Source organism: Pinus tabuliformis, chromosome 4_1 (genome assembly GCF_031772625.1).
Source record: "Pinus tabuliformis cultivar Carrire ecotype Pingquan chromosome 4_1, CPIR1, whole genome shotgun sequence".
NCBI classification, from domain to species: domain Eukaryota; kingdom Viridiplantae; phylum Streptophyta; class Pinopsida; order Pinales; family Pinaceae; genus Pinus; species Pinus tabuliformis.
In genome coordinates, this window is record NC_142303.1 from 750,883,718 (window position 1) to 750,955,806 (window position 72,089).

General features: G+C 36.1%; 1 protein-coding gene and 1 pseudogene across 1 annotated transcript; both read left to right on the forward strand.

The window, feature by feature from the left end:
* Positions 1-28,719: 28,719 nt before the first annotated feature.
* LOC149178329 (uncharacterized) lies at positions 28,720-29,356 on the forward strand (annotated as a pseudogene).
* Positions 29,357-55,660: 26,304 nt separating this feature from the next.
* LOC149178330 (uncharacterized) lies at positions 55,661-56,594 on the forward strand. Its single transcript, XM_089423609.1, has 2 exons — positions 55,661-56,015; positions 56,122-56,594. The coding sequence occupies exons 1-2, from the start codon at positions 55,814-55,816 to the stop codon at positions 56,439-56,441; spliced, it is 522 nt and encodes a 173-aa protein (XP_089279735.1). The 5' UTR covers positions 55,661-55,813; the 3' UTR covers positions 56,442-56,594.
* Positions 56,595-72,089: the final 15,495 nt, after the last annotated feature.

A 72,089-nucleotide genomic window follows, 5' to 3' on the forward strand; every position in this document is an offset into this window, starting at 1 on the left:
ATACTCTTGTGTAACGATCTTGCAGTTAAAGGAACCCCCAAGTATTTCGAGGGGAGAGAGTCTCTTTGAAAGCCCAAAATTCTAGATATGTTCCTCTGAATAGCAATGTTAGTATTGAAGAAAAAAATCTTAGATTTGGAAAGATTAACTTCCATACTAGAGGCCATGGCAAAGTCACTGAGGATTTGTTTGTAAGTAAGAGCTTCTTTGACTATGGGTATTCCCTGCAACATGGTATCATCCACAAATTGTTGAGGAGTTAAGGCCTGTCCATTGTCGGAGAGTTGTATACCCCTGATGCTACCAACTAATTTTGCATGCTTGATAGCCTTGCCCAGTCCTTCCATCATGAGGATGAAGAGAAAGGGAGAGAGAGGGTCACCCTACCTAAGGCCTCTGGAAGGGGTAAAAGTCTCCAAAGGAGAGCCATTGACTAGAATTGAAAAACTAGAAGAAGTAATCAAAGCCAGGATCCATCTTACCCAATTGTGGTCAAACCCGAAAGTAATAAGAACTTTCCTAATATAGTCCCAATTCAGCTTATCATAAGCTTTGGCTATGTCCAGTTGCATGATCATTACAGTTTTTCTCTTACTAGTAAGAGAGTGCACCACTTCATGAGCTTGGATGATGTTATTAAGAATTTGCCTTCCTTCCACATATCCAGATTGTTCCTCCAAAACTAGTGAAGGCAAGAGGGGTTTGAGTCTGTTTGCAACCACCTTTGATATTATCTTGTAAACCACATTGCATAAAGCTATAGGTTTGAATCTATCAGGGGTTTGAGCCAGCTCTTGTTTAGGGATCAGGGCTATAAAAGAGGAATTCAGAGCTTTCAAAATGGTTCTGTGCCTCCTGGAATCTTCCACTACCTGTAGAATGTCTTGTTTGACAATATTCCAGCAAGCTTTGAAGAAGTCGACATTGAAACCATCCGGGCCTGGTGCCTTACCATTCTACATTTCTTTGAGAACCCCACTAACCTCCTCTTCGGTCACAGGCCTGTAAAGGTTAACATTATCCTCTCTAGAAACCATCCTAGGTATATGCTTAGTGAAGTCCCGGATGTAGTGATCTCTTTCATAACAGGTTTCCTGTGCTATGTTTCGAAAGTGTTGGACTAGAACTGCCTCTATTTCTTCATGAGATTTGAGAATATTTCCTCTTTTATCCTTAATCAAAGAAATTCTATTATGTGCTCTATTTTCCATGGTGGATTTGTGAAAAAATATGGTATTACGTGCACCTTCTTTTAGCCATTGGATTCTAGATTTTTCTCACCAAAATATTTCCTCTTGTTTGCATATATTCTCCCATTGTTGTTGATATTTGGTGGCTTGATCACTTCTGACTTTGTCATGGCACTCTTTGATAAGGGTTTGGTTAAGTTCCTGCATTTTGCCTTCAATAATTTTTTTCTCTTCAAAGATATTGACAAATTCATTCTTGTTCCAATCTATAAGCCAGAGCTTGATGTGTTTTAATCTTTTCTGTAGGAGGAACATTCTGGTTCCCTGAATGTTTAAATCTTCTGCCCACCACTTGGTTATGTTGCTGATGAAATCTGGGTGGGAAAGCCAGATATTCTCAAATCTAAAAGGTCTGTTCCTGGGGTTACCAATGCCCTGAACCTCCAGTTGTACCGACCAGTGATCTGAGCCGCCAAAGGGGAGCACTCTTGCTACCATTTCCTTGTCATTGAGCATAAGATCCTCTGAGATTATGAATCTATCTAATTTGGAAGCTACTTGAGACTCTCCTCCTCTTTTATTGTTCCAGGTGAAGATTCTGTTATTCATTTCAATATCCACCAGCTTCATCTTATCAATAAAGGTTTGAAAAGCCAAAGAGTCTTTGCCTAGAACTCTAGTTCCCCCTTTTTTTCCGTAAGTGATTTAATCATGTTGAAATCACCCCCTAAGATCCAGGGTATTCCTACATATCTATCTCTGAGAGTCTCCAGAGAGTTTAGAAGCCTGAGTTTGTCATCCATTCTTTGAGGGCCATAGACATTTGTTACCAAGTAGGTTTCCTTATCTCCTACTGGTTGAATTACTACAGATAAATAATCCCTAGATGCCTCTGCATCTATTAAGTCAATTTTTTGTGGATTCCAAAGAGTGAGAATACCTCCTGTTGTATTCTCTGCTTTGACTTCCAGAAACTCAAATCTATTGAGCCATTTACTATGGATATCTCTTATCTTCTAAATGGAACACTTAGTTTCCTTAATGAAAATCACATCCAAAGATGCTTGTTTCATTCTATTACTCAGTAACCTTTGTTTCCTTTTACTACCTAGACCCCTGATATTCCATTCATAATAAAGGTTAGTAAAGGAGTAACTGGATAGGTCTTTCATCTTACCTGAATCTATCATTAGCTTTCCGCATTCCATCAATAGCTCATTCTGCTTTTTTCTATGCCTCTTCTTTCCTGGGATTCTGGGTGCTAGTCCTGTTGTATTTTTCATAGTTTTCACTCCTTCGTTGCCTTGTTTATCCTTGTGTTTTAGTCTGTCCACCCCTTTAGTCTGGGTTTTCCATAAAAACAGCTATTGAACCCTATTGAACTCCTCTGTAGGTAACGAGTCTAACCCTTCTTTGGTTCCTTGATTCAAGAAACCTTCTAAATCTAGGTTCTCTTTCTCAAGAATTTCCTGGAGTTCATGGTCCTCCATTTCCATCTCACTTTGGGTCATTTCAAGATCCATCTCCTATTCTACATTACTTATCATAAATTCTTTTTGTTTGTTGTTTTCTTGTATTTGTTCACTGTCTTCTGCTTTCTCCTCCTCCACTAGGCTTCCTTCCTTTGCCTTATCTGTTTCTATTGGACCTTCGTCTGCTTCGAGGACTTGGAACATGTTCTGGTTAGCTTGCTGCCCTGCAACTTTGCGTGTTCTTAGTCCTCTTTTGCCTCCTTTTCCTTTGTGTTCCACCTTGAAGAAGCTTTCTGAATCCTTCATTGTATCAGCTTTGTTTTTGCTCTCTATCTTACTGAGAGGGCAGTCTCTGAACAGATGTCCATGCTCGTGACATTTGCGACATCTGAATGGAATATGTTCATAATCTACCGTTTGTATCCATTCTTCATCAAAAACTTCCAGAATAACCTCGTCCGGCAAAGCTCTAGAGAGATCCATCTCCACACATATTCTAGCGAAGGAAGTATACTTTCCCCTTCTAGTGGCCTCAAAAACTTTGACAAAACACCCTAACTTATTTCCTATGGTTGATAGAGATTCTGTTTGCCAGTAATTAAGAGGTACAGAATAGAGTCTTACCTAGACTGGGACTAAAGTAAAAGTTTCGCGTTCCGGAACAAAATTCATAATCCAAGGTCGCATATAGAGGCCTGCTGCAGCATAAAAGTATGGCCCTCCTTCAAACACTTTGTCCTTATCTTCAATATTTGCAAATACTACAGTGAAAAATCCCTTGGACCCAAGATGTAGGTCAATGCTGCCTTTTGGTTTCCAGTGGTATTTAATCCACGTTTGTAAGGCTTTTTCAGTGGGCCACAACCCCATGAATTTACAAATGATTGCATATGTTTGCATGTGATCCCCGTGCGCCTCCAGTGCTGGATCATTTAATATGACTCTCGGAGTTACCGCCGCCTTGGGTTTGCATGGTCCCATGTGTGATTTATCTTTAGTGCCTTGTTCCTTGATTTCTTCCTCATTTTCCATTGCATCATTGTGCTTCCTTGACTTAGTTCCCTCCTGCTCTTCTTCACTGCTGCTATCCCTTCCTTCTGAAGGCTCTCTGTCATTTTCCATTGGTTTTTTTCCCCTGCTAGCCACAGCCTGCTTGTAGGAGGGAGTGGAGCTCCCTTCTGCGCGTCCTTTCATGGAGGACTGCCTCTGTAACAGTTCAAAACCCTTCTTGCTTCGTTCTTCTTCAGAGAATCATCATTACTCTTATAGACAATCTCCAGTTTTATGAGTTATTCTATCTCAAAGTCTTTTATCTTTATAACAACATTGTGTTTCAATTTTTAAAAGCATAGAGTAATTTTAGATCTAAGAGTTTTGTGATCCATATTGTAGATGAATATCTTTCGGATTAATCACATTATTAGGATTTGGTTGACTTTTCAAACCAACTAATGTGGTTCATCCTCTATCAAGGTGAAAAAATCATACAATCTTCATGAATAAATAGCAGGGATGCATCATTGCCCTAGGGCATATACTGAAAACTAACCATTGAAAACTAGCTATTGGAAAATAATTAAACAAATAAATAAAATAATTATTATCATTTTAAATTTATTTTTAAATTATTAAAAAACAATACATTATTATAAATTTCAATAATTTTACAATTATTTAAAGGAAAAAATTATATTATATTGATAGACTTACCAGTTTCAACACGCGGAGGATGTAGGCTGGTAGATTTTGAATTTTTTTTTAATCAATGAGCACTCACGGTGGATCTAAGCTTGTAGATTTTGATTTTTTTTTTAACCAATGAGTTAGTTTATTCAATGTTACTCTTACTTTGATTAACACATCTAGGGTTGCCATTAAAAAAAAATGTTAAACCATGAAATTGGTTCAATAGGGTGTTGTGGTAAAGTTGGGGTTGAGGTAATGCAGCTTATAAAGATGAGTTGGACGTAGGTTTTTTAAAATTATTTGTTGTATTTTAAAATTATTTAATACAAATGGATGTAATTATAATTTAATTTCAAATTTCCTTATATTTATAATTTCACATCATAATTTTTTTTTACTGAATATTATGTAAATTTATAGTTATAATATTTATATTTTGTATTAGCAAATGATGGGATTAACCATTAGCAACAATGTAACATATTATTAAATCTATTATTGATATTTGAATTTCACGTACTTTCTTACTAATTTATTAATTAAATTAAATTTAAATAATATATTGCCTTATTCTTCTATAATATTATGAGAATATTTCTGATGTTGTGTGAATGGTTTGTGAAACACTGGTAACATTTTTTATTATTTTGGTTTTTATAACCAATTCAATAAGAGAGAAAAAAAATCTTAAAGTTTATAGTTCTTTTTATTCAAAAAAATATTTGAGATTTTAGATCAAATTAAAGTGATATTTATAAATTTATATTAACCATATTTATTAATATAATTGTGTTAATTATAATTATTAAAATAATACATAAAATTTATATTATACAATTACTATCTTAATACATTTGGAAGAGAAATATATAATTAATTTTGTTTTTCCATACTTATGAAGTGCGAAGATGAGTTCCCACCACATCACAGCTCAAAAAATCTTAATGGAAAGAAATTAAAAATGAAAGTTATATTGAAGAAAATTAAACTACCGTGAGAAGCAAGGAAACCAAATCTAAAATAGTTAGATCGACAAACATCTATTACAAGTAATTGCACTACTATGACAACTGACAAAATATTAGTAAAGCAATACCCAAACCGAAATGAACAAAAGTAACAGATCTCTATAAAGACTTTAAGTCCCATATCATACCATTGAATTCCAATATGCTTATAGCGAGCAATATACAAAACCAGGGTTACTGAGAAGATTATTGATCTGATCTAGAATTTTGATAATGGAATAGACTGGGATAATAGATTCATGTTGGTGTAGCGTCATGGCTCCTACGTCACAGAATACCAAGCTTGTGGTTAATTTCCCTCTCTGACACGCAGTTCTCGCTTAGCCACTTGGCATTCAGTGCCCTCTACCAGGATTGACCAGATTTACCTACACTTCACTAGTTTATCCACTAAACTGGTTCTCTATTTTGTCTCCTCGATAGATGGTGCATCCATGGTCGCTACATATGGTGTTATTTCACTGAATATACAGTATTAGTTTAAATTTGGTTTCTGGGTTTAAACCTTATCACGCATTTTTGAGTGGTCATATAACAACATCATCCTAAAAGGGGCATCCTAGCGTCTACGTGCTGCTCTCGACAAATGTTATCAGTATTTCACAGGTATGCCTCCATTATTCTTTATCGCACCATAAATTGATTATTCTGCTCGCAAAATATGATTTCTGGGTAAAAAATTCTTTGTTTTTTTCTAGGTAATTTCACATTGTGCTGGTTTAAGTATATATCCTTGTATTCATTATATTCTAGGTAATTACACATTCTGTTGGTTTAAGCAAATTTCCCTGTATTCATTACTTTCTAGGTAATTGCACATTATGCTGGTTTAAGTAAATGTCCCTGTATTCGTTACTTTCTAGTTAAATCCGTCATCTAACTATCCTCTCTTACCTCCATATGTCATGGGGGTTTCAAGCCATTAGGGACATATTATCAGTTTTCTCCACCTTCAGGCTAGCTTCAAACCAAATTAATATTCATATCTAGTTGTGGCTCAATATTTCAAATCACCTAATTATCTCCAGACCCTTCAAGCAGTGCGGTTTTCATTTATGCAATATGTGGTTTGTCTGTAGCTGGTGTTACTATTGCTGTTTGAATTTCGGGTTCTAATTCAGCTTTCATGCCACCATACACCATGTCTCTATGAAGTAGCGCTACATTTTTTGGTTGTATTTTCCATTTTGTCTGGATTGATTCTTCCCACATCATCTGGTTAGTTTCTGTCATAGCTCGCCACCTTCGACATCTCATTCCTTCTCTTGGATCTCTCATTCTGTCAGCTGATTTTTTTCCGAGTGGTTTTTACATTTTCCGACGGGTTTAGGGTGGTACTAGCTATAACTATCATCACATACCATTTAAACCAACGCATCAGGCGAACGAATTTCCATGTGTATACTTATTATTACATCAGTCCATATCTAGCGTATAATTCCTTATGTCAGTATTTTATTATTTACCCTTTTTGGACTGTTCACTTGACGGCGTTCGACCTGCCGACTCTAAATATTTTATGTACCTCACACGCTCTTGTATCACCTCTTTCTTCGAGAATTGGTGATCCCAAAGCTGGAGGTCCATTCATCGCGTCAGACATTCTTTTCTCCCTCTCGTCAGGCTGGCCTACCTTTATTAGTTTGTTAAGGGTCGTTGACTTATACTCCACTCTTTCCTTGATAACCAAGCCCATGGCAGATTATACCTCTGACGTATCTACCAGCTCGGCACTTATTCATGCCAACATGGAAGTTGAATCCCATCGTATTAGTTGTGTTGTCCACACCCACCAAAATAGTCCCTGATCACTTGATGCATGGCGTACTATCTTGGGTGACGGCAGTGTGCCAGATGTCACTCATGCGCCTCTTGATCAGCTGGGTCATGGGCATGCACTCCATCATCGTCGTTCAAAACACCACTCTATAAAAATTGCTCCACCACCTCCGGCTTTGGCTTTGGACAATGATACACTGGTGGACCGTATTAACAGTCTCCAAAAACGTGCTTTAGTAGGTAGATGGTATTTCTCGGAGATGGAGGACTCTGAGATGCGTAAATGGATTGACAAGAAGTGGAAGTCTATGCTAGGGTACTTGCCTATGGTTGTGAGGCTATTGAAGGGATGGTACAGTTTTCATTTTCTCAGTCAGGAGGACTTGGAGAAAATTAAAGCCATCCCATGGATACATGGGAAAAGCTTTCTTTCCCTTCATAAATGGTACATAGGGTACAATCCTCTTCGCAATACGCCTTCCAACAAACTGGTCTGGGTCAAATTACCAGGTCTTCCACTTGAATTATGGACCAAACAGGCACTCACTGATATTTGCAATGCCATCGTCAATTTATCTTTGTTGACCCACGCTGTTTGGGGGCACAGGACAAGAGGGTTGCTTGGATTCTCATTGAGAAGGATTATCGTGGTGGCTTTCTAGATCACACTGAACTTCATTGGGGCGACACCTTCCTCCAGCAAAGGCTGGACTATTGGCGGGTACCCTTTAGATGATCTTTCTATCACAGAACTAGTCATATGCGTGAACAATGCCCTTTTCGACTTGGTGGATGCTTTCATGGTAGAAGATGCTACAATGGTGTCACAGTGTCACACTCTGACTCGGGTCGACCGTGCCGCAATGGAAAACGGGCTATGCCACATAAACATCAATCACATCATCAAGGTATGCATTCGCACAAAAATTCCCAACATCCAAATGCTTTCGGTTCAATAGTTTCATCACCCATTACTATTCCATCATCCCCGAATGTATCTCCCAAATCGGACTCTCCTCTTTCTGGCAATCCACCAGCCTTCATATGTCATCCGCCACCTGAGCCTACAAATAGTCAGGACTTTCCAACTCCTTTTACAGCTCCGCATCCATATCCAGACATACCGTCCACCTCACATGTAGCATACATTGCCCCTCTGGCACCACCTTGCCGTCAGTCAAAGGATAAAGGTCCATGCCTCAGCATTACTCCCCCAAATTCACCAACAGCTTCGCCTACAAATTCTGTCGGGAGTGACCTAGACTTCCTCTTACAAAGGAAGACATTTGATCTTCGTACCCTCACTATCCACAAGCCTGGGGGTCAATCATCTCCCCACATCAGCCCTACCTCGGTGGGCAACATTACTATGCAAAGAAAACAAAACCGTGGTAGTCGTCATTTTCTGGGACGCCCCAATAAAAATCCATTTTCCTCCCCAATGGACCGATTTTTGGTTGAAATCCCCATTGCTGACATCTCCCCCTCACGGGCCCTTAGAGCACGGCATCTTGAGAAAGATCTCCCATGATGTGCATTATCTCCCTTAATATCTGGGGTCTGGGGACTGCCCCAAAATACTTAGCGCTCAAACATATTTTTTTGTCTTTACAACCCTTCATTATTCTTATTCAAGAAATTATCCATAATGTTCCCTGCATTGTCCAATACTTTCGGAAAATGTTTTTGAACTGGTATATATCTGCTACTGTTGTTGTGGCTCTCTCGGGTGGTCTGGTGGCCTTATGGGATCTCAGTTGGATCAATATAAAGGGCTATGAATGTTTCGTTGGTTTTCTACTAGAAGGCAGCATTTGTGGTCTACCTAGCCATGTTCACATTCTAAACATATACACCCCGTACAAAGACAGAGGGAATTTCTGGGACTGTTTCTTATCTTCTGGCTTGATGGACCTAGAGTCGCTCATCATAGCAGGGGATCTAAACTGCACTATCTATCTGGATGAAGTTTGGGGATGTTTCAAGAAAGTTGATCCTCTTGCTGGGAAAATAAAGGATGCCATTCTCATGCACAACTTTGTGGACATTTTCCCCACCAAAATTGGCCCTACTTGGGATAATGTGCGCATTGGCTCAGCATACGTCGCAGAGAGACTGGATCGATTTCTGATCCATGAACAATTGTTGTACCGCCTAGGGGATGTCTAGGTAAACATCATCAGTAACTTCATATCAGATCATAGACCCATCTCTCTTAAATGGAGGAAAATGGAACTACGCACGGGCATCCCCTTAAAATTCAATAGAACAGTTTTGGGGACCCTGATTTTAATAAATTGGTGCTGGAAACTTGGGACAAACTTTGCTCAGCTGGGACCTCTCCCATGGTCAACATTCTGGAGAAAATTGACTCCCTCCAGGGGACTGTCAAACACTGGCAGAAAAAGAAAACCAGGGACAATGGAAAGGACCTTGTTGATATCCAAAATAATATGGACTCTTTCCATTCCTCCATGTCTACTCATTATCTTCCTACTCACATCCGCTCCAATATTCAATCACTGGAACTCAGGAAGAAGCAGATCCTTAATATGGAAGAATCCACATGGCGATTAAAGAGCAGGGCGTTATGGTTGAAGGAAGGTGGCCATAATACAAAATTCTTTCACAAATATGCTAACCATCGTCGTAATATAGATACCATATGGTAGATTACGGACTCTGATGGACACATACACTAGACTCAAGAGGGGATCAATGATGCTACTGTACAATTTTTCCAAATGGCTTATGGCAACAATGAAAATATTTTTGCTGAAGACATGGTTTGGGGTACTGATCCATACCTAATCATGTAAGATTATGAGAAAAATGATGATTTTTTATGGAAGTCTATGAAGAAGAACTTTTGGGTGTTCTTAAGTCATTTAAGAGTGATAAAAGTCTTGGTCCTGATGGATGGACAATCGAACTTTTCACACACTTTTTTGAAACTCTCAAAGTTGACCTTCTGGGCATGATTGAGGAATCCAGGACCATGGGCTTCATCCATCATAAGATAACTTCCACATATATCGCCCTCATTCCTAAAAACAACTCTGCAAAGGGTTTCACTGACTTCAAGCCTATTTCTCTGTGCAACGTCATTTATAAAATCATATCAAAGACTATTGTTGGGCATATGCGCAGAACTCTCTCACGCTTCATCACCCCAGAACATCATGGATTTCTTCCAGACAGACTCATCCATGATGTTGTGGAAAATGCACAGGAAAGTATGCACTCGATTCACACCAAACATCTTGAAGCTGCTATACTACAGATTGATCTTCGAAAATCATATGACTACCTAGACTGGGGTTTTCTCTGACTCGTCCTTATCAAGATTGGTTTACAGCCCAGATGTGTTAACTGGATCATGGCATGTGTGGATAATGTAAACTATGTTGTCATTATCAATGGGTACCCTACAAGGTTCTTCAGGGTTGGCAGGGGTCTCTGACAGGGATGTTCACTATCCCCTCTATTATTCATTCTTGTCATGGATTGTCTGTGTTTTCATATTAAAAAAGCGAACCTGGAGGATCAATTTCAGCCACTGAAGTTGGGAAATAACGTCATCATTTCACATAATCTTTTTGTTGATGGCATCCTTATAATGGGTATGCTCTGTTGTTTTTCTTGGTTATATCTTTTTCACATTTTCAGTAGATTTGCAAATGCTTTTGGGTTGCACATTAATATTAATAAATATGTTCTATATCATGGACAATTTGACTTGGAGACTGTTGCATATATCAAAGATTTATTTGGTATTGAGGCAAGGCCTATACAAAATGGTTTGAAATATCTTGGTTATCGTCTCAAACCCACTTGCTATAGAACTGTTGATTGGAAATGGCTTGTTGATCAGTTCTACAAAAGGATCTCTAGGTGGGACTTTAGATGCATGTCTTTAGGGGGGTGGGTTATCCTCACACAAGTTGTTCTGTCACAATTGGGGGTCTATTGGGCTCATCTCTTTCATATCCCTGCCTCCATCATTAACAATCTAAACCGTCTCATGGAAAACTTCATCTTGGGGGGAATCCACAATGGGAAAAAATATCACTTGACCAAATTATCAAACATCACTCTCCCAAAGGGTATGGGTGGCTGGGGAATCATGGACCTTCATCATTTCGGTGGGGCATTGCTCATAAAATCTTTTTGGAGGGGTTTATTTGGAGCTGGCACATGGAGCAAGATCATCCAACGCAAGTATCTAAAGGATAAAGATTTCAACATTTGGTATAGAAATGGCACCATTGGTATCAAACAAGGATCGACCATCTCGCTAAGTTTCCTAAAAGTTGAAAAGTTTTTTATTCACCAAATCGCATGGAAATTTCAATCAAGCAATAGTATTCTTATTGGCTTAGACCCAATCTTGGGTGTTGGAATGGATTTCACCGTCTGTGAGAGTATTATCCATCACCTGAATGGGCGAGGCATTTTTTCCTGGGGCCAAGTTATAAATGGGTGGCATGGTTTGCTTCCTATATGGAAAAAAGCCCAGGATTTGGGGTTCACTAGCCAAAAGGAATGAGAATGGAATCACGCTATTTATATAATGAAGCATCTCAGCATTTGCCACATAGGAATGCAAGACATAATTGTATGGTCGGGTAGAAAAGCAACCGATAACATTATAGTTGTGGACACATATTACACTCTATCAAATATGGTCGCCAGACAGGGGGATCATCAAATTCTATACGCCTTCTGGAAAACTAAAGCTCCTATAAAATTTATACTTTTCACATGGCTTGTATATCATAACAAAAATCTTGTATGGGAGAATTTGTAGAAAAGAAATTGGCATGGCCCCAGAATATGCACCATATGCAAAAATGATACTGAAAATAATGATCACATCTTTCTGCACTGCCAATTTACTATTCAGGTATGGGAAAAAATTGCTTCGCTCTTTGGTTTCCCGTACATTCAGCATCCCTGCATTAGGGACTCATTGAAATGGTGGAGTACTCAAAAAGCTGCCTAGAGAGCCATTCCTCTTTTTCTGTTCTAGGCAATTTGGAATTAGGGGAACAAAAGTATATTCCAGAACTCTAGGGAAGATTTCTCTTTGGTCATTGAAAGAATCTCCACCAATCTTTCAATTTTTTCTGCACAGCCATCATGCACTAATATCAGTGCACAAATGCATAATAATGTACAATTCATATACCCTATGGGGTTTTTTGACGGGGCTACCCAATGGAACACCTGTGCATGTGGATTTTGGATTGCTATGACCGCTGATTTGTCATACAGGGTCTACTCGAATAGTGGTAGTGGTACCAATACCAAAGCTAAAGCATTAGCACTCTGGGGGCTCCTATGGTTCAACAGCTTCCTTGGGAACCCCATTTTGCACATATATGGAGACTCGAAGATTATCGTTGATCAAGTCATGGGGAGGGCATCCATCAACAACCCCATGCTTCAGGGATGGCTGGAAAGGATCGAATTTCTATGGCAATTACATGGCTGCTCCACAATCCAGCATATTGGAAGGAACCTGAACAAGGAAGTGGACAGATTATCAAAGAAAGGTTTACTAGGAACGATTGGCAAATAGTACATGGAGATCACTTAGGAGTAGAACATTTTTTATATGGGGGGACTTTCCATTTCCGAGTTAAAAGACTTTCTTTTTGTTCTCCCTCTTTTTTGTAATTTTGTTATATATGTCTATAATCTTTTTCCTGTTACATATTGAGAGAATGTGGCATATAGTCATGACTGTATATGTTTTGATGATACAGTTTCTTTAGAGATATAAGTTATGTTGAAAATATCTCTTAAACTGTATTGATCTCTTCTATCTTTGACTTCGGATGGTGATCAAAACACCATATCCTCTTTATCAAGTGATGTAGGAAAATCATTATCAATCTATAGATGATTGATTTCATGTACTGTCATATAATTTACTTATGATATATCATCATGCTTTTTTCTTACGGGAAAAAAAAGTATTTGCACTACTCTACACGAAAATGTCACGTGTCTGGTGATTATGATATTTTCCACTAACTTGCAGTTAATGCAAAATTATTGGACATTAACGCTTTTGTTAAATACACGGACTTGTGGGAACCTTCCGGGATTCGTCGGAGACGCTATCCACATGGCTGTAGCCTGTGACCCACTTTCCACTAATGGTCACAATGTCGTAACCAGATTGACAGCATTAACTGGTGGCGCTAATATCGTTGGAAATTCAAAAAAGTACCTGTCCCACTCAATAGTTAGAAAGATCGTTGAGGACTGACGAATAATATCATCGGGCAAATAAGAAAGTAGTTCAGAGATTTGAACGGACGATCAAGATGCGGATGATACCATCAATTAGATAATGTAATTCTGTGAATAAAGAAATATTATTTTTTTATTATATAAAACGGTCTCAGATAGGGTAATTGTTTGCAAAAAAAAATAATATTACTTTTTATATATATTTTATAAAAAATAAAAAATAAAAAATAGATTATTATTAATCGGATTTCACGAGGGGCTTCCAAGCAGATGCGCATTGTTCCGAATTCATAAGGATCTTCTAAACAGTGGTTTGCAATTAATAAGGCTATTCATCTTTTCTATCTTTAATAGATGATATTACTAATAACTTAGTAGGCTATTTATTTATTTGTTTGTTTTAGTTTTTAAATATATTTTCTTATAGATTATTTGATATTTATTAATTATATTTGAATGATAAATTAAATTAAAATTATTTGAGTGTAGATTTTCACAATAATTTATATTGTCTAAAATTTTTAGAGAAAATTGTGTAGATGTTTAGTTTTTCTTAAGTTTAGGTGGACATTTCACCCATCCGCTGACTGGGATTTGCAGGGACTCGGAAAGTGACTCGATCGCGTGACAAGGCAAGATGAAGGAAGACAACATTATGGTGGCGGATGCATATCAAAGAATTTGCTGCTTGGATGACAATCAACAAGTTAGCTAGTTTTCAAAACTCTGGAACTGCCACATTCGTACAAAAAACACTCCATTTCTCTGGTTAGTCTGGAGGAACAAAAATTTGACACGGGAAAACCTTCAAAAAAGAAACTTGTCCGAACCTGGGTATTGCGTTCTATGCAGGAATACGGAAGAGGATAATTGGCATATGTTTGATCAAGTGCCTTGAGGTTTCTATATTCTAGCAAAATCTGGACACCACATATGGAGTCCACCTCTCGCAGTTCACTTGCATAACTGACTGTCTTGAATGGTGGAGTAAACATCACAATTCATGGCGCTATATACCTCCTATTTTCTTTTGGGAGATCTGGAGATGGAGGAACAATATTATCTTCAACGACTATTGAGAAAACGGTGCTCTGGTGTTGGAAAGAATTAGAAGCAAAATCTCTGTTGAATTACAAGTTGGTATATTCACTAAAAAGCCCACTAAATCCAACACTGGCCCTGAGATTATTTACCCTGCAGCGTTCTTTGATGGTGCATCACAACGCAGCATATGTGGGTGCAGATTCATTCTCCACTTTTCACGAGAGATGACCTATCACGTTTACTGGGGGGCGGGTAGAGGCTCCAATACAAGGCTAAAGCTATGGCGTTATGGGGACTTCTCTAGTTTGTTCATTTTCTGGATATTCAATCTGTCCACATCTATGGTGACTCAAAGGTCATCATAGACTATGTTGGCAGCAAGGCTATCATCTGCAAATCCTCCATTCAACGCTAGTTACAACAGATCATGACACTCTAGAGTACACTTCAACACTCCACCACTCAACACATTAGCAGGGATTTCAACATTGAAGCGGACCGTCTCTCCAAAAAAGGCGTCATAAACAATTTGGATGGTCTTCACATAGAGATCAAGATGGGCGAGACTTGGTTCGAGGCCGGGGTTATGCCATTTCGAGGATAACTTACTAATCTTGATACTTCCTTTTTGATATCACATATATCCCTTTTGTTATTTCCTTTTCGATTTAATAGTTACAAAATTTCAGATATGCTATATTATTGCCTATTATCAGCTACACATGTTGTTACTAATTTTGAACTATCTGATATCCACAATTGTAAGATCAGTTTTTGCTACTCGGACTCGTTATTGGGATACAATTGTATGAATGCAAGATAGAAAAAAATGCATCGACATACTATCTCTAAAGTGTTGTTATTTGGGATACTTAGCTATGAAGAATATGTAATTACTATATATGAATGAATATATCGCTTTTTTCATCTGAACAAAAAAATAAATAAATAAAAAAGAAAAAGAAGAAAGAAAGAAAGAAAGAAAAAAAAGATGACCAAACAGATTAAACCTAACCAATTCTCTCTTTTGCTCACCCCTCCTTTTTCCTATATTTTGTTTCATCCTACTTTCTATCATAGCTTTCAAATTTTTTATATGAAAATAGGTTTTTGTATAAATCTTTCGAGATATATATATAATTTCATATTATAGTTAATATTTTATCCATTATATATTAAAATATCATAACATTAATCCTAAACATCTATGTTACTAACCACATCATATCCTTCTCCTAAATAAATAAATAATTAAATATAAAAAAAATATACCTTTTTATCTAAACCCCTTGTTGAGATTTTCTGTTTTGGAGCAAAATAGGAAAAAAATCTCAGCTAATGACAACAATAGAATTTCAATTCCTAGATTAGCTCCAGGTTGTTGGGAGGGAGTTAATGCCTCCTATATTTGATGTGAGTGAGTTAATGAGGCTGTTAGATTCTCTATGCTATATAACAGGCAACCATTCGGATGGTTTGCTAAGAGGGTGAGAGTTTTGTGAGGATTTCATGATGTAATCTCCTGTTTTGATTAATAAATTCCTGATGCCTATGTTTGGTGGACGTAGCCCAGATTGGTTGGGTGAACCATGTTAAAAGTTGTGTTTACTGTGCATGATTAATTCTGCTGTGTTATTTGTTGTTTAATTTAGCTGTGCATCACTCCAACAATTGGTATCAGAGCACGTTGGAGGAGCGGCACTGCTGGAGGTGGAGCGCGGAGTTGGTTTGGTTGCTGGTGAGCAGATCGATTGCTGCCTGGAGGTGCTGCGTGGCTCAGGCAGCGTATGTCTGCTGAACAAACCGTGCTGGAGCGCTGGCTACCTTAAAGCCATTCGGGTGCTGGTGCGTGGTGGAGGTAATCCGATCTGGTGCAGGTAACTTACGTTGTGAAATATATATATGTTAAAAACAGTGTGGATCTGTTATATATCAGCGTGGTTATGTTATATATCAGCGTGGATATATGATATATATATTTTAAACAAAACGTTGGAATATCTGACACCTGCGTGGAGAACTGCGCTGTTGAGTGCCCTGTAGCTGCTGCGTGGGGGGGTTTCAAACACAAGTGACAAAGTGTATTGATAACCAAGTGCTGCGTGGGCTGAAGGTGCGTTTGCTGTGCGGTGCGCCGAGAAGGTATGTCTCTCATACGTGGAGTGCTTCGCTGAATATGCTGCGTGTTAATGCTAAGTGGATGTTAAATGATGTGGATCATTGCTGCTTTGTAAAACGGTGTTTCAATGTTTGCATACGATGGTAATGGATGTTTTTTTTTAAAACACAGTGGATGTGTATTGAAACAAAAAGTGATATAAAACAGCGTGAATATATATTCAAACAGTGATATAAAACACGGTGATATAAACAGCGTGGATGTGTATTGAAACAACAGCGTGGAAATATATTTTTCAAACCGGCGTGGATCTATGACCAACAGCGTGGAGATATATATATATATTTTTAAAACTCACGGCGTAGTTATATGTTTTAAACACTGCGGATAGATGCGCTGTGTTTCGTATGTATATGGTGGGGATATACTGTTGAGGTTGTTTATCTGCCCTGAGGTATTATTTTATGCTGGCGCGGAGGTATTTTGAACTGTAATTCTGCACAGAAATAAGTCAGTTTTTTTTTTTTGTTTTGTTGTGTAAAAACAAAGGCATATGCAGTTTGTTTTAAATTGCTAGTATTTAAAGTATTGGTTTTGGAGATTATTGTGTTTTTTGATACAAATGGCGAAAACTCAAAGTGCCCGGTTTGAAATTGAGAAATTTAATGGCAAGAATAATTTTGAGATCTGGAAGGTGAAGATGCACGATCTTCTGGTTCAACAATGTGTGGCGAAAGCACTGTTGGGGAAAAACAAAAGACCTCCTTCCATGACGGAGGATGAATGGGATGAGATGGACGATAGAGCTCTGAGCGCAATTCGGTTATGTCTGGCGGACGATGTTTTGTTCAACATTGTGTCAGAGAAAACCGCCGCAGGCTTGTGGTCGAAGCTTGAGAAGCTCTATATGACGAAATCTTTGACAAATCAGATTCTCCTGAAACGGCAGCTTTACGGTTTGCGGATGAAAGAAGGTACCTCGATTGCTGATCACCTGAATGTTTTTTAATACCTTACTGGTGCAATTAGACAGTCTAGATGTGAAATTTGATTCAGAGGATAAGGCAATAACTCTATTATGTTCATTGCCTGAATCCTGGGATCACTTTGTTACTTCCATAAGCTTTAGTACATCAGACATCCTTGAGTTTGACGATGTTGTTGGAGCCTTGTTGGCTGAGGAGACGAGGAAGAGGTCGAATGCAGACACCTCTACATCAGAGGTAATGATGGCCAGAGGTCGCTCAAGAGAGAGACACTCCGGGGGAAAGCATAGCGACTCTCGTTCAAAGTCCAAAGGAAAGAAGACAAAGGTGAAGTGCTGGCATTGTGGCAAGGCTGGACATCTGAAAAAGGATTGCTGGAAGCGAAAGCAGGCTGCTAAAGAAGGCTCTTCGACAGAAAAGAAGGAAGCCAACACCACAGATACAGGTTCAGTATCTGGTTTAGGTATGAGTGATGAGGTATTGTCTGTTAATGTTTCAAAACATGATCAACATTGGTTGTTAGATTCCGGGGCATCTAACCATATGTGTATTCATAAAGATTGGTTTAAAACGTATAAATCAATTGATGATGGTGTTGTGTACATGGGTAATGACGTAACATGTAATATTATGGGAATTGGGAGCATACAACTGCAAATGTTTGATGGGACAACAAAAATATTAACTGATGTGAGGCATGTACCGGATTTAAGGAAAAATTTGATTTCATTAGGAGCACTTGATTCAAATGGATATAAAACTGTAATTCAAGGTGGAGTTATGAAAATCTATAAAGGTATCTTACTAGTGATGAAGGCTAAGAAGGTAGGAAATCTTTTTCAATTAGAAGGTAGAACTGGGTCAGATCATGTGTCGGTGTCTGAACAGGACAGTAGTTCCATTCGCCTATGGCATCAAAGGTTGGGCCATATGAGCGAACGAGGGTTGAAAATTTTGGCTGACCGCAAGTTACTTCCTAATCTAAGATCTGGAAAATTAGATTTCTGTAAACATTGCTTGTTTGGAAAACAAAGTAAACAAAAGTTTAAAACAGGCAAACATACTAGTAAAGGGATACTTGATTATATTCATTCAGATGTTTGGGGTCCAGCCCCTACAGCGTCGTATGGTGGCTCGTCGTATTTTGTGTCGTTTACTGATGACTTTTCTCGGAAAGTATGGGTCTACTTGTTGAAAAAGAAGTCTGATGTTTTTACAGTTTTTCAAGCAATTTAGAGCATTGGTAGAAAACAGCACTGGTAGAACTATAAAATGTTTAAGAACTGACAATGGTGGTGAGTTTTCCTCCAAGGAGTTTGACAGCTATTGCAAGGATGCAGGGATCGAGAGACATAAGACCACGGTTTATACTCCTCAGCAGAATGGAGTTGCTGAACGCATGAACAGGACTCTTCTAGAGAGAGCAAGGTGTATGTTGAGTAACGCCGGGTTGCAAAAGGAGTTGTGGACAGAAGCAGTGGAAACAACTTGTTATGTGATAAACCGATCTCCATCAACGGCGATAGGCTGCAAGATTCTGTAAGAGGTATGGAAAGGACACCCTTGTGACTATTCTAAACTCAGAGTGTTTGGTTGTGATGCATATGCTCTAGTGCCTAAACATCAGCGAACTAAGTTAGATCCGAAATCGAAAAGGTATGTCTTTGTTGGGTATGGTGATGGAACAAAGGGATTTAGATTGTGGGATCCTACTACCCGGAAAATCATCATCAACAGAGATGTAAAGTTTGATGAATCCTCTCTTGTACAATTAGATGTAAATAATAGATTGAAACAGGATGATGTATCTGATTTTCAGCATATTCAGTTTGACAACACTTCTTCTGATAGTCATGATGATCATAGTTCAGATTCTAGTCATGAACAGGTTTCAGAATCAGATTATGAACAGGGTTCAGATGGAGGTCATGAACAGGTCTCAGATGGCGATCATGAAGAAGTTCCTACAGATGATAGACAGCCAATTGTGGAAGCACCAGAAACATTCTTAAGGAGGTCTACAAGGATCAAACGCCCTCCGAGAAGGTATGATGATCATGTTACTTCAGTTGCTTTGATCACTAATGATGATGAACCTTTGTGTTATCAGGAAGCTGTAGAAGGTTCAAATAGTGACAAATGGAAAGCAGCCATGAAGGAAGAAATGATGGCCTTAGGTAAGAATGGCACGTGGGATCTGGTTGAACTTCCCAAAGGCAGGAAAACTGTGGGATGCAAGTGGGTGTTCAAGGTGAAACGGGGTGTGAATGATACGGAAGACAGGTACAAAGCGAGACTGGTTGCAAAAGGGTTTTCTCAGAAAGCTGGCATAGACTTTCATGAGATATTTTCACCAGTGGTTAAAATTGTTTCAATTAGAATTGTGTTAGCATTAGTGGCTTTGTTTGATTTAGAGTTGCAGCAATTAGATGTTAAGACTGCATTTCTACATGGAGACTTAGATGAGGAAATATATATGGAACAACCGGAAGGGTTTGTTCAGCATCGCAATAAGAAATTTGTCTGCAGGCTCAAGAAGTCATTATATGGCCTGAAGCAGTCGCCTCGGCAGTGGTATAAGAAGTTTGATTCTTTCATGTTGAGTCAGAAATATGTAAGAAGTGAATATGATCATTGTGTTTACTTTAAGCAGTTAAATAATGGCATGTTCATTATCTTAGTGTTGTATGTTGATGATATGCTTTTAGCAAGCAAAAGCATTAAAGAAATCAACAGGTTGAAGACTCAGATGGCAAGGACGTTTGATATGAAAGATCTAGGAGCGGCAACACAGATTTTGGGCATGGAGATTTTCAGAGACAGGAGTAATGGTACGCTGTGGCTATCACAACAGAAGTATGTTGAGAAAATACTTTTGAGGTTTGGTATGAATAATGTGAAGCCTGTGTCAGTCCCTTTAGCTTCCCATTTTAATCTTTCTTCGAGTTTATGTCCTAATACAGATGAAGAAAAGGATTATATGTCTCGAATTCCATATGCCAATGTAGTAGGATGTTTGATGTATGCGATGGTGTGTACGCGACCAGATATTTCACATGCAGTTGGGGTTGTCAGCAGGTACATGGCAAATCCTGGTAAAGAGCACTGGTCAGCAGTAAAATGGGTGCTTCGGTATATGAGAGGCACAAGTAGTTATTGTATTTCTTACAATAAGAGTAGTGAATTTGTTTGCGGATATGTTGATTCCGATTTTGCAGGTGATTTGGATAAAAGAAGGTCAACTTCAGGGTACGTCTTTACTCTTGCAGGTGGAGCTATAAGCTAGATGTCAAAGCTACAGAATATTGTTGCTTTATCCACTACTGAAGCAGAATACATTGCTGCTTCTCATGCTTGCAAAGAGGCAGTTTGGTTGAAAGGTTTGCTTGGTGAGTTTGGTAGGTTACAGGACAACATCAGGTTACTTTGTGATAGTCAAAGTGCAATACATTTGGCTAAGAATCCAGCCTATCATAGTAAATCAAAGCATATTCCAATTAAGTACCATTTTGTAAGACAGGTTATCACTGAAAGGGGAGTCTCTCTTGAAAAGGTGCATACAAAGGAGAACTGTGCAGACATGTTCACGAAACCAGTTTTGTTGGAGAAGCTACGCTGGTGTTTGGCTTCTCTTGGCTTGCAGAAAAGATAAAATAATAATAACAGGGCATCAGGCTAATTGTTGTCAAGGTGGAGATTGTTGAGATTTTCTGTTTTGGAGCAAAATAGGAAAAATCTCAGCTAATGACAACAATAGAAATTCAGTTCCTAGATTAGCTCCAGGTTGTTGGGAGGGAGTTAATGCCTCCTATATTTGATGTGAGTGAGTTAATGAGGCTGTTAGATTCTCTATGCTATATAACAGGCAACCATTCGGATGGTTTGCTAAGAGGCTGAGAGTTTTGTGAGGATTTCATGATGTAATCTCCTGTTTTAATTAATAAATTCCTGATGCCTATGTTTGGTGGACGTAGCCCAGATTGGTTGGGTGAACCACGTTAAAAGCTGTGTTTACTGTGCATGATTAATTTTGCTGTGTTATTTGTTGTTTAATTTAGTTGTGCATCACTCCAACACCCCCTCCCCCCTCCCCCTTTTGTTTGATTCCCTATATTTTGGTTTGTTAGTAATATTTTTTTAAAAGGAACAGGTATTGAGTGACATTAAAAATCATCTAATTTGAAGAGCAGAACCTTTTACATCAAGTGTCCTAGTATTTCCATCTGGTTCCCAAAATTTTCTCATCCTATTACATACCAAAATTTCTTCACAAGGCATATTGTTATACTAGGAAGGTTTTTCCCATATATTCTCCGAAAATCTCCATTAAGAACTACATGATGATATGTAGTTTTATAGGGGATCCTCTACTTGATGCATGTTGTCTTCTACAAAGTATTCAAAATTGGAGTTATGCTCCACATTGGCCATTATTGGATGGTCGTCCTTCACCAAACTCTTGAACTCCAAGATTTCCCACGTTGCGCGCCATCTCATTGCCCTCTAGTTGGTCGCAAAGATTCTCCACCCTAAACTACAGCATCTTCGTTTCCAACTGTAGACACTCAAACTTAAGCTTTAACAGACCTATCTGATGGTAGAATATTTCATTTATGGCTCTGGTCTCAGTCAGTTGCATATTTTCTTGGCGATATGTCAACATAATAAGAAACTCCACTGCCCCTATGATCTCAAATAGATGGGCGCCAATCTCGTCACCTTTCTCTCCATCATCATGCACCATTATCGCCTGTAAATGCATTAACCGTCCCAATGCCACGAGAAAATAAGAAAATTTTACTTCGGCCTCCTGAATACCCTCGTTCTCCATATATAACCGTGTAATTCCTATCCCGAACCTGCTTCCAAAACCCCTCGCATTGAAGGCTTCTGATCTCTGCATGTCCACTTGCATTGGATCCATTAATGGTTCAGTGTGATAACTATGAAATATTATCTTCGACCCTACACCAAATAGATATGTCTTCACCGGTATATGGATTTCACACATTTGTACCTTAATAAATGTCAAATCGTCATTGGGTTCATTGTCTAGTGTCATTTTCAGGCTTACGTAGCCACTCCAGGTGGCCATGAAAACAAAAATTCCCACAAAACTATGGCGCTTCATCTTTAATATAATTAAAATGTATTTAATTAACTTGACTTTACTAATTGTTCACTATTCCCGAGATTAATGCACCAATGGAGCTGCCTAATCTATGAGTTCTTTTCTATAATATAAGAATTCTCTTATTTTCAATTGTACATCTTGCTATAAAAATCTTGGCTTGGTTTTGACATGCATTTGAAGCATGCCTATCTCTATTTCAATTGTTAACATTTTACTCAATTTGAAGCTTAGTGGTAGCTTGAATGGAGAATTCGCTTAAAGTTGGAATGAAAGTAACCGAGTCGTTGTCATTAAGATAGAATCTTAGTTATTTAATCCATATCAAAATTAATATTGATTGTTTTGAAAAAATAAAGGGAAATGAATTATTGTAAATCAATAGAGTTGAGCATCATCTATTTATATAGGTAATGAAAACAATGGGCATGCCCTAAATTCTTCATTAATTGCTCATTAAAGTAGGAAAACATATCCAATTAACACAATAATTTTGGACGAAAAGAAAATAAGGGAGTGGGGTTTTAGAAAGAATAAGTAATTGATTTTGTTACATCATCATTCATTAGAAATGAAATGTCTTCATGGTTCATATTGATATGCTATCATTTCCTCTTAAAGAAAGTGGGGATCAATTTTGATCCCAATTGAAAATCTATGTTGGTTAAAATTTTAGAAAAAATTAAGAACTACATTAATGGAAGCATCATGGTAAGTCTCAATTCTAGTGTATAGGAAATTAGAGGAAGGAAAATTTAAAGAAGAAAAACATAGAGCTAGAGATCTTATAGAGTACTTGGAAAAATGTTACACATAAAACTATTGCAAAACAAAGTCTTGTGGAGTTCAAATTTCTATTTCCTCTTTCAATAAAATAATAACTTCATTCTTGTCAATCTCCATGGACAACAGATTTTGTGTGTCACTCATTGAAATCCACTTATGTAGCGCAAAATTATACAAAGGTTCTCATTCAAAGGCAAGTTTCAGGCCTAGCTTTGGACATGAACTATGATAGATCATATCCAACCCTCCTCTAACTTCATTTTTAATTATGTTAAAGAGTTTTTTCCAATGGTGGCAAAGAAGGAGTCTCTACTAGTGCTATAGATGAAACTAGAGCTAATAATAGTGGAGGCAAGTAGGGAGGTCCTATACCTATAGGTGGTACCCCTTTATTTATTGATTTTTTTCTCCCTCTCCTCCTTCTCTTAGCAATTCACATCCTAATGATGGGTTTTGTTCTCGACTTGAACCATTGATTGAAAATGTTCGTTGTGGATAAAACTCGAGAAGAAAATCCTTCAAGATTAATATAATACTACAAATGGAAAATTGTAGTTTCCCAAGCATTTCCATCCAATTAATTAACATAAAAAATACAGGCCATAAATATCATTCCAATTGGATAAACAATGGTTTAACTTTTGGGGTGTACAAGCTATTGAAAGCGCATAGATTGACTTTTAGCTAACAAGCATTATATGGAGGAATTTTAGATATCTTCTTAGAATGGAAGATTGAGGTAGAGGAATATCTTATTGATTTTTAAGAACTAATGTGGTTCCTCTCATCAATTACATCTTATACTCTAAGACCTTGTGATGAAAATTTATAAATGTTTATCACCTACTCCTATCTTGAAGGCATGGATAAGGAAATTAATCAAAACATGGGATTTTCCTAGGGAAAAAAGGGAACGTGAAAAAGGTCAAATTTTCTATTCTACTGCAATGAGACTATAATAAATATATATATACAGAACATACAAGAGAAAGAAAATCTCTGAAAATGTTGTAGATTCCAACTTTCTTTGATTTAGCATGGGTTAGAATGAAATTTGAATGCCCTACTTAAATTTATTAACAACAAAAGATAGTTCCTTCATTTTATGCTTGTTGGAAGACTTGATTGAAGGGTAAGAATTTTGCATGTCAGCAAATGTTGAAATATGTTAATAAGCTTCCCCATAGCTAACCACTTCAAATAATTATTTTCTAACTATATGATGTAACTACCCTACAAGTTATTTCTGTGAAACATCAAAAGACATCTCCAATCTCTATTGATGCTCTATTATATTGTTATCATACATAATTAAACCATAATAAATATCAAAACCATATCCACAAGTGCTTTCAACAATTTAAAGCAATGTCTTAGCATTAATTGGAATAGATACCATATTTAACTTCATTAAAATCATTTCCATAGTGTGGGTAACACATGAATTCCAATTCCATGGAGATCAAGTTCGACACATATTATAAAAGTTTTGAAAAATTGACTCATAAAACTTGTTAGTCCCTTCTTCGTCAGGAACTATAACATTCACTTTGCAATCAAAATACATTTACTTTTCATGTTTTTTATTTTATTTTTGCAATTTTAACCAAATTTTTAATAAAAGGTTGAAAATTTCTATTTTGTGTAAATTCAAATATAATTTCCTAATTTCTTGGAAATTTTATTTCTAATTTTCAATTGGATCAGCGGTCTTGATAATTCATTTAAAAAAAAAAAACTAATTTTGTGAGTGGTCATTCCATGGGTGAGTGCTAAAACACAAACGTTGTTATGCTACTCCAGAACTAACGGAGTTGCATGTTCTTTTAGTGGGGAGGGGGTAAAAAAATTTCTAGATGCTATGACACTGACAATATTATGCTATTGCTATTCCTAATGATGCTATAACTGATAAGGTTGCAGGTCCTTCACATATTAGGTGAGGAATTGAAGAAATATCTAGTTAATATTATTATTATGTTTCATTGTGCAAAGCTGCTGGAGAAAGCTTGCTTTGCATAGTAAAAGCTCCACGCATGTTGCCTATTAAATTTGCCACCCCATGTGATTTTATTTAATTTATAATAATATGGAGGCACTGGAACAAAGCTTTCGAGTCGACATTCAACGTTTTTTTTCCATGAGATTCTTGACAGATTCTTCATAGATACCATTATTACTTAAGCAACTCTCGGCTGTGTCACAACCTCTACTTTCTGCGGAGGGCTGGAACTAATTGTGCCACTATTTCTTCCACCTATAGTTGCATTTAACCTGTAGTAGCAAGTGTGTTTATTCATAATGTGCCTGAGGATTGTATTACTGAGTTAGTGTGTGTTATTTTTGTCATGCAACGTGTATTACTGAGTTATTTATTGAATTCAAAAAGCCACATATTAACAATGTGGCATTCCGAGGTCAATGGTGCGTTCAAGTTGTTGCAGTAAGCATTACCAAGATTTTTAGGTTGGGCTATTTTTTAGAGCAATAAATTTGAGTTTCGTTTAATGTTGAATGGTTATATGAACAGAGCATCAAATTGCTACTGTCACCACCATTTCTACCACCAAAATAATTGAGATTTTACGCACCAAATGAGCGATCCATTGGCAGTGTGAAGCTTCTCCAATAAAAGAAGGATCCGAAGCTTTATGCTTGAAGCTTGCGCCGAACCTAGAAATATTTGAAGCCTTATTCTTGAAGCTCATGGTACATCTAAAACTATTCAAAGCTCCCCGAGCCTCAAACTTCCCCTCATTACTCTTTCTATAGTAATCTGATTAAGGGGGTCGAAAACTTAGGATCAAGGGGTTTTGTAAAACTATTTGTGCTTTTTTTTCCTTTTTTTAATTATTTAACACAGATAGATGTAATTATAACTTAGTTTCAAATTTCCTTTATATTTAAAATTTCAAATCATCTGTTATATTTTTTTAAAATTTCAAATCATCTGTTATATTTTTTTTAATAATTTAGTAATAGAATTAAATTTAAATAATACATTGCCTCATTTTTCTATGATATTATGAGAATGGTTTGTGAAATAGCGGTAACATATTTGATTATTTTGATTGAGTTTACAACACTTTCAATTTAAAGAATATTTGAAATTTTGAATAAAGTTAAGGTGAGGCTTATAAGCTTATATTAATTACATTTGTATTAGTTATAATTATTAGATTAATATATAAAATTTATATTATATAATTATTATATTAATATATAAAAGAGAAATATATTACTGCTTTTATTTTTGAATGTAAATCAATTAGTTTATATGGAACTTTGTTCCGCCATCAAAGTTACATTAACGAAAGTTAAACTATCCTAAGAGGCCAGGAAACCAAATCTAAAATAGTTAGATCCACTGGCATCGATTACAAGTAATTGCACTACTCTACATGAAAATGTCACGTGTCTGGTGATTATGATATTTCCCCACTAACTTGAAGTTGACGAAAAACTATTGGACATTAATACTTTTGTTAAATAAACGGAATTGTGGGAGCCGCTGTGCACATGGCTGTGAGCCACTTTCCACAAATGGTCACAATGTCGTAACCAGGGATCAAAATTGAACACATCAGAGCCCTTCAAAGGGTCTCTGGCACGTCAGAGAAGTAGGGAGAAAATTTTACCAGTCACAAAAAATTTATAATTTGATTTTTGTCATTTAAACAAAAAATTGGAATAATATCTTAAAAATTTTTAAGAAGTGCTGTCAAATTGTCAACCTTTTTTTTAAATTTCATTTTTTCTGAAATTAGAATTTTAGGAATGTTGAATTTGTAAATTTATTTTCATGTTAAAACTTAAATCCCATTTCAGAAACTCCCATTTCAAAAACAACTGTTTTCTTTTGAGTTGTTTTTTCTAATTGTGCATATGATGCAAGTTCTTATTAATTATTATGTCACAATTACCTTTTGATACCATTACATTTGGCAGTTTCTGAGTTGCTCCCATTTCAAAAACAACAGTGTCTTTTTGAGTTGTTTTTTCTAATTGTGCATATGATGGAAGTTCTTATTAATTATTATGTCACAATTACCCTTTGATACCATTACATTTGGTAGTTTCAATTGAGAGCGACTAGATGTCAATATGGGCCATGTATTAGGTCTGTAATTTCATTGGGTTGTGGCTGAAGGCTGCCCAAAGCAAGGTTTGACAACGATTTAAGCTAGAGAGGAGCATAGATTCATCATTTAGCAAATGCCTGTCAAGCAAGGTTCAAGCACGATTTATGCTTGGAGAGGAGCGCATTCAACAGGGCTCCTAACATACTGGATTTGATTTTTTTGCGGATTCCCAATTCTTGGTATGTTTTCATATTAAAAAAGGAGATACCAAAAACATATACACCTTTGTACACTCTTTTGTTGAATCCTAAACCTGTTTAGAATTTACTGAATTTTTTCATTCATGCAATAAACTTAAATTTGATTGAGTTACTTGTATATTGGCTTGAACGTTCTCGTCACAAAAATTTCCTACAAAATTAATCCTTATCTGAACTGGAGCAGGAATATAGGTCTCCTATTTATCCATTAATGGTAAATGCATCTGATATATTAGTTGCGGCTCATATCAGACCTGCCTTATACACAATGTCCATGGGGTTATTGTTCCACCATTCTCCTGTGAAAAATAAAAACAAATTTGAAAATAATTTACTGTTGTCAATTGAATTGCTTTTTTTTTATGCATTTTATTATAGAAGTGCGACATGAATATGTGCCCTTCTAAATGAAATTAAGACCTGCCCTTCAAATTTGATCACTGGTCGTAACCAGATTTAAAGCATTGACAGGTGGCGCTAATCTCGCCACTTACCACAAATGGTCACAATGTCGTAACCAGATAGAAAGCATTAACAGGTGGCGCTAATCTCGTTGGAAATTCAAAAAAAGGTACCTGTCCCACTCAAAACCAGAAAGAGCGGAGTATGACGAGATGGCTAAACCGCGTAACCGGGCCGCGGGGACATAGATGATAAGGAAGCAGAAGATCGGCTACTTCGTTTTTGTTTTCAATGAATTAATGATTCCACTCAACTTGCCCTATAAATGAGAGATCTCCTAGCTGCACCGTTTTATCGAGACTATTTTTTTCTTGCAAGAGACTGCCAGCAGAAAAACATCATAAAACTGTACGCTTCTTTCTAGCTGTTGGTCATTAACGAAGAACTGCAATCTTAGAATACTATGAGACTAGAGATTTGTAGGTCAGTGATGGATCTCAAAGTACGAATAGCAATCCCCAAAGATTCTGCGGGGCACGTGTGCCATATCTCCCGAGCCTTCTCACCGCCAATGCCGTAGAAACAGAACGAGGGAGCTCCCACACTTTCTGCTCCAAGGAGGAAGAGAGGAGTTAACCAGAGGCAGCTCGTTATAAAAGCTGCAAGCTCTGGCAAATATCAATTTGGTTCGGGTACTACTTGTATTCTTTATCACTGGACTTATGGTTATATCTATGTAGTGGACTGCTGTGCCCATGAGTAGCCTTTCAAAAAGTTACATTAAGTGCCAAATTGTTTTGAATGCAGGTGGCTGGAACATAGTGGACGCCAATATGATACTTCTGAGAAAGCGAATGTTCGACCTCAAAATGCAGGAGACAAATTACAAGGCTCCAGAAGAGTACATGGAATGGGAGAAAGAATTATATCCCGCGTATCATGCGCAGGTATTCAGGGCAATTGCATGGTTGCAGTACACTTTGATCAACACTTGCCCTGTTGTTGCAATCACACTTTTGAGTTTGATATCTGCCAGCGTTCCCTTATCGATTATTATTGTATCAGCCAGTCCTGTAAGCCGCGTGGGTCAAATTACGATGGCGTTACTTAGCAGTTTGCACAGTTAATGATGTGCAAATGACGTAACTGGAAATTATAATCCATGAATGCAGAAAGAAAAATATGTCATCTTCAATTCACTCATCCATACTCAATAGTTAGGAAGATCTATTTTGATATATTGCAAAAGAACGTTGAGGACTGACGAATAATATCATCGGGCAAATAAGAAAGCAGTTCAGAGATTTGAACAGAGGATCAAGATGTGTTGGGGATTTTTCTGTCAAAATCCCAAAAACACAATATAAAATCACACAGAGACAATGTTCTGTTTTTCTTTTTCTCTCCAGGATCTTGGCACAGGGAAGCTTTTAACAAATTGCTGTGAACAGAGTATTAAACACACATCAAAAGGATTTATATTCATTTAAATAGAAACTGATACAAAATTCATCCTCTTCCACTCTGAGGGATTCACCAAAGAAAAACACAGTGCTACTCTATTCATTCAGTTCTGATTACATTCTACGCTACTGCGTATTGCTAACATTCATTCACTTGCGCTGCTGCGCTTCTACACACACTCTCACTCTCTACAGACTACAACACACCTACAATACTACATCTAAAATGATTTCATGAACAAAAATGGAGTCCCATACTGGGAACTGCACGAGGCTGTCCTTCTTGTCCTCGGCTGAGCTGAACTTTTACTGCGGTAGCTGAAAATTGAATGTCTTCCTTCTTGGCCATACTGTAATTTGAATGCAGTCACCTACTGCTGTACTATTCCATACTTGCTTCAACCGGCTTCGCGCCTTTGAACAATACCGCCCACATATATATCTTCTCTATCGCCACTTCCGGAGGTTCGCACACAACCCAGTCCATTGTCGATGGCCGATTTCCTTGCTGGACGCGATATTATATAAACTGCAGTTGATATTTGCTATCAGGTCCGGGATCCAACGCATAGCGCACAAAATATGAAAAGCCATGCACCATTGGTTTCCCCGATTGCGATATGCCGATCGCAATATCCGTCGATCTTTTACTTTTCTTCATATTTCGTTATATAACGAAAATACATAAAATACATTGAAAATGCTCTGAGCGCGGACTTGTAAGTTTATCAAAAACTATTTATAATGTTGTCGGGTCCGCTCCATCGCATCGCAACATTACTCATGTTAAAAAGCCCTGACCCTATGACATTGCCGATAGCGAAATCGGCGATCGCTCATCGCAAACACAAAAGCTCATTTATAAGTCCTCCACTGCGACTCCGCCGATGCGATATCGGCGATCACTCATCGGCGATATTTCATATCGCTGCCGCTGCCTGCCTCCGATGCTCCAACCCGCCGATATGCCGACTTGCCGATACGCCGATACGATCTAGACCGTTGATCGGTTAGATCTGACGGCTGAGGTTAAAGCGGATCTTTAAGCTTGCAAATTTATTTTTGAAGCGATTTTTTTTTTTGATCCTTGGTGAAACGCACGGTTTATTGTCCTCATGCTGCCGCATGGCTCAACTGTTGCACAGTTGAAATTATATTTTCAACACTCCCCTTTAATTTCAACTGTTGGGCATTCAATCATACCCAAACACTTCCTCAAAAATTCAAAGCTTTTCTGATCCAAAGGCTTTGTCAAAATATCTGCTACCTGTTCCTGAGTCCTGCAATGTTGCAAACTAATTTCTCCATTGCTTACCAATTCTCTGATATAATGAAACCGTCTATCAATGTGTTTCGTTCGTTTGTGAAACACATAATTCTTGGACAATGCAATAGCTGAGCTATTGTCACAAAAAATCACTATCGCTCTTGCCTACTCTTGGCCTAAGCTCCTCAACATTCTTCTCATCCAAACTGCTTGACATGCTGTTGCTGTAGCTGCCACATATTCAGCCTCTGCTGTAGACAATGCTACAATGGACTGTTTCTTGGAAGCCCATGAAATGGCTCCTGAACCCATATGAAAAACATAACCGGAAGTGCTTTTTCGATCATCCACACTTCCAGCCCAATCACTATCAGTATATCCAACTAAATCTGAGCTTTCTGAAAAAGTATATAAGATGCCAAATCTTTTTGTACCTTTGACATACCTCAGAATTCTCTTTGCTACCTGCCAATGTGCCTCTTTTGGTCTCTCCATGAATCTGGAAATTAAACTAACAGCAAACATTATGTCCGGCCTAGTTGCAGTTAAATACATAAGACTGCCAACTATGCTCTTATACAAGCTAGGATCAAAATCCTTGCTGCTGTCCTCTTTGCTGAGTTTTAATCCCATTACCGTGGGAGTGATTGCTGCTTTGCATTCTTGCATGTGGAATCTTTCCAATACTTCATTTACATATCTTGCTTGAGTGATAAAAATTCCTTTTTCATTTTGATCTACTTCTATTCCTAAGAAGTATCTCAACAAACCCATGTCAGTCATCTCAAATTCTTCTTTCATGACTGATTTAAAATTTTCAATGAGGTAGTCATCATTACCTGTAAAAATTACATCATCAACATACAAGACTACAATTAAAATTTTACCATCCTTTTCTTTGATGTAGACTGTGGGTTCTCCTTCACACTTGTCAAATTCATTTTCCAGTAGATAGGAATCTATTCTACTGTACCACGCTCTTGGCGCTTGCTTCAGCCCATAAAGTGCTTTCTTCAATCTGCAAACCTTGTGTTCTTGGCCTTTCTTCTCATACCCTAGAGGCTGCTCAATGTAGACATTTTCCTTTAACACTCCATTTAGGAATGCTGATTTCACGTCCATTTGGTAGACTTTCCATTTGTTTTGTGCTGCTATGGACAGCACTGCTCTCACGGTTTCCATTCTTGCAACCGGTGCGAAAGTCTCCTCATAATCTCTCCCATACTGCTGCTTGTATCCCTTGACAACAAGCCTTGCCTTGTGCCTTTCAATTTTGCCTTCAGCATTGCATTTGGTCTTATAGACCCATTTGACTCCAATAACTTCTTTACCTTTTGGTAGCTCAACCAAATCCCATGTCTTGTTTCTTTCTATGGCATTCATCTCCTCATCCATAGCTTCTATCCATTTCTTATCTTTTATAGCATCTTCGAAATGAATAGGATCATTCACATGACAATACAAGGCAAATAGGGAATTCATTCCTTCATTATAAATGTCACTTAAGTTTATGAACTTCTTACTTCTTTCACTTGGTGTGCAAGTGCTTGAAGATGCACTTGAATCTCCTCCTTGTGGCGTGCTTGGAGAAGCACTCTCATTTCTCCTTGAGGGTGTCACTTGCTGTTCTTGTGTTGGCGCCGCTGTTTGGGGATGCATTTCAGCCACCTCCTCATCATCTTCATCATGAGACAAACAGTTTTTAACATTCATTGTTTTCTCTATGCTTCCATCCCAAGATTCCTCTTCAATGAACTGAACATCTCTGCTGACAAAAAACTTCTTGGTGAATGGGATATACAGCCTGTAAGCTTTGGATTCCTCACTGTATCCAATGAAGATACATTTCTCCCCTTTGCTGTCCAACTTCCTCCTTAGCTGATCTGGAATGTGTGCATAAGCCACACATCCAAAAACTTTCATGTGGGTGACTCCTTGCTTTCTCCCACTCCATGCTTCTTCCGGCACTTTGTTCATCACAGCTTTTGTAGGACACCTGTTCAAAATATATACAGCACAATTTACAGCTTCAGCCCAATAATCATTTGGCAAATGCTTTGCCTTCAACATGCTCCTTGCCATATCCATAATGGTCCTGTTCTTCCTTTCAGCAACTCCATTTTGCTGTGGGGTGTACCTTGCTGTAAACTGCTTGTGAATTCCACTTTCTCTGCAAAACCGTAGGAATTCCTTGGAGATATACTCACCTCCTCTGTCTGTTCTCAAAACTTTAATGCGCAGCCCACTCTGGTTTTCCACAAGTGCCTTGAAATTTCGGAATTTTTCAAACACTTCCGATTTGTTCTTCAAGAAATAAACCCAAGTCTTTCTTGTAAAATCATCAATAAATGTTAGGAAATACTGGCTGCCTGCTAAAGATGAACTTTGCATCGGTCCACATAAATCTGAGTGGACAATTTCTAAGGGTGCTTTTGCCCTTATGCTTTTCCCGCTTGGAAAACTTTCTCTGTGTTGTTTTCCCAATATGCAACCTTCACAAAGGCTGTCCAGTTTCTCTATCAACGGTAATCCTCTTACCATTCCTTTTCTGCTCAACAAGTTAAGACCTCCAAAGTTGAGATGTCCAAATCTCAAATGCCACAACCAATTTTCATCCTTTGGCACGCTTTGGAAAGCCTCTTGGGTAACTGCTGCAATTTCTTCTTTATTTTTCAGATCTGCTCTTAGTCTAAGAGGGAACATCCTGTTCCTTGTCATCTTCACTTCAGCAATGCATCTTTTGCTGGGTGCTATATCCATGATGGTGCATACATCATTCTCAAAGAAAACATTGTACCCCTTATGGACAAGCTGTCCAATACTTAAGAGGTTACATCTCATTCCGGGGACATAGTAGACATCTGCTATGGTTTTCTTTTCACCTTGCTTTGTAAATATTTTAACTTCTCCTTTACCCATAACAGAAATTTTGCTATCAGTCCCAAGTGTGACTTGTGACTTCACACTTTGATCTAAAGCAGAAAACAGGGCTAAGTTCCCTGTCATATGGTTGCTACAACCGGAATCTAGAAACCATATATCTTCACTGTTTGTTTCAGCCATATTACAAGCTAACAGTACATTATCTTGGCTGACATTTTCTCTAGTAATATTTACATTAGATCTATTATTCACATCATGCTGCTTCTTCCTACATTCACTGGCATAATGCCCATACTTTTTACAATAATAACATTGGACATTGGATTTTTCATACCTTTGTCCTTGAGCATGATGTTGTCCTCCTTGTTGGCTGCTGCCTTGACCTTGGTTCTGATTTGGATTGCAGCCTCTTCCTTGAGCATTTGCTGGACTGTTCCTTCCACCTCTGTTTTGGCTTCTGCCTCTTCCTCTCTTATTTCCTTTGCCTTGACCTCTTCCTCTTCCAAAGGACATCTGGGTCTTGAAGGCTTGCTCTAGAGATGAGTTTTCATTTCTACTCAACCTCTGTTCATGTGTAATCAGTGATGCATGAAGCTCATCAACTGAAAAGTTTGAGAGATCCTTTGTCTCTTCTATGGTGGTGACAATCACATGGAACCTTGAGGGTAAACACCTCAATAGTTTCTCCACAATCCTCCTTTCTTCAAGTGTCTCTCCATGAGATCTTATTTGTGTGACCAGGCCAATTACTTGAGTGAAGAATGAGTCAATATTGTCTGACTCTTTCATGTTCAGATTCTCAAAATCTTTCCTCAGCAACTGTAGCTTTGCTGTCTTCACTTTCTCCATGCCTTGATAGGCCGTTTTAAGAGTTTGCCATGCTTCTTTGGATGTCTTAGCTGCTGCTAACCTTGGAAACACGCTTCCATGCACTGCCTGATACAAGAAGAAAAGGGCTTTTGAGTCCTTCTTCTTGTGGCTCTTTAACAAATCTTTCTCTCCCTGAGTTAAAGCATTGAACTCATTTTCATCTGCTGGTTGTTCAAAACCATCCTCAACTATTTCCCATAAGTCTTGGGAAGCAAACAATGCTTTCATTGTTATTGCCCAATAATCATAATTTTTGCCATCAAATAATGGGAGCTGCATACCCATACTATTGCTGGTGCTGGTGCCAGCCATTCTTACAATACTTGACTATGTATTAAAAATCATTGGAAAATACCTTGGATTCTTTTGCTTGAGAATTCGCTCTGCTGGAGAAGTTGCTGCAGTAAGAATCCTTCCTTCAGCTTCTTTGAACCCTTCAAAGAGCCTAAACCTCAGCTCTGATACCACTGTTGGGGATTTTTCTGTCAAAATCCCAAAAACACAATATAAAATCACACAGAGACAATGCTCTGTTTTTCTTTTTCTCTCCAGGATCTTGGCACAGGGAAGCTTTTAACAAATTACTGTGAACAGAGTATTAAACACACATAAAAAGGATTTATATTCATTTAAATAGAAACTGATACAAAATTCATCCTCTTCCACTCAGAGGGATTCACCAAAGAAAAAAACAGTGCTGCTCTATTCATTCAGTTCTGATTACATTCTATGCTGCTGCGTATTGCTAACATTCATTCACTTGCGCTGCTGCGCTTCTACACACACTCTCACTACTCTCTACAAACTACAACACACCTACAATACTACATCTAAAATGATTTCATGAACAAAAATGGAGTCCCATACTGGGAACTGCACGAGGCTGTCCTTCTTGTCCTCGACTGAGCTGAACTTTTACTGCGGTAGCTGAAAATTGAATGTCTTCCTTCTCGGCCATACTGTAATTTGAATGCAGTCACCTACTGCTGTACTATTCCATACTTGCTTCAACCGGCTTCGCGCCTTTGAACAATACCGCCCACATATATATCTTCTCTATCGCCACTTCCGGAGGTTCGCACACAACCCAGTCCATTGTCGATGGCCGATTTCCTTGCTGGACGCGATATTATATAAACTGCAGTTGATATTTGCTATCGGGTCCGGGATCCAACGCATAGCGCACAAAATATGAAAAGCCATGCACCATTGGTTTCCCCGATTGCGATATGCCGATCGCAATATCCGCCGATCTTTTACTTTTCTTCATATTTCGTTATATAACGAAAATACATAAAATACATTGAAAATGCTCTGAGCGCGGACTTGTAAGTTTATCAAAAACTATTTATAATGTTGTCGGGTCCGCTCCATCGCATCGCAACATTACTCATGTTAAAAAGCCCCGACCTTATGACATTGCCGATAGCGATGTGCCGATAGCGAAATCGGCGATCGCTCATCGCAAACACAAAAGCTCATTTATAAGTCCTCCACTGCGACTCCGCCGATGCGATATCGGCGATCGCTCATCGGCGATATTTCATATCGCTGCCGCTGCCTGCCTCCGATGCTCCAACCCGCCGATATGCCGACTTGCCGATACGCCGATACGATCTAGACCGTTGATCGGTTAGATCTGACGACTGAGGTTAAAGCGGATCTTTAAGCCTGCAAATTTATTTTTGAAGCGATTTTTTTTTTTATCCTTGGTGAAACGCACGGTTTATTGTCCTCACGCTGCCGCATGGCTCAACTGTTGCACAATTGAAATTATATTTTCAACAAGATGCAGATAATACCATCAATTTGATAAAGTAATTGTGTGATGCAGATAATACCATCAATTTGATAAAGTAATTGTGTGAATAAAGAAATATTGTTTTTTAATTATATAAAACGGTCTCAGATAGAGTAATTGTTTTGTTTGAAAAAAAAAAAAAAATTATTACTTATATATATATTTTATAGCAAAAAAAAGAAAATAGATTATTATTAATCGGATTTCACGAGGGGATTCCAAGCAGATGCGCATTGCTCCGAATTCATAAGGATCTTCTAAACAGTGGTTTGCAATTAATAAGGCTATTCATCTTTTCTGTCTTTAATAGATGACATTACTAATAACTTCGTAGGCTATTTATTTATTTGATTGTTTTAGTTTTTAAATAGAAAAGTTTATTTATTTGATTGTTTTAGTTTTTAAATATATTTTCTATTTGATATTTATTAATTATATTTGAATGATAAATTAAATTAAAATTATTTGAGAGTGCAGATTTTCACAGTAATTTATATTGTCTGAAAGTTTTAGAGAAAATTGTGTAATTTATATTGTCTGAAAGTTTTAGAGAAAATTGTGTAGATGTTTACCCTGTAGACACTTCATCTATCATAAGAGACCAAATAGATTAAACATCACCAATTTTCCCCTTAGCTCACCCATCATTTTTCCTATATTTTGTTTTATCTCTCCTTCTATGATAGATTTCAAATTTTATATATGAAAATTTGTTTTTATTTAAATCTTTATATTTATATATATATATATATATATATATAATTTCATATTCTCGTTAATATTTTATCCATTATATATTAAAATATCATAACATTAATCCCCAAATAACTTAGGCTATTAACCACGTCATATCCTTCTCCAAAATATATAAATAATTAAATATAAAAAGAATATACCTTTTTATCTAACCCCCTCCCCTTCTCTTTGATTCCCTATCTTTTAGTTTGTTAATAATATTTGAAAAAAAACAGGTATTGAGTGACATTAAAATTCATCTGATTTGTAGAGCATAACATTTTACATAAATGTCCTAGTATTTCCATCTGGTTTCCAAATATTTCTCATCCTATTACATACCAAAAATTCTTCATAACACATATGGTTATACTAAGAAGGTTTTTCCCATATATTCTCCAAAAATCTCCATTAAGAACTACATGATGATATGCATGTTGTCTTCTGCAAAGTATTCAGAACTGGAGTTATGCTCCACATTGGTCATTATTGGATGGCCGTCGTTCCCATTGTTGAACTCCAAGATTTTCCACGTTGTGCGCCATCTCATTGCCCTCCAGCCAGTCGCAGAGATTCTCCACCCTAAACTATATCATCTTCATTGCCAACTATAGACACTCACATTTAAGCTCTCGCAGACCTATCCGATGGGAGAATATTTCATTTATGGCTCTGGTCTTGATCAGTTGCATATTTTCTTGGCGATATGTCAACATAATAAGAAACTCCATTGCACCTACGATCTCAAATAGATGGGCGCCAATCTCGTCACCTTTCTCTCCACCAACATGCGCCATTATCGCCTGTTAATCTTGCATTAACCGTCTCAATGTTGTGAGAAAATAAGAAAATTTCACTTTGGCCTCCTGAATACCCTTGTTCTCCATATATAATTGTGCAATTCCTATCCCGAGCCTGCTCCCAAAACACGTCGCATTGAAGGCTTCTAATCTCTGCATGTCCACTTGCATAGGAACCATTAATGGTTCAACGTGATAACTATAAAATTTTATTTTCGACTCTCCACCAAATGGATATGTCTTCAGTATATGGATTTCACACATTTTCACCTTAATAAATTTCAAATCGTCGTTGGGTTCTCTATACGGTGTCATCTTCCGGCTTACGTAGCCGCTTCAGGTGGCCATGAAAACAAAAATTCACACAAAACTATGGCACTTCATCTTTAATATAATTAAAATGTATTTAATTAACTTGACTCCACTAATTGTTCACTATTCCCGAGATTAATGCACCAATGAAGCTGCCTGATCTATGAGTTCCTTTCTTGTCATTATGGTATAGGTTTGAATGATAGTCTTCCTCCATTTAATTTGAGATTTTATGGATTGTTTTTGTTTGTTTGTCAAGTTGTATGTGATTTTCCAGGCTTGATCTATGGCTTGAGGAGCGGCGACCCAGCGACATCTAATCCATCAAAATCATCCGGGGATTGCCCCTGACCTAGTCCAGACCAATGCTAAGCTAACTGGATTTTTTAGCATGTCTCTTCCCTTTAGTACAGGGCACAACCACCCCCTATGACCTTTGATCTTGGGTCGCCTTGCTAATGAGGGTACAACCACCCCCTATGACCTTTGATCTTGGGTCGCCTTGCTAATGAGGCCCATCCTCAACCGGTTGTACTAGTAAGACTTGACTCGATCTCCAAGATTTAATAAAACTCTCATGTTTTCCATTTGATTTGCTAACTCATTCAAATGTATTTTGATGTAGTAAAAATAAATATATTGAAATTGACCCCTTGATAATTTGATTCTATGCAAAAGCGTTGGAATCCGTAAGTCCTATGTTGTGCGAGTTGTGACACTTTAAATCTTGTTGTATGGAGATTTTAGAGTTGCCAAAGACTTTTAATTGTTGTATTCCATTTGCTATTGCTATTTCCTCCTCTTACCATAACGCCATATACTCTCCCTAATTGTTGGTCACTACCCCTACCCCAATGTACATTTGATATTTGATCTCCCTTTCTTCGTCGAGGTGAGAAAAAAACCCCTCCCAGTTGTTAGTAATATTATTAATATGGATATAATAGATAAATTTTATGTTCAAAAACTTAGAGTTATTAATCAATTAATAATAATAAATAATAATATTCGTATATTTATAATCTAGCAATGAAATTTAAATTAATATTTAAATATCTTATTTCTTCCTATTAACCCTATCATATTCTTCTAATCAATGAATCTATATATATCTTTATAAAATAAATATAAAAATAATATATTTTTTAAAATATAACCTCTTCCCTCTCTGTAAAATTTTTAATAAATATACTAATAACTAAATATTATTTATATATTCTAAGTTATTAACTAAATATTCACCATTATTTTATATTTATAAATTAATTAAATTAACAACTAAGTTAACAATTAAATATATACATATATATATTTTTAATCCATCAATAAATAAACAAATCACAATAATAATAATTCTAAACTATTAACCACCACTATTTACATTAAAAATTAAAAACTATTGACCTATTAACATAAAAGTTTAAATAAATAAATCTATTATTTATTTATTTTACTACATTTTCAATTATAATTTTACCTTATCAAATCATTTTATCAATTTTCTTTTATTATAAAAGTATTTTGTCATCTTTTGAGAGTTCATCCTCTTCCTTTAATATATATTTTTATACTTGTAACTATTATTTCACTTTCCATCTTTTGGTTATTACACAGTTTTTATTCAGAAGTTTCACGCAATAAATTAAAATTATTTATTTTATAGAGATAATAAAGTTGTAAAAAAATTATAATTAAAAAATTAAATAAGAAAAATAATAATAATAAAATTTGAATTTATCTTCAAAGTAATTATAATTTTTTGTTTTCTAATTAATTAATTAACTTTAAAATATTTATTTGAAAAAATGTGATATGAAGTAAATTATGGATTTTTGAACATAGACTATTAATAAATTTCTATTTATAAATTAGAAATATCTATATTAAAATGAAAGTATTTTGATAACTATTATTTTTGTCATCTTTTGAGAGTTCATCGTCTTCCTTTAATATATATTTTTATACTTGTAACTATTATTTCACTTTCCATCTTTTGGTTATTACACAGTTTTATTTAAAAGTTTCACGCAATAAATTAAAATTATTTATTTTATAGAGATAATAAAGTTGTAAAAAAATTATAATTAAAAAATTAAATAAGAAAAATAATAATAATAAAATTTGAATTTATCTTCAAAGTAGTTATAATTTTTTGTTTTCTAATTAATTAATGGATTTTTGAACCTAGACTATTAATAAATTTCTATTTATAAATTAGAAATATCTATATTAAAATGAAAGTATTTTTATAACTATTATAAATTAATCCCTGTTACCATCTATCTAATTTATATTACTATATTAATACTTAAAAAATAAAATAAAAAATTAACAAATAAAAATATTAATTTATTTTCTAAATTACTAAAAAAACTTATAAAATATATTAACCATTATTTAAACCATTTTAAATTATCAAATATATTTTCAATATATTAACGATCATTTTATCATTGTTTAGATAATTTCACATTATCAAATATAATTTCCATTCTTTTTACACTATTGAAGATCTTGTGATATGAATAACTAAAATACATTTTGAATATGGGAAATTTGATTCTTATGTTGATAATAAATTGAAACTATGATGAGTCCATTTATCAACGAAAGTTAATTTTCTCATGTGAATATATATTAGCATACTATTAAAGTGGAGAAAATAAGATTTTGCAGTGAATAGTGGTTATTTTGCTAGAAGATATGTTAATAGTTTTGGATTATTAGCATACTATTAAAGTGAAGAGAAAGAGATTTTGAAGTGAATCTAAATGGTTATATTGGTAGAAGATATGTTAATGGTTTTTGATGGTGTGCAAATAATGGATAGAGGATACATTGAATATGAGTTATGAAGAATTTATTAAAAAGAATGTTTATTTAATTAAGTGATAATGGATGTATGGTATGAAGATGTGGCGGAGGAGGTTGTGATATATGTGTTGGTAAAAATGTAAATGGTTTTACATTTCAAGCACAACAATTTCTATATATTTTAGTAAAGTTGTATAGGTATAGTTGTTTCATTAAGGTAGTATGTTTGCATGTTTCGAGATGTGTAAGCACTTGTAGATGTAAGACTCAATCATCTATGTTCATTCTAATACTTTAGCATGTTAATAGGGGTCATAATTTTCTTGAGCTATAAACATATCACTTGCATCATCTTCTTTCCTATCATCAAAAACATAAAAGTGACATTGGTGCCTCTTGGGATTGACATATTTAATTGTGTATGTATGAATTATGTTTGGTACAAGACAAAGATGTGAAATTAAAGGGTAGAGAATTTATTGTCACAATTGGATAAATCTAAAAGCTATGGATAAGAATTTTTAATGTCAACAAATGTTGAAATATATTAAGAAGCTTCCCCATAGCTAACCCCTTCAAATAATTATCTTCTAACTATATGATGCAACTACCCTATAAATTATTTCTAGGAAACATCAAAAGACAACTCCAATCTCTATTGATGCTCTATTATATTGTTATCATACATAATTAAACCATAATAAATATCAAAACCATATCACAGGTGATTTCAACAATTTAAAGCAATGCCTTAGTATTAATTGGAATAGATATCATGTTTAACTTCATTAAAATCGTTTCCATAGTGTGGGTAACAAATGAATTCCAATGCCATGGAGATCAAGTTCGACACATATGGTAAAAGTTTTGAAAAATTAACTCGTAAAACTTGTGAGTCCTTGCTTGGTTAGGGACTATAAAATTTACTTTGCAATCAAAATGCATTTACTTTTCATGTTTTTGATTTTATTTTTGAAATTTTAACCAAAATTTTAGGAAAATGTTGAAAATTTCTATTTGAGTAAATTCAAAAATAATTTACTAATTTCCTTGAAATCTTATTTCTAATTTTCAATTGGATCAACAAGGACATAATTCCCCTGGTGGAGGATGTTTTATTTTTTGTATTTGCCAGTCCTAATAATTCATTTAAAAAAAAAAAAAAACTAATTTTCTGAGTGGTCATTCCATGGGTGAGTGCTCTAACACTGACACTATTATGTTACTTCTTTGCCAGAACTAATGCGGTTTCATGTCCTTTTAGTGGGGGTTAAAAAAATTCCAAGTGCTATGACACTAACAATATTATGCTACTGCTATTCCTAATGATGCCATAACTGATGTCGTTGCACATCCTTTACATAGGTGAAAGGGTTGAACAAATCTTGAATTAATATTATTAGTATGTTTCATTATGCAAAGCTTCCTTATACATGGATTTCACTTTGTGTAGAAAGCTTCTAATGCAGGAGCATCCAATCAGGGAAGCGACAGCTGGACATGCCGTTTTAAGCATTTTTTTTTTTTAATTTACTTTTCAGTTTACTTTTATTGTTATTTCTTTTCAAGAAGGCTATCACAGCCAATGTCGCTAATTTTTATTTTTTGAAAGTAAATAGATTAGGGAATAGTCTTAAATAAATTAATACTTGAATAACATCGAAAGGGAATGTAACTTCAAATTGCAACTACAGGTAGTTCCTCAACTGAATGAGGCTACCAGCAACTTAAATACACAATCAAAAGATGAACAAAGGGTTGCTGCCAACAAAGGAGAATAGAAACCAGAGAATGTAAACTCTGACAAAATATTTTAAAACAGTAAAGAGAAGAATTTAAGGTATCAAATAGTTGTTATTATGAATGACTATAATCAATTACTATGCACAAAATTAACAATATTATTGGGGGACTGTTAACGAGACTGTGCATCACATCAAAGCAACTAAACACTGCAAGAGAATTCATTTAGCTACTTCACGAAAGCAAATCATTGAAATTCTTACAAGTAGAATATTTATCATTTCTATAAATATATATACATACATTGCATAAATATTTGTTATAGTTCAGAGACAGCATCCTGTAACCCAACACAGGTTCAGAGCATAAGGCATAGTGCTTCCCAAAAAAAATATACAATTGCCAAACAATCCTCAGATATTTTCATTACAGGCCAAGAAGGGTTCCTGTGACCCAGGACCAACTCAACAACCAGAGCCGAACTGTACAAAAATTGCGTTCAAATTCACAACCAAAATCTCAGCAGAGCCACGGTCACCAACGACCAACTAACGACCCAGAACTTTCGACGGACAGACAGAACTGAGGACCAACAAAAACGAGACTTTGTCTCTACAAAAACAACCTACAGGATTGTATAAGATAAATAGGAAGGATCCTACCTGGTTCAAGTGGAGACCGGAACAGAAGAACAAAGAAACAGTAACCATCAAGGACCAAACCCTTGCCACCACCACAGAGGAGCGAATTACCTGCACAGTCAAGATACAATGATTAGAGAGGCAACATAACCAATTATATGGAGAATAAATCGAGAGAAAGGTAAATATGAGTACCCTGAAGGTTACCTGAAGTGGAAAGCAGGTTCCATAGTCGAACCCAAGACCAACAGCACACCAAACAGTGATGACCCTTAAGGTGAGCTGAACCATCAGAAACTGTAACCCACGACTAGAGAACCAGCAGACAGTGAGAGGGAGAGAGACATTACCATCGGGCAGAAGGAACCAGGTAAGGGCACAGAGGAGTAGAGCGAAACCAGCAACAACAATAACCCAAGCTACAACCAAAACCCGCACCATAGAACCATAACACGGTGACCAAGACAACCTCGAAAAGGTGGCGGAGTTAATGCTCCATTAAAACCTCACCAAAAACCCCAATTGCATACGAACGCGAGAAGGGATCACATGGGCCAGTTGCCACGAAGGCACCCACCTCAGCTTTTGGGGTGAGTCATTAAATTTTGGTATCAGAGCAGTGCTTTCCTTAGGGAAGAAAAAAAAATTATGGAGGTAGGAAGAAGGGGTAGAGGTAGAGCTATTCGGAGGGTAGCTGACGAAGGACTGCGCGAGGAAATCAAGATCCTAAGTGCCAGATTAGCAGCAGTAGAAGCAGGGAGGCGCAGGGATCCAAAAGGTGGTGACGATAGTGAAGAAGAAGCTACAACTACGACAGAAAGATCCGATGAGGAAGGGCTAGAGATAAAATTGTTGAAATATGTTATGTTAACAAGCAACAAATCGAAGCCTAAACTGTCAAACTATGATGGCAGTTTATCCACTGAAGTATTATTGGACTGGATTAGCGAGTTGGATAAATACTTCAAATGTGAGGAAATCAGTGAGGATAGGAGGGTCAGATTTGCAGCTACAAAACTGAAGGGGCATGCAGCATTTTGGTGGGACAGTGTGCAAGCAGAGCGAAGGAGATCAAATAAGCCACCAATTAAAAAGTGGACCAGAATGATCGCCAAGATGAAAGGTAAGTTTTTACCTAAAGACTATCAGATTGCTCTATATAGACAGGTACAAAACCTGAAACAAAGAGCAATGACTATGAAAGAATATACAGAAGAATTTTATAGAGTGAATCTGCGAGCGGGTTATGTCGAAGATACCTTAGAAAAGACAGTAAGGTTCGTGAATGGATTATGGATGGAGATACTAGATGAGATCAGTATTCTCTCTCCCAAATATATAGAAGAAGCATATGAAAGTGCTTTAAAAGCAGAGGAGAAGATCACCAGGAAAAAAAATGCTAGGAGAGGACATGGATCCGGCCGAGGAAGGGGACAGTCCTTTGGCAGAGGTAGAACTACCAGTAGCAGTGTGGAAGGCAGCAGTTCAAAAACTACAAGGTCAACTTATAAAGAAGGTAACACTAGAGGGGGAAGGCCTTATCAATAAGGGAGAGGTAACAACAGAGGTAGAGGGAATGCCTATTAATGTTACAAGTGTCACAAATGGGGACACTGATCTTTTGAATGTCTTGAAAGTGATCAAGCAGGACAAAGAGGAGGATATGTTGCTCAACTAGAGGAAGCTGAGGCCCCACCTCAAGAAGTGGAGAACATGCCTAAAATAGGAGAGGCCTTGGTGTGGAACAAATTCTTGTTGAAGCCAGCTAAAGAGTTAGCTGATCAGACACAGCAGAAAGCCTTGTTCCAGATTGTGTGTAAGTCACATGGGAAGTGTTGTAAACTAATTATTGACAGTGGAATCACTGATAACCTGGTAGCCACAAAGATGGTAGAGAAACTAGGTTTAAAAAGACTGAAACACCCAACCCCATACTGGGTGTCTTAGTTACAAAAAGGGCATCAACTCCTTGTTGATGAGCAGTGTGAAGTGGAATTTCATATTGGCAGGTATAAGGATAAGGTGACATGTGACATTATGCCGATGGATGTGTGCCATATACTGCTAGGTAGACCATGGCAGTATGATAGGAAGGTAGTGCATGATGGGAAGACAAACTATTATAAGTTTGCGAAAGATGGGATCAAGCATACGTTGGTACCCATGAAGGAAGAGGACACAACAGAGAGAAGTGGGACAAAGGCATTATTATTAGGGGGGAAAGAGTTCCTATAATAGATTGGAGATGATGAAATAAAGTTTGCAATTGTGCAGAGGCCAAGGACAGTGTTAATTCATACTGAAATTAAGGATTTGCCGGAGGAAATTCAAGATATGTTACAGGAATTCAGCGATATAGTAGTAGATGATTTGCCAGATAAGTTACCCCCAAAACGGAGTATCAGCCACCATATTGATTTCATCCCAAGAGCCAGTTTATGCAACAAATCTGCTTACTCAATGAGTCCAAAGGACAATGAGAAGATTAGGAAACATGTATAGGAGTTGTTGGACAAAGGGTTGATTTGGGAAAGTTTAAGTCCGTGTGCAGTTCCAATAGTCTTAGCTCCCAAGAAAGGAGGAGAGTGGCGGATGTGTACCGACTCTCAAGAAATCAATAAGATTACCATTAGATACAGGTTCCCTTTACCACGAATGGATGATATGATGGACTTCTTGAGTGGAGCAACGTATTTTTCAAAGATTGATTTAAAAAACGGTTATCATCAGATACGGATTCGAGAAGGAGACGAGTGGAAGACTACTTTCAAAACCAATGAGGGCCTGTATGAATGGTTGGTCATGCCATTTGGATTGAGCAATGCAACCAGCACATTCATGCACTTAATGAACGAGATGCTGAAAGAATATATCGGGAAGTTCGTTATTGTGTATTTGGATGATATCCTTATTTTCAGTAAGACTAGGGAAGAACATTTCCGACACGTCAGGTGTGTCTTGGAAAAATTACAGCAGAATAAATTGTTGTTAAATTTGAAGAAATGTACGTTTTTTAAGAAGGAGTTGGTTTATTTGGGATTCGTGATTTCAGAGAATGAGTTAAAGATGGATCCAGAAAAGGTTGCAACCATAGTTAGCTGGTCGTCCCCAAAAAGTTTATTTGAAGTACGGAGTTTTCATGGGCTAGCAAGTTTTTACCGGAAGTTTATAAAAAAATTTAGTGGGATTTGTGCACCCATGGTGGACACCGTCAAAAAAGAAAATCAACCTTTTCATTGGACTGAGTCGGCTGAAAAGAGCTTTCAGCTGCTGAAAAAGAAGATCACCGAAAGACCCATTTTGAGGTTACCAGATTTCAACAAACTTTTTCAAGTTCGTTGCGATGCCAGTGGGATAGCCATTGGAGCGGTACTGAGTCAAGAGGATAAACCAGTGGCCTATTTTAGCGAGAAATTAAATGAGAGTAGACAAAAATATACATCCTATGACAAGGAATTTTATGCAGTGGTGCAAGCGCTTAATGTTAAACATTAGAGACACTACTTGCTAGGAAATGAATTTGTTCTATTTTCGGACAATTCTACTTTGCAATATGTCATGCAACAGCATAAAATGAATCATAAACATGCAAAGTGGGTGGAATATCTCTAGAGTTTCACGTTTGTGTTGAAACACATCGATGGACAAGCCAACAAAGTGGCAGATGTGTTAAGCAAAAGAAGTTTGATTTTACAGGAAAGCAGAGTGCAAGTGTTGGGCTTTGAACATCTCAAAGATATTTATGAGACAGATGCAGATTTTCGGGAAGCATATGAAGCTTGCCAGAATCCGCTGTTGAGAGACAACAGTTTGTGGTTAGATTATAACATACAAGAAGGATTTTTGTTCAAGGGAGGACAATTATGTATTCCAAAATGTTCAATGAGGGAGAACTTAATTCAGGAGAAACATAGTGGTGGTCTAGCTGGACATTTTGGCATAGACAAGACTTTGGACCAGGTAAGTCATTTCTATTATTGGCCAAAGATGCGGCGAGACGTACAACGGTATGTGGCTAGATGTAAGATGTGTTAGCTGGCAAAGGGACACAGTCAAAATACGGGACTATATATGCCCCTACCTATTCCGGACAGGCCATGGGACTCAGTCAGTTTAGACTTTGTCTTGGGTTTGCCGAGGACACAGAAAGGATACGATTCAATCATGGTAGTAGTGGATCACTTTACTAAGATGGCACATTTTATTCCTTGTAAAAAGACCAGCGATGCCACGCATGTAGCCCATTTATTCTTCACAGAAATTGTCAGACTGCATGGCTTACCAAAGTCTATTATTTCGGATAGGGATGTGAAGTTTATGGGCCATTTCTGGCGGACTTTGTGGAAGAAATTAGATACTAAATTGAACTTCAGCTCAGCTTATCATCCATAGACCGACGAGCAAACTGAGGTAGTAAACCGAAGTCTGGGAAATATGCTACGTAGTCTAGTTGGAGAGAATTCACGACAGTGGGATCGTGTACTCGCACAAGCAGAGTTCGCTTATAACGATTCACCCAACAGGAGTACAGGCAGAAGCCCTTTCCAGATCCTATATGGCATGCACCCCCATGGAGTGCACGAGTTACGAGATTTGGGTCAGTTGGAACGGAGGAGTGTTGATGGAGAAGATTTCGCCAAAATGATTAACGATCTTCACGAACAAGTGAAAGCTAAATTGCAGAACAACAACCAAAGATATAAGCAGAAGGCAGATTTAAAACGACGGGAAGTGCAATTTAATGTAGGAGACCTCGTATTGGCACACCTACGAAAGGAGAGGTTTCCTAGAGGAGAATATAACAAGCTCAAATTGAAAAAGATAGGGCCTTGTTGGATACTGCGAAAATTATCTGCCAACGCATATGAACTACAATTACCCCCAAGTACTGGGATCTCGCCCATTTTCAATGTAGCAGACCTATACCCTTATATTTCTGCTAATACGGAGGACAGTTCAACAAGAAACACACGAGACACCCAGGGAGACGAAGAGACAGGGACATGGATAAGATAGATGCCCCCAGCCAAGCCTTTGGAGATTGACCAAATACTGGATACTCAGGTAGCTAGGCGAACACGCCGAAAGGAGTACTTGGTTAAGTGGAAGGACCGTCCAATTAAGGACAGTTCCTGGTTGGATGCTGGACAGATTCAACACGTCGGGTATTCGATTGAAGAGCTCATGGACAGGAGCCATGAGTTTCATTCACCCTGGGAGCCTGATGCAGGAGCATCCAATTAGGGAGGCGACAGCTAAACATGTCGTTTTAAGATTTTTTTTTTTTTTTAATTTACTTTTCAGTTTACTTTTATTGTTATTTATTTTCAAGAAGGTTGTCACAGCCAATGTCATTACTTTTTATTTTTTGAAAGTAAATAGATTAGGGAATAGTCTTAAATAAATTAATACTTGAATAACAGCAAGAGGGAATGTAACTGCAATTTACAACTACAGGTAGTTCCTCAACTGAATGAGGCTGCCAGTAGCTTAAATACACAATCAAAATATGAACAAAGGGTTGCTGCCAACAAAGGAGAATAGAAACCAGAGAATGTAAACTCTGACAGAATATTTTAAAACAGTAAAGAGAAGCATTTCAGGTATCAAACAGTTGTTATTATGAATGACTATAATCTGGTACTGTGCACACAATTAACTACATGATTGAGGGACAGTTAATGAGACTGTGCATCACATCGAAGCAACTAAACACTGCAAGAGAATTCATTCAGCTACATCACGAAAGCAAATCATTGAAATTCTTACAAGTAGAAGATTTATAATTTCTAAAAATTTATATACATACATTGCATAAATATTTGTTATAGTTTAGAGACAGCATCCTGTAACCCAACACAGGTTCAGAGCATAAGGCATAGTGCTTTCCAAAAAAAATATACAATTGCCAAACAGTCCTCAGATATTTTCATTACAGACCAAGAAGGGTTCCTGTGACCCAGGACCAACTAAACAAACAGAGACGGGACCATGCTCAACAACCAGAGTCGAACTGTACAAAAATTGCATTCAAATTTACAACCAAAATCTCAGCAGAGCCACAGTCACCAACGACCAACTAATGACCCAAAACTTTCGACGGACAGACATAACTGAGGACCAACAAAAACGAGACTTCGTCCCTACAAAAACAACCTACATGACTGTATAAGATAAATAGGAAGGATCCTACCCGGTTCAAGTGGAGACCGGAATGGAAGAGCAAAGAAATAGTAACCATCAAGGACCAAACCCTTGCCACCACCACAGAGGAGTGAATTACCTGCACAGTCAAGATACAACGATTAGAGAGGCAACATAACCAGTTATATGGAGAATAAACCGAGAGAAGGGTAAAGATGAGTACCCTGAAGGTTACCTGAAGTGGAAAGCAGGTTCCATAGTCAAACCCAAGACCAACAGCACACCAAACAGCAACAACCCTTAAGGTGAGATGAACCACCAGAAACTGCAACCCATGACCAAAGAACCAGCAGATAGTGGGAGGCAGAGAGCCATTACCATCGAGCGGAAGGAACCAGGTAAGGTCACAGAGGAGCAGAGCGAAACCAGCAGCAACAATAACCCAAGCTACGACCAAAACTCGCGCCATAGAACCATAACATGGTGACCAAGATAACCTCGAAAGGGTGGCGGAGTTAATGCTCCATTAAAACCTCACCAAAAACCCCAGTTGCATATGAGCGTGGGAAGGGATCACGTGGGCCAGTTTCCACAAAGGCACCCACCTCAGCTTTTGGGGTGAGTCATCAGCTTCCTTTCCATAGTAAAAACTCCGCACGAGAACTCATAGAGTCTATGTCTGTTGCCTATTAAATTTTCCACCACAGGTCATTTAATTTAATTTATAATAATATGCAGGCACTGCACCAAGGCTTTTGAGTCGACATTCAATGTTTTTTTCCATGGTAGAGATTCTTGAAATATTCTTCATAGATACCATTATTACTTAATCAACTATCGACTTTGTGTCACAACCTCTACTTCTTTCTGCGGAGGGCTGCAACTCATTGTGCCACTATTTCTTCCACCTATAGTCGCATTTAAATCGTAGTAGCAAGTATGTTTATTCTTAATGCGTTTGAGGATTGTATTACTGAGTTATTACTGAGTTAGTATGTGTTATTTTTGTAGTCCTGCAACATGTAATACTGAGTTATTTATTGAATTCAAAAATCCACATATTAACAATGTGTCATTCCGAGGTCAATGGTGCGTTCAATTTGTTTCAGTAATCATTACTAAGATTTTTAGGTTGGGCTATTTTTTGGAGCAATAAATTTTTGTTTCGTTTAATGTTGATTGGTTATATGACGATAACAGAAAATTGCTACTGCCACCACCATTACTACCACCAAAATAATTGAAATTTTAGGCACCAAATGAGTGATCCAGTGGTAGTGTGAAGCTTCTCCAACGAAAGAAGGATCTGAAGATTTATTCTTGAAGCTTGTACTGAACCTAGAAATATTCGAAGCCTTATTCTTGAAGCTCATGGTAAATCTAAAACTATTCAAATCTCCCCCGTGAGCCTCAAACTTCCCCTCATTACTCTTTCTATAGTAATGTGATTAAGGGGTTGAAAACTTAGGATCAAGGGGTTTAGTATACAAATTGTGAACGGTTTCTTGTCACATTAAAATAGAAGAACATATATATATATATATATATATATATATATATATACACACACACACACTTTGCATTTCTTAAGATATATAACAATTGCAAACACAAAAATCCCCCCTACCCACAAACTTCCCTGCGATCAATATCATGCCATCATTAAGTGGTATTCTGCTTCCTTTCCCATGTCTACTCTTGCAGTGTCTTTCTTTTTCTTAATGTCTTCCTTTTCCCTTTTTTGTACCTAGGATTATTACAAACAAAAAAACATCTTTTTTCTCTAGTTTTGCATTTCTCTCCAACTATGTTAGATATCTTTCTTTCCACTCAACATGACACTTATCTTTACTTGCACTATCTCTTGATGGTGATTACTCCTCCTACAAGGTAGGGTGGAATTTTGACAACTAACACTTCTTACTTTCCATTACTTACGTCTCAACCACTTTAATAAATTTTTTTTTACAATAGAGCAACCTCACTACTCACATAATAATTCCCATAATATTTCCAAAAATAATATTTTATTAATTATTACATATAAACATTTACATTTGTCATTCAAGATATTTAAATTTAGTCTTGGCACCGTAGTCGGGGTCTCTAACCTAAATATTTAAAAGTAAACATAAAACCATAAAGTCTTACCAAAGTAATTGCCATAGGGTTTTTTAGAAATAACATGTGACATATTGCACAAAAAAAATCATTATGGGTTGAATAAAAAAAATGTTAAAGCATTTCACATACAAAAGAAGCTTAGGTGCAATAGATATGATATTTTTTTAAGCCTATTACATAGAAACGAAGTGTAGGTGTGATACATATAAGGTAAAAGCTTTTAAAGGTTTATATGAGACACAAATGACAAACTACTTTAAGTGTGACATTCTTATCACATGAAATAAAACCTCTGGTGTTACACAAAATGACATGAATTAAATAATTGGTGCGATACAAAAACTCCCAAAATTTATGAACCTGTGACATATCACATAAAAAAACATTTTTCTTGTGATACATAAAATTGTTTAAGACGCATCAAATATGTTAAGTAAACCATAAGTAATTATATTCCCTTGTATATTAGCTTCAAGGGAGTTATCACCAACAAAATTATCTTAGGTTTCTCATTGATACTAGTTTTATTGGATTGTAAACCAAACCAAGAGATTTGAGTTTTAGGGAATTATTAATTTGTTTATGCACTTATTTGAAACACATGGTATCTCTATACTATTCCATCACTTGTCATATTATTTAAGAAAAAGCAATAGGAAAAATAATGCAACTCTTTACTATGTAGTTTTAGAAAAGATAAGAGCCTTGGCCTTGTTAGATTTGATTTATTGCACAGATTACTTCAATTGAAATTCAACCTTGGGAAGTTTCACTACATGTTTTCTTCCTCCATTATTGTCTATGTCAAAAAGAATTTGTTGCTTCATCCTTGTCATGGCATTTTTTGAATATTTTGTTCCTTGTCAGTATCTCATGAGAGAAAATAATCCACTTATGCAACACATTGTATGGATCAAAAGTTTCTACTTGCATGGCATATTGCTGAAAATACCACTTTAAATGCAACATATCCTTAACATATATCGCACAAATTTCTCCAATTTCCACATATTGTATCTCTTTAACCTTTCTATCTTGGCAACAACCCTTTCTATATCACACCCTGGCAAGCGATATTTTTATGTGATATGTTGCACTTCCCTAAATTTGATATCTTTAGAACAATTTTTTTATAGTATTAAACCAATGTTTATTGAGGTGTAATACACTATAAAGAATGTTGCACTAAACTAAAGTCGTTTACATGGATTCAATACAAATGGTTTATAAAACATGTTACAATCAAATTAATTTTGGCAAGACACGCAAAATTTCCAAATATGTTATACCAAATGTCTTTTTCAATGTGATGAAAAAACTTTAAAAAATACATTACACAATTTTTTTTAGAGTGAGACACAAAAAATACAGTGTTTTTCTATGAAGTTTGGTGAAACATATATATGAAATAAGAATTTCACTACACATTGCATCTTCTCAAAAATATTTATCCCTATAATATTGTATTTCAATTTTTTGTAAAATTAAGTAATTATTATCATTATCATTTTATTTTTAAATTATATAAAAATAATACATTATTATAAATTTTATTAATTTTATATTTATTTTTATTTTTAATTTTTATTGTATAATTACGTCAATCAATGTACCTATTTCAACTCACAATGAATGTAAGCTTGTAAAATTTGATTTTTTTTTTTAAATTAATGAACGGACGTAATCAATGTTACTTTGATTAACCCATATAGGGTTGTGATTTTTGGGAGCCCTCTCCTCTTGAGAGTTACAACTTGAAAATAAAATAAAAAGGAGCTAAACCATGAAATTGGTTCAATCGGGGTGTGGTGGCAAAAGTGGTGGTTGAGTTATTGCAGCTTATAAAGAAGAAGTTGGACTTAGATTTTGTAAAATTGTTTGTTTTGTTTTTTAATTATTTAATACCATTATAATTTAAAATAAAATAAAAAGAAGTTAAACCATGAAATTGGTTAATTTGGGTGTTGTGGCCAAAGTGGTGGTTGAGGTAATGCAGCGTATAAAGAGGAAGTTGGATTTAGTTTTTTATAATTTCTTAATACAAATGGATGTAATTATAACTTAATTCAAAAAAAATATATTTAAAATTTCAAATCATATATTTTTTAATAATTTATTAATAAAATTAAATTTAAATAATACATTGTGTCATTTTTCTTTGATATTATGAGAATGGTTTATGATATTGTGATAGAATGGTTTGTGAAATAGTGGTAATATATTTGAATATTTTGGCATGTATGATTGGCTTTCAATCCTAGAGACAGTTTTTAAAGTTTATAGTTGAGTTTACAATACTTTCAATTCAAAAAATATTTTAAATTTGGAAATGCAATTGGGAAATTTTACTGCAGGTGCCCAGAAACAAAGGAATATGCCAAAACTACCTATGCACGCATCTGTGTGGAAATGGACTTCAACGTCGGATTCCCAGCTGAAATAAACCTAACAAGTAAAGACTATGTGTGGAACCAGAAACTCAATTATGAAAGTGTCCTCTTCAGATGTCGATCCTGCTTTGAGACAGGCCATCTAGCCAAAAATTGCCCAAAAGCCTCCCAGAAAAATTTTGCTAGAAAAAATCACCACAGATCTACATGGTGGGAAGGAGCACAAAAAGAACACTACATTGTCATCAAAGAAGAATACTCTCGAGAAAACTCTCAATCACAAGAAATCAGGCACGAAAGAAACAACTCTCAAGACAATCAGGGGAAAAGCCCTGCCCAACAACAAAAAATTGAACTCGACAACCCCTCAAGCATCAACAATTATGAGGATTTGAATACCGCACAAAATAAATCTTCATTTACTAGCAAAGCAAATCTCTTAGACCAAACTTCTTCTACGACTATCTTCAAAAGGACGAACACAATAAATCGCGAAGCTAAGACACCAATGTCCCAAGAACCAGAAGAGATGAAGGAGATGCAAGATAAAGGAAGTTGGAAGACCGTAGAGGAAAAAAAGAAAGCTACAACACCAATCTCGCCAAGAAAGACGAGGAGCCAGACAATTAAAAACTAAGAAAATTATAGGTCCAATAGACCAATTTGGTCTCAGTGGACGTTAACCACCATCATCATCATCATAACACTTTCAATTCAAAAAATATTTTAAATTTTAAGTAAAGTTAAAGTGATGCTTATAAGTTTATATTAATTATATTTATTAATATGGTTGTATTAGTTATAATTATTAGATTAATATATAAAATTTATATTATATAATTATTATATTAATATATTTAGAGGAAAAATATGTTACTGACTTTATTTTTATTTTTCCATGTAAATCAATTAATTTATATGGAATTTTGTTTCGCCCAAAAAAACCTCTTATAAAAAAAAAAAAAAAAAAAAAAGTTACATTAACGAAAGTTAAACTATCCTAAGAAGACAGGAAACCAAATCTAAAATAGTTAGATCTACCGGCATCGATTACAAGTGATTGCACTACTCTACATGAAAATGTCACGTGTCTGGTGATTATGATATTCTCCACTAACTTGCAATTGGCGCAAAATTATTGGACGTTAATGCTTTTGTTAAATACACGGAATTGTGGGAGCCGCTGTGCACATGGCTGTGAGCCACTTTCCACAAATGGTCACCATGTCCTAACCAGATAGAAAGCATTAACAGGTGGCGCTAATCTCGTTGGAAATTCAAAAAAAGGTACCTGTCAAAAGCAGAAAGAGCGGAGTAAGACGAGATGGCTAAACCGCGTAGCCGGGCCGCGGGGACATAGATGATAAGGAAGCAGAAGATCGGCTGCTTCGTTTTTGTTTCCAATGAATTAATGATTCCACTCAACTTGCCCTATAAATGAGAGATCTCTTAGCTGCACCGATTTATCCAGAGTGTTGTTTTAGAGATTGCCAGCGGAAAATCATCTTAAAACTGTACGCTCCTTTCTTTCTGTTGGTCGTTAACGAAGAGCTGCAATCTTAGAATACTCTGAAGACTAGAGATTTGTAGATCAGTGATGGATCTCAAAGTTGCGATAGCAATCCCCAAAGATTCTGCGGGGCACGTGTGCCGTATCTCCCGAGCCTTCTCACCGCCAATGCCGCAGAAACAGAACGGGGGAACTCCCACTCTTTCTGCTCCAAGGAGGAAGCGAGGAGTTAACCAGAGGCAGCTCGTTATAAAAGCTGCAAGCTCTGGCGAATACCAATTTGGTTCAGGTAGGTCGTTTTGTTCATGACTGCAGAAATTATGGATATTTATCTGTAGTGGACTGCACCGATCCTTCAAACAGTTACATTAAGTGCCGAATTGTTTTGAATGCAGGTGGCCGGAACATAGTGGACGCCAATATGATACTTCTGAGAAAGCGAATGTTCGACCTCAAAATGCAGGAGACAAATTACAAGACTCCGGAAGAGTACATGGAATGGGAGAAAGAATTATATCCCGCGTATCATGCGCAGGTATTCAGGGCAATTGCATGGTTGCAGTACACTTTGATCAACACTCGCCCTGTTGTTGCAATCACACTTTTGAGTTTGATATCTGTCAGCGTTCCCTTATCGATTATTATTGTATCAGCGAATCCTGTAAGCCGCGTGGGTCAAATTACGATGGCGTTACTTAGCAGCTTGCACAGTTAATGATGTGCAAATGACGTAACTGGAAATTATAATGCATGAATGTAGAAAGAAAAACAGTTAAATATGTCATTTTTGCGTTCACTTTCCCATATTTTAGAGATCTAGTTTTCGCTGATAGGCGTCTTATATTGCTATCGGCTTTGCATAATTTTATTTTTTACCAAGGAATTTTTTAGTCATCGTACCATATGATTGAGATTTATCTCTCCAGCCTTAACCTTGTAAGTTTATTTCAAGCTATAATATAAAAAATAAATAAATAAATGGCCGTACGCGTTTCTATATGGGCCCCGTGGATGGGAACTCCGTTGCTTTTTTTTTTGAACGGCTGGGATTTAATGTAGGTGAATATCTCTACAATATGCTTTGAGATCGGCCGCTATGGGGCGAGAGGGAGTGAATCGATGAATTTATTTTTTTGTGTTTTGTGGCGGCGATTTATTTGAAACGTGGCCCTGTCCCTTCGTTTCCATCTCTGCGTTTGCCCCATTCGGTGAAATTTGAAACGTCCGACCCCGCTCTGCCATAAAAATGGATCGACGTCTTCTGGACGATTTCGCTGCCTGTGGAGCCAACATACACCAGCCTGCATGTAACCTTGTTAATTCCTACTGCGACTGACTGCGGTGTAACCCATGTAACCATCCTGAAACGGCTCATTCTCTTCGTTCTGTTCCCATCATACGGGTGCCCTTTATTAAATGCTAATTGCACCTCGTGTTGGCTCTCCTGTTATGTATTTCGTTCGATTACGATTGGTACAGTTTCTGGACCATCGTCATGTGACACTCTTCGACTTTTTTTGGTTACTGCGATCGTTTTGAGTTTGAATAATGGTCAGCTGTATTGTGATCGTTTTCAGTTTGAATAATGGTGAGCTGTGTATGCTGCAAATTATATTAAGGTTATCAATGTGAGCACAACACATTTCTGACAATAAAGACGATTTACCTCAGATATTTTTCTTGTATTCTTTCTATCGGATTTTGAATTCTTTTAAACAATCATCAATTTTATTTGTTTAAAGCATACACAAATATAAATTACATGGTGAATGGCTGTGTCGACAAAGGCATATGTCACGCCATTGTCAATGGTTTTGATATTTCAGCTCATTTCAAAGTTGTACGAACGAAGATCTTTGTTCGTTCTATCTGTGTTTATTACTTTATGTACCTCCGCGTTCGAAAGACCCTGCTAAATGATTTCTTAATCGTTCTCCAACCACGCCAAACCTTTCTTATAATAGGTGGGCGATCGGAGGCAACCACCGTCCGTACAATACGGACCAATTTTTCTTTTTTAAGGCATCCACATCGCAATTTCAATGTATTCAGGGGAGAATTCTAAGAGAACGCCTTTAAGATCCAAATCTACAGTGGGTGGGAATACAAATATAAGTTAAAATTACAGAAAAAATATGCTTTAAAACCATCGAAAATAGAGACGCTTTTAATCAGTCGAAGATGTTGCATTGCCGCATCTCTAAGCGCAACATGATGCTGAGCGGAATCATGGTTGCATTTTGAAAAATATGAAAATTAATCATGGTCAATAAATATAGTCATATTGGGTCAAGGATTGTTTCATGGTCTAACTTCACATTGTGACAAACATGGTCAATCTTGGTCCAACTTCACATTTTGACAAAGATTGTCTCAATATGAAAATCAAGCATGGTCAACTATCGGAGGGTCCAATGTTGCATTCTGAAAAATATTCTCTAACCATGGTCAACCATGGTCCATCAACGCATTGTGACAAAGATTTTCTTAAAACAACTATGGTCGACCATGTTTGTTTTAGGGTTTATAATATTTATCTTACAGTTTATATAGATTGGGTTTACAATATTAATCGCTTGGCTTTATTAGTGCATTGGGTTTATATTATCAATCCCTTGGGTTTATTAATCCAAGGGTTCATATTCCTATGGTATAATATTTTTCATAGGGTTTATAATATTATTCCTAGATTTGAATATAAATCGTTTGGGTTTGTAATATAAACTCATTGGGTTTATTAGTCTCTTAGGTTTATAATAATGCCAATATGGGTTTGTGACAAATATTTTCTCAATATAGAAAGCAATCATGTTGAACTATGGCCAACCAAGGTCAATCATGGTCAACAATTGTCAATCATGGTCCACATTGCTCAAACATGGTCAATTATGGTCTACCATGGTCCTATGCCACATAGTGAGAAAGGTTGTCTCAATATGAATATCAACCATGGTCAAACATGGTCACCCAAAGTCCAACATCGTATTGTAAGAGAGATTTTCTCAATATGGAAATCAATCATGGTCAACCATGGTTAATAAGCATGGTCACATTGTGACAAGGATTGTCTCATAGTTCGAAATCACATTTTGAAAACCATGGTCAACTATGGTCAACCATGGTCCAACGTTGCATTGTGACAAAAATTGTCTCAATATGAAAATCAACCATGGCCAACCATTGTCCAACATTGCATGTTCCAAAATTTGTCTCAATATAAAAATAAATCATGGGAAACCATCGTCCAACATCGCATTATGACAAAGATTGTGTCAATATGAAAATCAACCATGGTCAACCATGCTTATTTTAGGGTTTATAATATTTATCTTAGGCTTTATATACATTGTGTTTATAGTATTTATCCTTTAATATTATTCCCTTTGGTTTATAATCTCTTGGGTTTTTAGTATTAATCCGTTGGGTTTATTATTTTCCTGGGTTTATAATATTTATCTTAGGGTTTATAAACCTTGGGTTTTCAATATTAACCCCTTGGGTTTAATATTATTCCCTTGGGTTTATAATATCAATCCCTTGGGTTTATGAATCATGGTCAACCATGGTCCAATGTCACATTGTGACAAATATTTTTCGATATGAAAAGCAACCAATTTCACATTATGACAAGGATTGTCTCAATATGAAAATCAACCATGGTCAACCATGTTCCAACACCGCATTGTGTCAAAGATTGTCTCAATATGAAAATCAATCATGGTTAACCATGGTCAATCATGGTCAACCATGGTCAATCATGGTCAACCATGGTTATTGACACTGTGACAAAGATTGTCTCTTGGTCCAACATCACATTGTGACAACCATGGTCATCCATGGTCAACCATGGTCCAATGTCACATTATGACAAACATTGTCTTAGTATGAAAATCAACCATGGCCAACCATTGTTCAATGTCACATTGTGCCAAAGGTTGTCTCTATGAAAATCAAGCATGGTCAACCATAGTCCTACATCACATTGTGACAAATATTGTGTCAATATGAAAATCAAACGTAGTCAACCATGGTCAACCATGTTTATTTTAGGGTTTATAATACTTATCTTGGGGTTTGGGTTTAATATTATTCCCTTAGGTTTATAATCCCTTGGGTTTATATTATTTATCTTAGGGTTTATATACCTTAGGTTTATAATATTAATCCCTTGGTTTTAATATTATTCCCTTCGGTTTATAATACCTTGGGGTTTTAGAATTTATCCCTTGGGTTTATCAATATAAGGGTTGATCTTTGTTCGGTTTATCAATCCCTTGTTCAAATGTCACATTCTAACAACTGTGGTCAGTCATGGTCAACAATGGTCCAAATTCGCATTATGACAAAGATTGTATCAATATGAAAATCAACCATGGCCAACCATTGTCCAACGTCACATTGTACCAAAGGTTGTCTCAATATGAAAATCAATTATGGTCAACCATTGTCCAACGTTGCATTGTGAAAAATATTGTGTCAATATGAAAATAAATCGTGGCCAACCATGACCAACCATGTTTATTTTAGAGTTTATAATATTTGTTTTTGGGTTTATATACGTTGGGTTTATAATATTTATCCCTTGGGTTTATAATCCTTTGGGCTTTTAGTATTAATCGGTTGGGCTTATTGTTCCTTTGGGTTTATAATATTTATCTTAGAATTCATATACCTTGTGTTTATGATATTAATCTCTTAGATTTATGTATAATTCTAAAGATTCATATTCTTAGGGTATAATATTATCCGTAAGGTTTATAATATTAATCATAGGGTTTAATATAAACCCCTTGGGTTTATAATCATGGTCAACCATGCACAACCATGGTGCAATATCACATTGTGACAAAGATTGTCTTGATAAGAAAATCAACCATGGTCAACCATGGTCAAATGTCGCATTGTGATAAAGATCATCTCTATATGAAAATCAACCATGGTAAAACATGATCAACCATCTTTATTTTAGGGTTTATAATATTTATTTTAGGGTTTGTATATCTTGGGTTTATAATATTTATTCATTGGCTTTAATATTATTCCCTTGGGATTTTAATATTAATCCTTTGGGTTTATAATATCAATCCTTTTAGTTTATTAATCTAAGGGTTCATATTCCTAAGTATAATATTACTCAAAGGGTTTATAATATTAATATTTGAGTTTAATATTAATCTTTGGGTTTATAATCATGGTCAACCATGGTCTAATGTCACATTGCTACAAAGATTTTCTCAATATGAAAAGCAACCATGGTCCAACATTGTATTGCTACAAAGATTGTCTCCTTATGAAAATCAATCATGGTCAACCATAGTCCTGCGTCACATTATGACAAATATTGTTTCAATATGAAAATAAACTATGGTCAACCATGATCGTTTTAGGATTTATAATATTTATCTTAGGGTTTATATACCTTGAGTTTATAATATTGATCCCTTGAGTTGAATATTATTTCTGTGGGTTTGTAATGTTTTGGGTGTGTAGTCTAAATCCCTTGGGTTTATTATTTCCCTAGGTTTATAATATCAATCCCTTGGATTTTTTAATCTAAAAGTTGATATTCATAACATATAATGTTATTCATAAGTTTTTAATATTACTACTTAATAATAAATAATATAAATTATAAAAAAACAATATTTATATTAATAAATAAATAAAAACAATAAATATATTAATAAAATAATATTCAATATTGTTTTATTATTTTATTATAATAATATTAATTATTTTATTATTAATTATTAATAAATAATAAAATAATAGTTAATAAATAATTATTAATAAATTATTTTATTATTAATTATTATTTTTGTAGTAATATTATTAATTATTTTATTATGATTTTATTATTAATTATTAATTAATTATTTAATGATTTAATTAATAAGTAAATGAATTATTTAAACAATTAATAATATTTATAATTAACAATATTAATAACAATATTTAATGTATTAATTTAGCATATTAGATTTATAAATTGATGTTTATGGCGTATATCAACCACATTTATTAATGTGGTTATGCTAATTTCTAAAATGTCTTTTAGTCATCCTACCATATGATTGAGATTTATCTCTCCATCCTTACAGGTTTATTTCAAGCAATAATATAAAAAAACATAAAATAGATATCCTTTCCTTTCCTTCGTCTTATTCATCCTTCGTCCTTTTCTCCTCGTTTTTCCGTCCCTTCATTTCCTTTCTCTAAGATGTATGGGTTTTGACGGAACATTAGGTATACGATTGAAATTGTTTCATCATTTGATGGATCCCATATGATCAAATGATGAATGTTCACTATTACATCAAGAATTTATTCAGGTCGTATTAATTAAATATGAGACAACCTCGAGATAAGCTCGGCGTACTAAAGCGTTGTGGTGCTTTTGTGCTTCTCGTTCGTTGAGAAGAGTTTTTTAGATTTCAACAGAGCCAACTGCCTCAATTTCCAATCAGCTAGGAAGGGTAATACAAAATTATCATTCTCAACTATATATGTAACCAACGCAATGTCCCATCATCCCAACAATGCAAGATCATGGAGATGTAGCGCTTTTAAAACGTTGAGCTTTGTTTGATATATATAAGAGAATAATGACACATGTTATTATTCCAACTATTAAAAGTAAATATTGTAACCTCTTTTAAAGTGAAAACTTGTAAGACCGTTTAATTTCTACAATTTGTATGTATATAAATATCTGTTGAATGATATTATAAATTTAGAGATAATATTTGTTTGCTAAAATTATAAACCCCGAAAGGAGGTGTTCAGATAGTTTACTGTATTAACAAGCATTTTCCTTCTTATATTCCTTAGTTATAAATAAATGGTATTCATGGATTTAACAAGATCAATGGAATAAACTAGGTTGGGAGATGTTACATAAATATTAGACAAGTACTTTGAAAAGGTACAGTATGTATATATGTATGCAGAACAATAGGTTTTAATCTTATATAGAAATATTTGCAAACTAATTTTTAAAACAGAAAAATATACAATGGTCAGAATATAAAACAAATATACACATTTTTCCTTGTATCCTAAAGTTGAGCATTCCTTTTAATGTTACAATACATATATATACCTTTTGAAACATTCATAAACCCCAATCCACTAACTCTGGATTAGAATATAATCATACTTCTCTTGAACGGATCTACAAATACCATGGGAAAAAACCATTGTGCCCAAAAAGCGTGCATGAAAACCATGTGAAAAACCATGAGTAGTTTCGCCCACCATCTTGGGGTCCGCCCCCCAACCTTGGGTCCACATAAACTAAAAAGAAATTGATGTGTGGAAAGAATATAACACACACCCAACATTCTCCCACTTGTTCGTCTCTTTCCACACTGGGGTCACAGGAGAGCTTAGTCATTAGTCCAGGGCTATAATGCTCATTGTTTCTCTACACCAAGGAAACTTCTTAGTGCTCATAGACTTTGTCAATGCCTTTGCAACATTATTTAGAGGATCCGCCCTTACCAACAACACATTTTGATCTTCAACCATATCCCTCACAAAGTTATATTGAACATCAATGTGCTTTGTCTTTGAATGATAAGCATGGTTCTTTGCGAATAAAATTGCATGTTGGTTGTCACAATCTATCCTTATAGCACGTTGTATTTATTAATCATTATCCAATGACGCCTATTTAAGACTTCTTATGTTAACCCTAGCCTTTATATTGACACGTAGTTCCTTTGACCCTGAGTCTTGATGTTACTTCTTGTAAGATCATTAGGAGGATCTTTCTTTAAAATCCTTACATTGCAGAATCCCTAAGTCCTACCATCGAAGCCTCCATTGCATTGATTTGTGTGCTTCACTAAAGAGATAAGAGTGGTTTCTAAGGTGATCGCTGTGACACTCCCACATGCCATAACTTTTATAGGTGACCTAGTGAGGCTTTTCACAAAGTGATAGAATTTTTCGTAGAAAGAAATATGGGGTGGATGTGGGTTAGTTTTGGACTTAGATAAGTATTTTTCTCCATGTTTATGAAATTAATATTTCATTTAAACAATAAAATTAGAATTAAACGAAAATAGATATATGTAATTTAACAAATTTAAAAATGAGGTTTGAAAAATAAATTGCTTGGAAATGAGAGCTCCTCTTGTATCAAAAATCATGGGTTCCAATGATTCAAACCTCCATCCTATATGTTATTTCCATTTCTAAGTCCAAATAAAAAATAAAACACTAAAAATTCATAGCTCAAGAAAATAAAAATTACCTTGTGTTCAAGATAATAACAGAGATAGAGATTGTGATTTTGTTTTAATTATATAGAGAGGGAAACACATGCATTATTTTTCTCCGTAAACATGGTATTTCCACATATGTTCAATATCTTCACGAAACATCTCACATAAATGTATGGATGAATATCACATCATTGTATTGCATGGTTAAAACCCTTGGAAAATTCACTTGAGAAAATATATTAATACAAAAGAAAAATAATTTACTTATAAATTCTTACAATCAATAATTAGATATGGCCCTTTGTGCTCTTAAAATAGAGAGTATGGGCCAATTAAGTGTCAGTACACAATAGCCATTAGTATTGTGGAGAACATGAATTGCTAGACTCTTTATGTCATGAATATTGTAACCTTCAAATTATGTACAATGTATATTAAAGAAACATGCTAAATAAACACATTTTACCTAAAGACACATTAGACCAAGTTGAGCTTAACAAACTCCTAATTATCTAAATATCATAACATCTCCAATTAAGAATAGCTTGGCATACAATTGAAGGATTTACACATGTGATATTATAAGGAAATAAAGGAATTATATATTATCCCTCGTTACTCATAACTTCCTCAACTCCTAACATAATTTTTGGATAACTTCACTAAGGTGTTTTAAGAAAATTCCTTCAAATTCATTATATGTAGGATTATAAAATGCTTCAAGAGCACAACCTTGAAGAAGATTTTTGATGAATTTCATATGTATTAAAATTTGTTTTGTATGCTAATGTGAATTATATCTTTGGAAATATGAATAGAACTCTAATTATTACCCCAAAGTTGGGTTGTATGCTACTAGTAGAATCCAAACTTTGAAAGGCTCTTATGAGTCCATAATTCTTCTTGATATGTATCAACCATTTCTCAATACTTTACCCTTAATAAGGAAGAACAAGGTCATGTTACTTCTTACAATTCCAACAGTTCGGTTTGGTACCAATACTAAAAACATAACATATAATAGACTTTGAATCATTAGGGTCTCTACCCCAATTACAATGATCGAACCCAACCAACAAGGAAGTTCCCATTGAATTAATGTATTTAAAACTAAACAATACCATAGATATATGAAAGTAAAATTTTTATTGCTTTTCAAATTATATCATGGGTGTTTGCATAAACCAAGAAAGAAGACCATTATCAAAATAAATATTAGGACAAGTATGATTCAAATGCAAAAAAATATTAGCTAACTAATGGTTCAAAGTGGCATCTACTTTATGTTTAGCATGATTGATAGCAAGTTTGACAAAAAACAGAAGGGACATGGATCGAATTTACAATCTTCCATGTGAAAGTGGTGATGAAGGTCACATGCATACCTAAACTATGAAAGGGGACCTCCTTCCTTGAATCACAAGACATGTAGGACATAATAATAATACAAATGCCTTATGTTTATGATTTTAAATGTCTTCTTAAAGATATATTTTACATGGTTTAAAATTTAAGGGTAAATATTATTCAATTTAAAGTCATCAAGAAAGAGAAAAATTATAATGAGATAATCGCCTACATCCTTTGTATAGAATTTTGGATTAGAATGACATTTAGAAAATGCAATGTCAAGAGAATGATTAATGTAAATTTCTTCTTGCAATTCCTCATTCAAGAAGATATATTTAACACACATCTAATAGACCTGCCATTCATATGAATCAACAAGTGGTAGAACAACATAGATAGAGTTTATTTTTGACATTGAGGAAATAGTTTCATTCTAGTCAATTTTGATGAGTTGAGAAAAACCTTTAACAACCTAGGCCTTATTTCTTTTAAAATTTTTGTCTAAAGAATACTTAGTTCTATACACCAATTTGCATCTAATAAATTTTACTCCTTTTGAAGAGGTACAATATTGAAAGCTTTGTTTTCCATTAATAAATGATATGATGAAGTAACCGACCAACAGGGGTAAACATGTGACGAAGACTTACTATGATATGATTCAACTCCCTATGTGTCAGTTAAGGAAGTGGAACCGATGGAATACAACAAAACAGACCTTCCAGACCTATTGCATAACACCCAGGAGCCATCCAAACCTTCTAGGTGACTAGCCCCTAAGACAAACTAACTTTTACTGCATTAATCACCTACTCGTTCAAGTGCAACTCGGACCCTCCAGTCGATTCCACAACATGGGTATGCCTGCGACTTGCGACTTTCCCAAGTAGTTTTGTGTCCACGACTCCAAATTTTGTGCTACTTTTCAGGCCCAAGGCTTGGGTCACTACCTAGAACTCCATGACACTTCAAAAAAAGAAAAATAACAACGAAATAATGATACAAATGCATTTACTTGAACAAGTACTTGACTAGCCATGACTGGCATTTCGTTAAACATGTCACAAAGATGTAATCTGTAGGTCATAACAACATATCTGAGCATAGGGGTCTCATACTTATCTGAGAATCGCTAAGAAGCATTGATTCCTTATCACATTAGCCGCATTATCATCTATTAGGTCACATATTCATTGTACATACAATGATTAACCAAAACATGATGGGGGCCATATATTTTCACTATCATAAAACTCATTCATATACAACATATAACCAACAGAAATATCAAATATATAACAACCATATAAGACACATATAAACAAGTATATTTACCCATAAAATACCAAGGAGAAAGAGAGCTCTTATTGATGATTGCATAGGCTAACCACATATGGGACTTCCACAAACCACCCGATTGTAGGCTAGGCTGAACCAAATATTTCTTTCATCCAGTCACCTTCGTGCCATATTCCAAGCATGAATGTGGGATCTCATAAAACAAGTTAATCAAAACCTTCCAAGGCTTTGAGAGGCCAAACCACCTAAACCCTCAACCAGTGATCCCACCTCACAGTTGAACATCACTAACCATCACCAGATTGGTCTCTACCCAAGTTGTTTAGGACTCTAGAGCATCTGTTCCAACCTGACTTCTAGGACTAGTAACTCAACCCACAACTGTTGTTGGGCTCCAAATCATTTGTCCAACCAAGGATCTAGGACTAGTAACTCAAACCACTAAGGGCTCCAGAGCATTTGTCCAACCAAGGCTTCCAGGACTAGTAACTCAACCCAATTTGTTACAAGGCTTCAAGAGCGTTTTTCTAACCAAGGCTTCGAGACTAGTAACTCAACCCAGGTCATTATAGGGCTTCCAAAGCATTTGTCCAACCAAGGCTCCAGGAACTAATAAATCCACCCACAGCCAAAGGGATAAGAAAAACAATTAGAAAACAAAAATAAAACCCCCAACACGATGGTTATCTAGGAAATGGCAAGGATATGCAAATCCGTTTTCAATCCAGGAAATCCTCCATGCCAATGACAGATCATAACCAAGAAACCACATGCATGTTCCATGCATGGCAAACTAGCAAGGAAACCATACATGCAAATACCTGGAAAGAGATCTAGTTGTAGTTGTTGATCCCATTGTCCTCTTGCACTTTCTTTTCCTTCTTACTCCAAATCCCAAGCATACCACACTCCTCCAAGAGTGATCCAAGAAAATCTAAGTGTCCAAGAGTATGAGAGAGAGAGAATAGAAGAGAGCTCCACCAAAACTTGTCAAAAGATTACCAATTGATCCTCATAAGCCTTTTTATAAATGAGGCCTCTGTTTTATTCATTTTTCATTATTTTTCTTCTTTTTCCTCCTCACATGCAACCTATGACCTTTCACCTTCCTTTTCTCCTAATTTCCATTATTTCCATAAATAAACTCCAAATAATGCCTCTTTTCCTTTTCAAAGATTTTGTCATTGTCTTCGCCAATTTCCTTAGCCATAATAATCCAAATGAACACCCATTAGGATGTTTTTCCCACCATTTAACTTGGAATACGTGTCCCATGACCATTGTCTTTAATATTTTTACATGGATTTTTAACCAGGGCAATTACAAAACCCTCCCCTTGGGGAACACCGTCCTCAGGATTCAATGATACCTACAACCAGCAAGACCGTTGAAAAGAAAAACAAATTGCCCATGGAGCTTTATAACATAGCTCATTGTAGTATTTATAATGATCATTGTTGAAACATCACAAACTTACCGTTTACTGGAGCTTTATAACACAACTCATTACGATATTTACAATAACAAACACATATACTCATGCACATTTTCTTTATCCAGCAAATAACCATAGAGTCTATGGAGCTTTATAAATCTAGCTCGATACAATATTTACAATAATATACACATATACGCATATGCACCTTTGCTCAACCAAAAAATAAAATGATACGATGCCTACATCTACAACAAGGGAATCCAAAGGCTTACACCTCCACCCTCAAAGTAATACCAGGATTCACCTCCTTCCCAGGAAGTCCAGAATCCACTACCAGATTCAAACTGCATCTAATATCCAATGCTACAATTCTACGCCACTTGTCCTCTTATTGAATAATTACTAGCTCATTTTTCTAGGGCACACTCCCAATGTGCATCTGATTCCATCTAACAATGCTAATGACCAAACCAAATCCAACCATGACCTTCCCTTCTCTGTTACACAGTCCCTCGGGAAATTCGGTCAACCCCTTCTGTGTAGTCACACACCTTCCAAGTTTCGTTGGTACCCCCATCCTTGGAAGTCCATCCCTTGTCAAGGTTTCGTCGCATCGGAAGGTCCAAAAACCAAGCCATATCCCTCCCTCAAAACCATCATATTGGCCATAACATGCTCATGGAAATCAATGGACACTATTGGGTACTAGTATCCCACAATGGCCCTGCTCCTTATGTGCTTTACCAGCATACTATTGCCCATTCCAATTCATTTCACTGATGCTACTAATTCTTGCAGTCGGTTTCAACCATCCCGAACCGGGTATTGCATGCTTTCCTGTACCAAGCACATAATTTCCATTAGATTCAAAACAAATTGAAATAAATCCAAATCATACACCATCAGTGGCCTGTCAATAAGGTACACTTGCACTTATGTTCACTTCCTGTCACAACAAGCCAAACGATCTCTTGACCAAATCATCATGTATAAACATATCACATCCAATTAGCTCAAAACACAACCGTCATAGATCAAAATCATGAATCACATGAAATCCTCATAAAAAAATTGATAGATCACATGTAACCATCATAAATCATAAGCATAGATCACATGCATAATAAAATTGAAATAAAATATGGATACTTATCCTTTAATCGATCCTTTCCATATGCACACTAGATTGGTTACCACACCTAGCAAGCACCCAATGTCTTTGGTTTTATTCAATCACGTACACATACACATAATGTACATCACAACACATACATCCATGCACAACATATAACACCACACAATAAATACACATACACCTTATATACATCATGACACATACACTTACACCCAGTCTACAACACAACACAATACATACACCTACACCTGGTGTATGACACAACACATACATACACCTACACCTGATATACATCACGACACATACACCTACACCCGATATACATCACAACACAATACATACTCCTACATTTGGTGTACAACATAGTACACATACCTACACATCATACAACACAACGAATACACATGTCACAATACCACGATTACATAATACACATACATAGTATCACACGCACGCAACACAGCATGTGTGACATGCACACGATACCACAAGTACACCAGTACCATATGCACAACATGTACACAATACCACATGTACACAAAACCACCTAGACAACGTGTGCACAACATCACATGTACATGACACCACCTGCACAATGTGTACACAATGCCACATGTACACCACAACACATGTACAACATGTACACAATACCACATGTACAAAGAACCACATGCATGTCATATACACAACACCACATGTACATAGCGCCACATGCACGACATGCACACAACACCACCTGCACACAGTACCACATGTACAACATGTACACAACACCACATGCACACAACACCACATGTGCAATCATGCACACAACACCATGTGTACATAGCACCACATATACAACATGCATATAACACAATATGTACATAGTATTACATATAAAACATGTACATAGCACTATATGTACACAAAATTGCATGTCCAACATGTGCACGACACCATATGCACACAACACCGCATATTCATCATGTGTATGGTACAATATGTACACAACACCGCATATCTAACATGTACATAGCATCATCTATACTCAACACTTCATATGCGATATACACAAAACACCATATATAGAACATGCACTCAACACCACAGGTACAATCACTGAATATACAATATGCACAACGTATACACAACAGTAGCATTTTACATCCAAAACCACACTGTCTCTACCAAGAAACCTTTCTTCCAGTGTCTCTTTGCCATCCATGCTTATCCTAGCATGTCGTGGATCACGATGTTTTCATTCCGCTAATGTATCTCTCAGCATTACCTGTCCATAACGTAAACATAGACATAGTATAAACACATAAATTCAATTCATATCCATATGATACTGACCCTGTAGATTTGTCAAGGCTATTCTTCCCACTTGATTCCTCATAAGCTAGGAACCTCTTCACGTTATTAACTTGCATAAGCAATTATTCCTACACAAGAATAATCCCTGGCAGCCTTGTTGAACAGTGACATAGATACATAGATACATAAATACATATACATAAACATTAGCATAAAAAAATCATGATCTTTTCAGACAACGACATACATGCATACATGTGTACATATATAGCCATCATCATAATCATGATCACAACATAATTACCAGATATCATAAGGTCAAGGTTAAGAAAATTCCCTTTATTTGTGCACAACATTGAGAACAATAATTCCCAACTTAGCTAAGGCATATGATGCCTCAGATCCATTTGCTTCACCTTTCTTGCTACCTTTCTTATGACTGTTGTGCCATTGTCCATTTACTCCAATGGACCCAAACAATCCAATTGATTATCATACTCTTGCCTTCAGTTTCCCTTATACATGAACAAAGCTTCATTCGAGTCTTACATTACATGTTAGGTTTCATTTAGCTCTCCCTGAGCTCCATTAACATTCCTCTTTCCCAACCAATTCCCAAGACCCTCAAAACATAAAAGGCAAGAACAAGAAACAAACAAGAAGAAGACCATGAAAAATCAATAACAATATGACACCACAAACAAAGTGGTATGGCCATACTCTAGACATAAACAAAACTGCAAATCAAGCACAAACAAAGCACAAAACACCGAAATCACAAGACTCTCAACAAACACCATGACTCAATCCCATGGATTCCCAGTTCTTCAAAAGGAAAGATCAACCTGAGCCTTCTTCAATAGTTCATGGTAGTCTCTTTTCCCATGAAATCCCCTACATCATACTGCCATAAACACACAATTATCAATGCATAAGTAAACATAACAATACATCAGTTATCTTACCTTGTTGTGCCAAGCACGTTGCCACATTGTACACCTGCACATATCATTCCTCAAGGGATTCCAATTCTCTCGACGAACCCAACTATAACTAGAAACTATATACTATATCTATCAAATACATATTTAGGAATATAACATATATCCACATAATGTTAGACAAAATCTAGGTTAAGGAGATTTCATGTATTCAAACAATTCATTCGTTTGGAATTACAGCTTCCAAATATAGCCAAAGGAATCCTCGCCCAATTCCCTTCTTTTACCTTTGTACCTTGCTATAATCAAGTCTTACTATGTACTGTCACATCACCCCATTGTTAGTTATATAAACAACTCAACTATTACCTTGTCATGCTAATACCAAGCATGTTTCCCTGCAATAGTTCACAAATGTTAGTCACATCTTCCACACATCAAGGCATCATGTCTATGAATTTGAAAACAACCTTTACCAAGTCTAACAACCATGTCATACTCAACAATCAACTCACATTCATCAATCATAATACATAATGATACAACTATCACCTACTTACACTCAAGTACATATCAGTTGTCTTAGCACATATGTATTAGTACAACCATCTTAAAACAAGATCATTTCTTCATGAAATATTATAGACATATAATCATGTCATGTAATTAA

Bases quoted from the DNA above. Each gene is read 5' to 3' on its own strand.
- LOC149178330 (XM_089423609.1), top strand. From the start codon at position 55,814: ATGGATCTCAAAGTTGCGATAGCAATCCCCAAAGATTCTGCGGGGCAC. The intron at 56,016-56,121 runs GTAGGTCGTTTT...TTTTGAATGCAG, and splicing joins CGAATACCAATTTGGTTCAG to GTGGCCGGAACATAGTGGAC.